The following is a 72089-nucleotide window of genomic DNA, read 5'->3' on the forward strand; positions in this document are numbered from 1 at the left end:
TAATATTATTGTAAGGAGATATGATATTCGTAAGCCTAGAGTTTGTGTCGGAATTATATAAAATTATCTAAATTTTAAAAACTCACAATAATTGTTTAAATATGTAAGCTATGAAATTAATGTTTAAGAGCGTAATGAGACTTGCCCTCGGAGCTTTGTTGTGATAATAAGTGGTGGGATGAATTCTCTATGCGATGAGAGTTCGAATCTCATGAAAAGTACCTTACACTTGTGAAGTTCCAATTGTTAGTTGACTAGATTGATAATTATAAACAAAAACTAATTATGTTCAACCGATAATTCCATGACAACTTTCAATTGATTGATATTTTTGTATCAATTCATTGGTATACTAATTCCGATCATTTCTATGATTGACTTCATCTATATTAAGATCTCTCCCTGGCTCAAACATATTTTTTCAACATTCAACTTTCACTAAGTTTTACTTTCACTTTAGAGTCATTTTTCCTTTAGACCTTATGTTCTTTGGATGCATTTGAGCCCACAACTTCTCTTTATATCTTTCTTGATTTCTTTACTTTTGAAGTCTATTTTCCTCGATTCCACTTCAATACTCCTTGTCTTATAATTTGCTCAATATCATCCTTCAATAGAGTCTAAGCCATCTTCAATTCTTCATGTGTATTCCCTGTACTTAAAATACTCCTTGTAGGCAAATCTAATTTAAAATTTTCACTCGCGAAAGGTAAGAGTAATATTTGTGTTAAACTACTTGTTTAAAAACATTATTAAATTTAATCAATGTCAAAACATTTATTTAAAGATTGTATTTTATTATCAAATATATTTTAAAAAAAGCTGACAAATATTGGAAGCATTTTGGAAATCAAACATAATGTAATGATTGTTCGGATGACGTGGTTGGAGATTACGGCCTATGCGAAGCGCCTCCGCACGTGCGTTCTCTCCTTTTTCCCAGAGGCAAAAACCGTCGAGACCTGGTCGCGGGAGCTCCTCCCCTGTCGCCGGTCAACTGCTCGACCGAGTTCCCGGAGGCTGCGATGGTATCGTTCCTTAAGGCGCTAGTGTATGGTGCGGGCGGTGTGGTGGTGGTTGGGATGGCAGCGCTGGTGGCGTTGCAGGAACGGTTGGTCTACGTTCCAGTGCTCCCCGGGCTCGCCCGCGCCTACCCCATCACGCCTGCGCGGCTTCGACTCGACTACGAAGATGTTTTCCTTCACGCTTCGGATGGCGTCCGCCTGCACGCCTGGTTCGTCAAGCAGTCTCCTTGGAAGCCAGGTGAATATGGTATCTTTTTGATCACCATCGTTTATTCTAGGGATTTTCTCTCCATTTCTCGGGACTGATGTCGATCTCCTTCAAAATTTCCTGATCCCTTAAACAATAGAGAACATTTTTCGTTTGAGGAAAGGTTGGGTATTGTGATTCTATTAGGGTAGATCTAGAGTTTAATTTAGGGTTCTTATATATACTGGCCGCCTTGTTTCTTGGATCTCTAAGATTCTTTTGATACTACCTTACTAAAGAAAGTATACTTTTTTTGAGTCGACCAGTGTATGAACTCTGCATTACTAAGCCCTCACATCGTTTTTTTTTCTTCGACTTTTCAATTCTAAAATTTAGGATCGGGCATTATCTACTAATTTCACGGTAAACGTGTGCCATCTTCCATATAAGAATCTAGTGATAAACTGTGCCAAACATCGCTGTTAAAGTGAGCCTCTTGATTTCTTTAGAATTCCCTTGCTTGAATTATCTTGCGGAAATAAGTTGTTTTGAAAAAAAATGTGAGAAAAGTTCAAGCTAGAATAGCACCCAGTGTTTCCACCCTGGGGTATTAAATCCTCCTACTGACCTTTTTTACTTCTTAATTCTACAATTTAGGATCAGATATTAATAATTATTTCCATGATAAACGTGTTATCCTCTATATAAGAATCCAGTGACAAACTGTATCATACTTCATTGATAAAGTGAGCTTCTTGATTTCTTTGGATTTCCCTTGTTTGAATTATCTTGATGAAGTCAGTTGATTTGAAAAAAATGTGTGCAAAAGAATAAACATGCACTGTTGTGTACCTCTTGTCATGTGTTTTATAAAATTGAATGCATTGCAGAGGAAAAATGCTCTCTCAATTACAGTGTTTCTTATCTCTTCAATTTAGAAGAGATGTTTGATTGGAAGTGATCCTGTCTGGAAGCTGAGAAAACGAACCTGCCGGTGTGACGTGTCTGGAAGGTTGACCGCATCCCCATGACCCGGTCGATGATCTGTCCTCTACGTTGACCAGGACGTTTCCGCCCTATTTTGGTATCAGAGCTAGTTCTAATGGCTGAGTAGAACCTTACTCAGGGTATTCTTAGGGGAAAGGATGGGTATGGTATATAAATTTTTGGTATGTTGTTCTTAAAAACAATAAAAGACATCTTTCTTTAAAATTCGTACTAGCGAATTGCAACTGTTGATCAGTTATAGCGAAATACGAGGGCATGTCTAGTGAATTGCAACTGTTGATCAGTTATAGCGACCACATGAACTGATATAGTGTCTGAATATTTAAGCCCTTGATTTTTAGAGACTAGAAATTTATGGTAATAAGGCGACCGGGGAACGACGGGTGGATTGCAAAAGAACAGGTCCTAACTTGGTAAAAAGGCGAGGGCGCCGAGATAAATCCAAGGGCACACCTGTGTGAGCAAGAAAACTCTTAGAACCCTCTAAGCCGTAAACCATAGATGGAAAAGTAAATAAAATAAAAGGGTTTAGATATAATTGTGTCTATGTCCAGACGTTGGGAAGAACATATACGAGAATGGTATACCAAATCCCATACCTCGAACCTAGAATACCTTGACTTAGCAAAAACAGAAAATCAGCCAACTCAAAGAGAATTAGCTCATAATATTTCAGTAGTATACGACAGAGTCTGTCTATCTTGTAGAGTGCATCTCAAAAACTTTAAACAGATCCAAGAGCAATTGGACGAATTAAAAAGTGAGAACAGAAGGCTTAGTGAGGCTTTGAAAAACCTGACTAACGAAGTACTCAGTAACAGACCATTAACTAAGAGGCAGTTGGAAGACCTTCTTAGAAAGATAACTGAACAGCCTAAGCTTATTGAGCAACAAGCTCTTAAGTTATCTGAAGAATTAAAACAAAAGGTAGATAGGGTAGAAGCCCTTCTACACAAAGTCGAAGGTTGGGTATTTTCATGAGTTTTATAAACACAAAAGCTACAAATTCATATAAGGAGGCACTCCAGGCCACTGAAGGCATTGAATCCCCAGCAGTTGGCTTTTGTAAACCTTCTGACTATAAAGGAGGTATTAGCAGTAATAATATCTTGATTAAACAGGCTAATACACAGATTCAGCTTTTAGTTTCAATACTTGAAAAGCTAGAAGCTCTTGAAGAAAGGGTCAAAAGGCTTGAAGCAAAAGAAGTTCAAATCCAGCCAACCCTACCAGACGAAGTTGTTAAAAATCTTTCAGAAAGGATCCAGGCTATTTCTCTCCAAGAAAAGCCAAAAGAATCCAAAGGCAAGTTAAGAGTCTTTACAGATCCATTTCAAATTCTGAAAGAAGAACAAGCTAAGGCAGCAAAGAAGTAATGGCCACATCGAGCAGAAATCCCCCTGTTACAACAATTACAAGGACAGAAGGGGCACCACTGTTTGAAGATCAAGTGCGTGAATACAGGCAGAACCAGAGGAGAAGATATAACGCACAAAGAGCCATACAGAGAGTAGCAAGGAGAGTTGTTGGGGGAAATCACAATAATACCCTAGAACAGCAACTGGACCCTCAGACTCAACTGAGGCTTTCTATGCAAGAGCGTGCAGCTATAGTACCAGCTGAAGTTCTATATCATTCCCGACGAGATGATGTACACCATAGGGTGTATGTGCATAGATCTGAGGAAGCACTATTAGTAACAAGCAACCAGGTTGATAGAGCTTTCATACAACCAGAGAGCTTTAATCAACTCCAGAGAAGTGGTATGCGCTTCCTACATATGGGTGTAATCCAAGTTCGTATTCAAATATTACACCGACAGGAGGAAGGCACTCTGGCGCTGATCGTCTTTAGAGACAACCGTTGGCAAGGGGATCAAGCCATTTTTGCCACAATGGAAGTAGACTTGACAAGGGGAAGTCAATTAGTCTATGTTATCCCTGATACCATGCTTACAATTTCTGATTTTTACAGAAATATACAGGTATCCATACTCGCAAGGGGATATGAAAATTGGAGGAATGGAGAAGCTAACCTACTGATTACAAGAGGACTAGTAGGTAGGTTATCTAATACACCTAATGTGGGCTTTGCTTATGAAGTGCAGAATGTTGTAGATTATTTGGCAAGCCATGGTGTTAGAGCTCTCCCAGGAAGAAGTTATAATACCAGGGATGTCCTAGGACAAAACTGGATTATAAGACAATCCACTGTCAATATTCCTATGCAACCTACTGAGGTCAATACCAGAAACATGCTGGATGGAAGTGTTTCGCTACAATTTGACCAGTACCAAGCAGCGTCTTCATCTGACCCACTTAAATATAATGCAAAGGATGAGGAAATTCAATCTGATGAAGAAGAGGTTGCAAGACATTCTATTGCAGTATTTGTGGAAGAAGAGATTCCTGAAGAACTATTGGTCAAAAGGATACATTCTTTGGCTCAGATTCCTACTAGAAGAACAGCAGGAGCAGCAGGGTACGATATTTCCATTACTCATGCTCAAGATATACCTGCTTTGGGTAGATCTTTGTTATCAACAGGATTATGTATTCAAATTCCACACAACACATATGGAAGAATAGCTCCAAGATCAAGCTCTGCTATGAGAGGGATTATCATCATGGGTGGAGTAATTGATTCGGATTATAGAGGAGAGGTAAAAGTTATGGCGTTTAATACTACTAATGAAGACATATTTCTTAATAAGCAGGAATGTATTGCCCAAATCATCCTGGAACGCATAACTACACCTGAAGTAAAAGAAGTAGAACAACTAGGCTTGACTGAACGAGGAGCCTCGGGTTTTGGTTCTACAACACAACAGCAGGTTTGTACTAGCTCTAAAGCAAACCCTGAATGTTTGGGTTGTTATTATTGCTGCAGTGACGAAGAAGACGCAGCCACCTATGATGCCTGTGTAGCACCCGATTATTCAACCCACAAGGGCAAGCAGAAGGAGGTAATTTCACCTTTAGCAATAAAAACTGTTCCTGAAGAGGAATTATTAGCAGTACAAGCTGCAGCACGACAATATGCCATAGAGCAACATAAGATGCGAGAAGAAGAGGCCTATTTAGATTTATTGGCTGAAGATGATTCATTTGAACGAAGTTTTGCCATTTCTCGAAGACAGTTACGAGATTCACGAGAATACAGGCGACAATTACAAGCTGAACTAAATGCACTAAAGGCTCCAAAGGCTACCTCTTCAACCAGAGCATCTTCTTCATCAACACAATTCTTATGTGTTTTCTCTAATGAAGAAACTACAAATAACAGATGGGAACCCCTAGGGGAGCCAGATACAAATCCCAGATGGGATACCCTTGGCGAACCCAGCGGCAAGTATAATTTTTATGTCAATTATGCTGCACCACCATTTGCTCCCTTTATTCCACCTACAAGATCAACATGGGATGATGAGGATGAAGATATTAGTGGCCATAATGCTGACAGCAATGATGAGTACCTTGAGTATTTACAATACTTAGCATTGCAGACTACACCAACATCTTTTGCACAGGAAAATGAATTTCTTAATCCATTTGCGGAAGGTGGTGGGGAGATAGTAGCAGCTGGCACTGAAGAAGCTGAAAAACTTCCAGGTATCAGTCAATTTGATGATTGGGTTTCTGATTATCCCAAATTGCAGCAACTGCAGGAACAAATTTATTCCCAGGCGGAATCTGCTTATAGACCACCGGCTGACACCACAATGAACCCTGTGGGATATCCCCCTAATAGAGCTCCAAAGGATGAACCTGTAAGTCATTCAGTTCCACTTCCAAGACAGAATTTTAAAAGACAAGACCAATCCGAGTGGTGGAATCTACCCACAGCGCACCAACAAACAGGAGCAATTTTGACGCTACCTCCTCAGCTTAACAGAATAGAAGATGTATTCTTGAGGTGGGAAGCTATAACCAAAAATATAGTTGCTCTACAAAACTTTTCAGATCCCCAAGACAAAGCCGACTACATTGAAAATTTATTAGGGGAAACAGAAAGGCTAACTTGGATACAGTGGCGTATGGCGTATCCAAATGAATATCAGGAGTTGATCAACTCCAGTGATGGAAGAAACGGCACTCAAAATATAATCTCTCAGATCAGACGAGTATTTATGCTAGAAGATCCGTTTCAAGGATCGACGGATATGCAAGATAGAGCATATCGAGATCTTGAAAGACTAAACTGCCAGCAGGTAAAGGATCTTATCCCGTTTCTTACTGACTATATGAATCTTGCTTCCAAGACAGGAAGGCTTTTTACTGGACCAGAACTATCGGAGAAATTCTGGCTTAAGCTTCCGGGAGAATTAGGTAGGCGAATCAAATCTGCCTTTGATGAAAAATATCAAGGGAATACTGTGGGAGTGCATCCCAGAGTAATCTTTACCTACAAGTACTTGGAGGAAGAATGTAAGAAGGCGGCATTCAGCAGATCCCTTAAAGATTTGTCCTTCTGCAGCCAAATGCCAATTCCAGGGTATTACCAGGATTCTAAAAAGAAATATGGACTTAGGCGGTCAACCACCTATAAGGGCAAACCCCATCAAACACATGCCAGAGTAGAGAAAAAGAAGCATCTACTCAGAAACAAGAAATGCAAATGTTTTCTGTGTGGAGAAGAGGGGCACTTTGCAAGAGACTGTCCTAGAGAATTCAAAAACACCAGAAGAGTAGCTCTTTTCGAGGGCATTGAAATTCCTGAGGATTATGAAATCATGTCAGTGCAAGAGGGTGATGCACCTTCGGACGCCATATTCAGTATATCTGAAGGAGAAGACTACCAGGTGAACACCATCCTTAATCAAGAAATGTTATTTGTCTTTATAGAGCAAACAAATTCATACATGATAGGAAAAACGGAAGGATGGCAACCCATGGTGAAGGTGTCTAAGTTACAGCATGACTGTAACCACATTTGGGAGATTAATGGGGAAATAGCATCTCCATATCAGAAGTGTTCTTGCTGTAAAAGAATCACTATGCAAAAACACCGAATGCATTGCGGTGTTTGCCAGATTACTTCATGCGGGATGTGTACCCGAAATTATTTTGATATGAGCATACCAGTAGAAAGGTCAGTCCCTGTTCCTTTTACTCCTACTAATTTAATTCAGGAACAGCAAAACTATATTACTTGGGCAGCAGCCGAAATTGAGAGACTTAAGCAAGAAGTTGCAAGTACAAAATTACTGGCTGAAATCCAGATTGACCAGCTAAAGAAAGAGTATGCTACTGAGAAAGAAGATTTGCTCAGAATTCAAAATGCTAATATACTAGAAGTTGATACTGAGAATGAGGAGCTTAAACTGAAGATAGATCTTCTTGAGCTTGAAAATAAAGATCTCAGAGGGAGACTAGAAAAAGGGGAGGAAGTTTTTCAAGAAGAAGAAATATTTGAGGAAGAAGCTCATGTTCTTATTGATTCAGGGAAAGAAAAGGTATTCTCCATAGAGGAAGCCAAGCAGCCAAAGCTAAAAACAAATGGGCTCTTTAATCTGGTAGTAGAACTCTCGATTCCGGGAATTGAAAATTTCAAAGTCAATGCAATCCTTGACACCGGAGCTACTACTTGTTGTATTGACCAGGTATCAATACCTCCTTTAGCTATTGAGGATAATACATTTGTTGTCAATTTCAGTGGCATTAATTCAAGAACTTCTGCAAACAAGAAGCTGAAATATGGAAGTATGAAGATAGGGGAGCATCAATTCAGAATACCCTATACCTATGCCTTTCCATTGACATTAGGAGGAAATATTACTATGATTTTGGGCTGCAATTTTATCCGAGCTATGCATGGGGGAATCCGCATAGAAGGCAATGAGGTAACCTTCTACAAAAACATTACAACAATTCATACTCAACAGGTTGTACCTACAGCCCTTGCAATAGAAGAATTAGAGCTCGAGGAAGAAGAATACAATCAAATCCAGGAGCAGGTATGTCTATGGCAACCCGGACAGCATCTCCAAGATTTGATTTCTGAATTAACCAATACTGGTTATATTGGAAATAATCCTATGAAGTATTGGGCTTCTAATCAAGTTACTTGCAGACTAGCGATTAAGAATCCAGATCTAACAATTGAGGATAGACCTCTTAAACATGTGACTCCCCAGATGATGGATTCTTTCCGCAATCACATAAAAGCTCTCCTTGATCTGAAAGTTATAAGACCAAGTACTAGCTGCCACAGGACTACAGCTATCATAGTACATTCCGGTACAACAGTTGATCCTAAGACAGGAAAGGAAACAAAAGGCAAGGAGAGAATGGTTTTCAATTACAAAAGGCTGAATGATAATACCCATAAAGATCAGTACAGCCTGCCTGGTATTAATACCATTATTCATAAGGTTGGAAGAAGTAAAATCTTCTCCAAATTTGATCTTAAAAGTGGCTTCCACCAAGTAGCCATGGATCCCGACTCAGTACCATGGACAGCATTCTGGGTACCAGAGGGACTCTTTGAATGGCTGGTAATGCCATTTGGTTTGAAGAATGCCCCTGCAATCTTCCAAAGAAAAATGGATAACTGCTTCCGAGGTACGGAAAAATTTATAGCAGTTTATATTGATGACATCTTGATTTTTTCAGAAACAGAGGAAGAACATAGGGAGCATCTCAAGGTCCTTCTTAATATATGCCGAAGAAATGGGCTTATATTAAGCCCTACAAAAATGAAAATCGGCAGTCCCACAATAGAGTTCTTGGGAGCAACCATTGGAAATTCAAAAATCAAACTTCAACCTCACATTATTTCCAAGGTAGCTGATTTTAAGAAAGAAGAACTGCAAACTACGAAGGGGTTAAGATCTTGGCTGGGAATTCTCAATTATGCCCGTTCATATATCCCTAATCTGGGAAAGATTCTTGGGCCACTATATTCCAAGACATCCCCCAATGGTGAAAAACGAATGAATGGCCAAGATTGGGCTGTGGTTGATAAGGTAAAATCCATCATCAAGGATTTACCTGAATTAGCTATACCACCTGCACAGTGCTATGTGATAATTGAAGCCGACGGCTGTATGGAAGGTTGGGGAGGTGTTTTAAAGTGGAAACCTCAAAAATACGATCCAAAGACTTCAGAATTAATCAGTGCTTATGCAAGTGGGAAGTTTTCCCCTCTCAAATCAACCATAGATGCGGAGATTCATGCTATCATGAACAGCATGAATAGTTTTAAAATTTATTATCTTGATAAGGAGGAGCTTCTCATTCGGACAGATTGCCAAGCAATCATAAGCTTCTTCAACAAGACTGCACAAAACAAACCTTCACGAGTCCGATGGATTTCATTTACGGACTTTATTACTGGGCTGGGCATACCTGTGCATTTTCAGCATATTGAAGGTAAGGATAATACCTTAGCTGACACTTTGTCTCGTTTGGTCTCTGTAATTACAGGCCCATGGATTCTTACAAACGAAGACGAATTGGTTCTTCAACAATGGGAGGATACTATTACTCAACTCCAGGCCAAGCCCAACAATCAGGCAACTCAACATCTGAAGAGCCTTATCACTTTCTGGCTCAATACAAAGAAGTTACCAACAGTCGAGGCCCAGGAGTCTGCACTGTTCTCGAAGAAGACGCCAGAAAGCATCTTGCTGACATCGAGAAGACTGTGGCCAACCAACTCATCCACAACCTCCTTGAACTCAAGCTTATCCAAGATATCAAGGAGGCAGATTTCAGTATCAGATCTGAGCATCCTAAAGGACTCTACTTTAAAGATTCCCTGCCAAGGGTTACAGCTGTAAAGAGTTCTTTATTCGGCGCGTTCCTTCAGCTACAAGGAGTAATCCAAGAGATGGTGGACACTCCACCATGAGAAAAAGGATAAAGGAGCGTGGTGAGCCGTCCCATCAAATCCAAAGGAAGATATGCCTTTAATAAAGAAGATTCGACTTCACAAGGACTGAGCCTCGGGGAGCCGTCCAAATGAAAAGAATCAATTAGCCTTAGCTGTAAAGAGTCTAGGTTGTGTTGTAAAGGGATAGACAAAGGAAAAGTAAGGGATACTCGTGAGTGATGATGAGGCCCACATGTGCACTCAGCTCATCCTTATCCCCCTTCTTCCCTTCTCTATAAAACCCTCTAGTATGCTCATTGCAGAACACACACCGAGTTCCGGTACAAGTTCTACTTTGAGAAGTGTCTTGTAAGTTTCAAGTTCTTAAGCAAGTTTTTCTGAATTCCTTTCGAAGTAATTTAGTCCTGTACTTTCTCTTTGGTGCATTATCTAAGTTATTTTGAAAGAAGACGTTTCCTTACATTTTTGGTGGGAGCGTGTGCTGAATAAAGCGGGTAATGCGCGAAAATAACGGTTAATGCAGGGCCGAAAAACTGTGAAACAGAAACTCTGAGACACTGCCAATGAGAACCTTTGCATTTTTGTCTATTGGATGACCAGGTATTGGAGATTTCTGGAGTTCACGGATCCGGAATCTATCCGGTAGTGGTAAGCACATGGCCATTTCGAGAGGCGGTGCGAGCAGCCTGGAGATCCGTCAATGACTATGGTTCGTCCTTTTCTCGGTGGTGGAGTATATCTGGTTACTCGCCTGGCGAAGGAAGCCGCGCCCGGGCTCGCTGCGACTGTAACCTGGCGGTCAAGTCACTGAGACTCTTTCGGTCAATCTTGATCTGCCTCATGACGGATAAACAGTTGAAGGAGGTTGGATGATTGACGTGATCTTCGTTGTCGACAGATGCTGCGGCGTCTTCGGGTTTCGAGAACTCTTTATGGGCGTTGATTGCGTGGTGAGCAGGTGTGATATTTGTCCTCCGTTGTGCGGTGTGGTGGTTTCACGAGATCGTGAACTGTGATGCAGGGCAAGCGGACAAGTGTGGGCAGGGGTATCACCCGCCATTGTGGAGTGCGGGGCTCTTGCGTCGTGGTGATCCGTCGGTTTCGGGTACCTTGTTGTTTGACGGAACTGTGATTGCGACGGTCGTTGGCTCGAATAATGGTGCAAGGCTAGCGTCTTGTTCGTGATGGCAATTTCGCGTCGGACGTTTGAGGCTGCGCGGTGGTCTGGGGTGCGTTTGGGTTGCACAGGCGCCTCGTTTCTCCGCTTCGATCGCTACGCGGTGCGGTGTGCTGGGCAATTCAGTGGTGATGATTTTGTATCGACCGCGACCCGATCTTAACGTTCGTCGTTTTTCGATGAGATGCTGCTGAATATGGTGTTGGTCTTTCGTTGAGCTATCGACCGGTGAGTCCCCGCCGTGGGTGCCTTTCAAATCGCTGCCTGAGACTAATTTCCAATGGTGCTCGGCTTATTGATGGTTCATTGGCTGTGGAGGCAATATAAACCCGTTCTTCGATGGACGCGAGCAACCGCGTTTGCTGAAATCGAGATAATAGTCGACGATGGCTGGGACCATTTTTCGAACGGAATTCTTGACGAGATGGCGACCGACCGTTGAGTCCTGTGCCGGTGCGTCAGGATCGTGTTGCGGTGGGCTGGATCGATTGGAAGATTTGCTTCAGACCTTGTGACAGGCGGGGCTGTCCGTCTTTATGGTGGGCTGTTGGCCGTTCTCGCGCGGCACTGTTCCGCTTGGAATCGGGCTGTTGATGGCAGGAATCATGGCGCGATCGTGGTGTGCGGTCTTATGACTTTCGGGATCGGGGGCTTTGTGTGGTGGGAAGATCCATCGTCTGGTCGCATGTTCAGAGATATCTCGTTGATCACAGTTCTTGATAAACTGTCTGATAACGATTGAAGCGATACTTCGTGGATTTTCAATGTAACGGTGACCGGTCAAGTCGTCGCGGGATGCTGTCGGGGACCGTGGGCGTACATGGGTGATTCTTTCTCGACCATGCTCAGGGGTGGTCGGCATTGATATGGTGTTGTGTGTTTATGAAGGTTACAACCATCTTGATTCCCCGTCTTGCATAGCTGGGACAGAAATGACCCAGATGAATCGCTGTTCTGTCGATGGAAGGCGTGGTGGGGTGCAATTGATCCTGTGCTTCGTGTTTCGACTGTTCGTTGCGGAATCTTGATTAATGCCAGCGGTGATGACGGTGTCTCGATCAAGGGAGGGTGATGCGCGGCGCGGTGTCGGTGACGTTGGGGCGGGCCTGATTCAGGATCGAGGATTCTGCGTTGAGGCCATTGTTACGGCACGGTGTAACTTCACCGGAGAATCCTGGGGCACGTCGATCGGGCTTCTTTCGCCAGTTCGCTGTGGCTACTCCCACTGGTCTCCCTACGGACTGACTCGAAGATCTGTCTTCGGTTAGCTCCTGGTTCTCGTGTCGACTTCAGCTATGTGGCGTTTGGATGCGGCGATGGCGTGCTCTTTCTTGTTGAAATCATTGGATTCGACCGATGTTCTGCGCAACTCTGAATCTCGAACCCATTTCTTCTAATATGTGGTTTAGCGTTCTGGTGAAATGATGAGATGAGGAGGGAACGACCTTCCTGGCGGTATCAATGTCGGTGTTCGGTGCATCCCGCGTGGTGGACCGCCGCGTTCGTGTTCTTCGGCGGGGCTGCGATGTGGAATCGTTTCCAGATGATTGCGGTCGTCGGTAACGGGCACCTGGGTTGCCGTCGCCGTTTTCTGTCGTGTGGTTGTTTCTGAACAAATGACGTTGAGATGGTGTTCACTGTGATCTTCTCGCCGGATATCGCGGTATTGATAGAAAGTGGCACTGCTGCGCGACGTGTTCGTAATCTCGAACCGTGCCTGAAAACTGCTGCGGTGTTTGGTCTGAACGGGTCGCTGTGCCCTCTTCTCACTGCGGACGTTGCGTTCGTTGCAGTGGATCTCTTTTTGCTGCGGCGTATGTTTGATGGAGTTGCTGGGTTGGTCGTGTTCTTTGAGATCTGGTAACTGGAATGGCATTAACGGTTGCCAAATCTGAGGATCTGGCGAATCTGCCATTCGGTGTAGTGAATGCTGCGGATGCGCTCACCGCGATATTTTCATCGGCGATTCGCCTGTCTCCGGGAAGCAGCTTGATTTCCGACAGTCTGATCAAAATCTTCTGAAGCAGATCGTATAGTCGATGAAGCGGGATAGATCGCTCGCGTGATGTTTCGGATCCGTCAGCTGCGTGTCGTGGCGGATCAGGCTCAGGTGATCTGGTTATGTTTGGTCCGTCGCTGGGATCGGCTGAGATGTGGCATTGCATGGCTTCAATCAGGTTAGCTGCTGTTCCCCTAATGGAGACTGGGCGTGGGCTCGAAGTTTTGTGGAACAGACTACGTTACGGTTACTCGGAGTATCTGCAGTTGAGGCGGGGGTGGCGTCAGTAACTGCATTTGGGCAGACTCCGCTTCCGGTTGATCGCGTGTGTGGAAGATGGGCTGACTGGGGCCGTCGCTGAACTGACCGGGGATCCCGCGAGTTCGTTGGCAATGATGGGCGACGGTGGCGTTCGCTGAGGTCCTGCGGGTGCTGCAGTTGGGATGATCGAGGCAGTCAGGTTGTCACTGGACCTGGCTTCGGTGCCGGCCTCACCGCAGTGGATCAGAGGTCATTTTCACGTGGAAAGTGTTGGTGATCTCTGATGCTGTATTATGAATACTCGGTGCTCGTTGCTGTCGGCGTGTGACGCTGACCGTCATCGTCATCCCGTGTTGGCAGCAGATTGATGAGGGAGACAGATGATTGCGTTGAGGTGCTGTAAGGTGTCGCGCTTTGGACATCCCGGTGTTGTCTGGCTTGAAATGCGGCTCGGGCGTCTGGTGTTGTGGTTCTGGAGGCACATGGTGTTGATGAAGATGTGGGTGACGATGGAGCACTGCGTGGACCATTGTGTGCGTGGATCTCGTGTGTTGGGAAGATGTGAACCGTTCAAGTGATCTCGGCTGTCGTGGTGTTCTTCTGCGTCTTTGCGTGCTGAACATGCTGCTTCGGCTGCTGCTGGTGGTGCGGGGCAGTTTGACCTGAGGTGGTCTCTGCAACGATGTGGTCGGGGCTGCGGGCGTCATGGTGTGGGTCTTCGTCACTGCGGCCAATAACGGCCGGGCATTCGGGGTTTGCTGGAAGGTACAACCTGCTGGTGTGAGAACCGAATCGGTCAATCGATTGTTCTGCTTCGCCTCGATGTATGGTTCCGGATGATTTGGTTGATTCAGCATTGAGGAGTTGGTGGTGGCGGCCATGTTTGCCTCAGTCGGTCCTCCGCCGTGGCGATGGTGACGTTGGGGACTGTGCTGCAGTGGCAGATCTGCCCAGAGGTGTCAAGCTGGGGCGTGGTGTTCTGCTGGTGAGTCGGGCAGAAATCAGCGTCGCTGACCAGGATCTTCTTCACCAGATACTGCTGAGATGTCTTGCTGACCTCTTCATCCGTCGGTTCGTCGCGCCCTGTTGGGGTGGGTCGGATGAATCGCGCTGATGGTGGTCGCCCAGTGTTGACGCTTCCGTTGACGTTGCAGTGTTGGGTGGGCAGTGGCGGTGGACGTCCTCAATCGGTTTGTCTGGGACGTCCTGGTGTTATGACACCGTGACTAAATGATCTGCGGCGTTCTGCGCCGTGGCAGCCCGTTGGGTGAACTACGGTCCTGTCGATGAGTTAACTTCTCCGTTCCTCGATTTCGTATCTGGCGTGTGATACTGCTGTTCTGGCAGAAATCGAAGTGGCGTGTCGGGGATAACTGTGAACTGTTCCTGTCAGTCTGCTGGTTATTGAAAACGATCCCTGCAATGATCTCAAGGCTCTGGCCGATGTCATGGTGGTGCTGAGGCAGATTACGCCCGGCAACAGGCGGCGTACCACTGCAGGTGGAGACCAGCAACTCTGTGTCTAATCTTTGATTGCTCAATGGTGCTCCTCAGATCATCACGCGCACCATGGGTCATGCTCTGGGTGGGAATGGAACTGCGGGCGTCTATGGTGCAGTCTTATCAGTTACTGGGTTGATGCAGTCAGGGTCTTTATCTGGGTGGGTTTTCTGCAGCTCGCCTTGCTCCGGCAATGCTGTGATGTCGCTGGGTTGCTGTTGATGATCTCAGAATCGCCTGTTGTGGCAGGACTACGATGTGGGCGTTACTGCTGCTTGTCTTCGGTAATGGATGTAAATCTTAACTGCCTTTTAGTGCTTTTAACGCCTGAGGAGAATGGCTGGATCCTGCAGACCTGCTGCTGACCGGGTGGTTGGTTGAACTCTTTGTGACACTGTGACCACTCTTCGAGCTCGCACGGTGTTGAGCAAAGCTGAATGCTGTTCGTTTATCGGAAGATCTTTGCTGATACCTTTATAGTCGGGAAGGTTCTTGAGGTCGACCCCAGGTAGCAGCTTTGTTATAAAACTCTCGTGGCTTTATGTGGAAGATTTCTATCTGCCTGTTTAATCTTGGAACAGAACGGTTAATAAACAGGCTATTGGGTATTTCTGAAGATGTCGGCCTGGTGTGGGTGCGTTCGCGGTTGGTGGGGTTTTCGACCTCATGGTACGTTCTCGCACCAGTGGATCGTTAACTCTTGGATACGTTTAAGTTGCGGATATACTGACAGCTGGGACTTTGAGTTGATGTGGGGCTGGTCTCTTTGATTGACTGGCTGTTTTCGTGGTCGGTGATTCTGGTTCGAAGGTGAGGACTTGGTGTGCCGTTCGTAATATTTCTGACTGGTCAGACGTACTGATTATATCTGAGCCCATTTTTGTTGCCTCGTCTGTCAGTTTCGCGACGGGCAGAAGTTTTCTTCTTTCAGATCGTCCTGCATTGTGCCAGGCCTGCTACGGTTGGAGACTGTTCTTTGCGATCACCGTGGATCGGTGCCTTGCCTTGGGGTCTTTCAAAATCGGGGCTAATGGAACCCATGCGATTCGTGTGTTCATTATAGCGATCGGCGATTCTGTTCGCCAGACGCTCCGTGTGACCCATGTGATTCGATCATGAACGATGCCCTCGTGTTGCTTGGCGGTCAGCGGTTGCGTTATTTGGTGCAATTTTAAAGAAAGATGTCTTTTATTGTTTCAAATTCTTCATGCCTACATGCAATCCTTTCCCTAAGAATGCACTGAGTAGGTTCTCTCAACCAGTTCAGAACCTCACGATCTAGGGGCTGAGCAGTCACCAGCGGGCCGAATGTGGCATGGATCGAAGGTGACACCTGATCGGAATACAGCGACGACACGGCGGCGTCACGACATCGGCTCGCGGTAGGAATGTGACAGCGCGTGGGCGGGAATGTGACAGCGTAGGCGGAATGTGACAGCGGCGTGGCGGAACACTAGGCAAAGTGGCGCGGGACTGCGGTAAGTGCGGAGGGCTGCTCTGCGTGTGAGGCTGCCTACGGCGCTGTCTTGTGAGCTGCGGCGAGGCTGCTGTCTTGCTGAGGCTGCGGGGAGGCGCTGTCTTGGAGGCTGCAGCGGGCGCGCTGTCTTGTGAGGCTACAGGAGGCTTGTCTTGTGAGGCTACCAGCGAAGGTGTCTTGTGGAGCTAGCAGGGAGGCGCTGTCTGTGAGGCTGCAGCGAAGGAGCTGCTATGCCGCTGAGGGCTGCGAAGGAGGAGAGGAGAAGAAGAAGCGTGGCGGTGAGCTGGAGAAGGAGGCGTCTCCTTGATGGTGGCGGCAAAATCACGAACCCCTCCCCTTGCACACCTCCCTCTTTTTCACGAACCGGCTCCTCAATGCCCCTCTAACCCTCCACCTCCTAAATGACGCATATGCCCTCTCTTTTCTCCCTAATCCCCTCTACGCCCTCTCCTATGATCCGGATCAGGAAGAAACTGACACACAAAGAAGTCTTATATGGTAGTGCTAGACTGGGGCATGACTTGGGGTGCTGTCTGATTGAATTGGGTTGCTACCCATATGATGTGGCATGGGGATAACCATGTTGGCCATCTGAAGAGGCAACACTGAGGTCATATCATGTAAGCATACACAATATGTCTATATATCCATTCGAGCTTAGAGAATGCACGTTTGAGCATGGGCAAGATGTCGAAATGTCCAACCCTTTGAGCCTAGGGTAGTCTCAAAGAAGCTTGTCTTAGCATTAATGATATGTTGAAAGATCCACTTGTTTAAGAACGAGGCTGAACACAGGGAATCAGACGGGTGAAACGATTTAATGAAAGATCTACTTATCCTAGAGCGATGCCAAATTCAAAAGATCAACGTGCGGGTAAGATGTCCATCTACTTATTGTGTGGATCACATTCTGTATGTTGATACGCCAAATATTCACCCACCTAAATACAAAGTAAAAATCTGAGAACCATTGTTTTAGTATGAATGTACATCAAGACTTGAAGAATTCCCAATTTAGTGTAGGCATTATTTCGAAAGGTCTACTCATTAAGTGTGAGGTCATCTGAGCAAGGGTGGTATGTCAAAATGTTTACCTATCTAATCATAAGGATGACTCTGCGAATCCTCATCCAAGCATAGGCAATACGTCTGAACATCAACTCGTTTGAGTGTAAGAGTATATTTAAAAGACCCCCAGCCTAACAACCATTGATACATTAAAACATTTACTTGCTCAATGCGGGATTAGATTTAAAAGACTCTATTGAAGTGCGATGAGCCGTCCACATGCTTAGCACACGATTTAAGTGCGAATGTGACTATTGAAGTGTAATGAGTTCTCCACATGCTTAGCACAGGATTGTTCGTTGCACCAAAGAGATGGAAAAACACAAGCATGGAAGAAAGAAAAGCTATTTTATTGATTCAATAACTTTGCATCTCCAAGCTTGGTTAGACAATAGTAAGTTGGCTCTAACCATGAGGAAACTAACAATTACAAAAGCAACAAAGTGGAATATTTAATAATCGAGGATTATTCCTCAAACATCTAAACACATATTTATATAGATTCCAAATGCTTAGATCCAAATAAAGGAAAGAAATCCTAATATATGGATTACAATTCCTAAATTGTAAAGAAAGGAAAGAAATTCTAAAATAAAGAAAATATTATTAATAGACTCACAATCCTGAAATTTGAAGGGGAGCCTTGGCGTAACGGTAAAGTTGTTGCCATGTGAAAGTCATGGGTTTGAATCCTGGAAACAGCCTCTTGCAAAAAGTAGGGTAAAGCTGCGTACAATGGATCCTTCCCCGGGATCCCGCATGACGAGAGCTTTGTGCACCGGGCTAAATCCTGAAATTTCTAAACAGACTTAAAATACAAAAAGATAGAAAATCTTCCACAAACAGCTAAACACATATTTATATAAACTCTAGATCCTCAGATTCAAATAAAGGAAAGAAATCTTAATATATGGACTACAATTCCTAGCTTGTAAAGAAAGGAAATAAATTCTAAAAGAAAGAAAAAATTATTAACAATCCTAAAATTCCTAAACGAACTCAAAATATAAAAAGATAGAAATTATCAAAAAAACCTAAAATACCAAAAAATCAAAAATCACCAAAAAATAAAAATTACCAATAGTAATAATAAAAATTTTCGGATCTTCCTACCTCAAAATCAGAGAAGGATGGTATGAGACATCCGAGATGCAAGATGAGTAGCATCGAGGTGGCTACTTTGACGATACTCACAAAAGGTGGACTATGTACTCCCTTTGAGTCTCTGCTAGTTCACTAGCTAGGTAGACAAAGTTTGGGACTCGAAAGAGAGAATCTTTTATGGGAGGATTCCTTAGAGGAACTTGACCATGGGATTAAGAATTTTCATGAATTTTTGTTCACTCCTATTCCCTACGTCATGGTCTTTGCTTGGGTGGGGTTTGAGGCTTTGTTAAGTTGGTAATAACGAGTGAGGTTGATGATGAGACAAGACTCAACAAGGGCGAAGGTTGAAGAAGGGAGTCTAAGTAGTTGGAGGTCCGAACATGGTGGAAAGCGTCCAAACTCCCAGCCCAGGTTAAGCGTTCATAGTGTGGTCCTTTGCATTTATATGGATGAGTTGATCATTCATCTACCATGACCCATGTCAGTTATAATACAATATCTACGAGCCAATTGTGTGGCACGGCATGGTTGGCCTAAGTCTCAAACTTGAAGCAATGGACATTAACTACATGCAATTAATGCCATATACACAATGATAGCGATCAGACTTGGAGAGAATCGATGACACCCAAAGATCAAGCATCTCGAGTGTTGACAACTAGTGTCTAGTTGATGACATTTTCAGAATTTTCTAGATAAATCCAACTCCTCAAGGCAACTTCTGGGAAGAGTAGTAGTAGATTTAGCAAAGTGCAAACCATCCTTTTGTCTAATCCAAAGCTTGACTTGTGTGGCTTCAGTTCTGTGGAGCCCACTCCTGGTGGGGCTGAGAATACCCTTTCCTTCTCCTCTCTCCCATAAAAATGAGCCATTATAACAAACTCATAAAAAAGTATTAAGACCTATATAAAGTATCTCTATGTAAAATTATTTAGTGCTGTAGGTTCATGTTGATATATTTCATAGAAATAAAGTTATTCATTCAATTGTTAGAAGTGGTGCTTTATATATCTTTCATCGGTTAATCTTTTGCCAGTTTACCTCTTTTGTTTTTCTTAATTACTTAATTTTCAATTAAATAAGTATGATTAGGTTTTTACCTACAAATTATTTATGTTGCTTCAATTGTTCAACAGGCCCAACAGTTCTTTTCTTCCAAGAAAATGCTGGCAGTATCCTAAACATCTCAAACTGTCTATATCTTGCAATTACATATATACTAGATATATATATTTCTTAGATGCCTTGACTTAGCTGCTTAGATATTGCTCACCGTCTTGAATTTGTACGGATAATGATGCAGAGGCTTCACTGCAATGTGTTCATGCTTTCTTATAGAGGGTATTCTTTACAGATACCATCTTTTATTTTATTTTGGTTTATTAAATTTGTTCTGATATGGAACTAAAATCAATCATTACCCAATCTTGCCTAATATAGTCAATGTGTATATGTATGCATGATTGAACAGGTATGGGGAAAGTGATGGCTACCCATCACAACATGGCATTATAAAGGATGCCCAGGTTCGTTCTTTTTATTTTCCCCCTCTTTTGTGATTTCTGTTATGAGACTATTAATTATGACTAGCAAGACTTTGCTTTCATAATTAGGCAGCTTTAGATCATCTTAGTCAGAGAACTGATATTGACCCATCAAGAATAGTGGTCTTTGGAAGATCTTTAGGTGGTGCAGTTGGAGCTATGCTCGCGAGGAATAATCCTGACAAGGTTATTGCCCTTTGCAGATATTATGTTGATCCAATACTGATTATTTATTCTCCTTTCTTTTTATGTGAAGGAAATCTCTTTTTTTTCATTTAGTGTTTGACAATTACCTCTTAATTTGTTGTCACTTTTCTTAGTAGGTATAATCAAAATGTTCTCTCTCATGGTTTAAAATCTCATATTGTACCTAGAGAAATGGTCGAAATGCATCGTTCCGGTAAATCACCGAAACTCGATACCACTCGACAGTTCAAAATCTCGAGTTGTGCCAAGTTTTGGACTAGAAAGATACGCATTGTGCCGGTGACAAATTAGAGGTTGAAGAAGAAAGGAGATGAAACAAGGGAAGGAGACATTGTTTGTGTTGATTTTTGGTCTTTGATTGGAAAGATATGCATGAACTAGAATGCTATGTTTCAGTAATTTAAAATCACTCCACACAGACAATATCTCCTTCCTATATTTCTTCTCCTCTTCAATTCCAATCCGTTATCAGCATCATGCATCAAAAAGTCAGTACGATACCGAAACAATATGATTCTATTAAATGATTGAAACTTTGACACTCTTCAAGATTTTGAACCTTACTTTCTCTATTCCATTATCTAGCTACTTTCTACTTGTAATGTGGAAGATTGAAGGCACTATTTGGAATTTATCCTAGTTTTTGTTTCAGTACATCGGACTTAAGACTTGTAATTCGACATCCATGTCACTCTGATTCAACGTTCAGTGCGCTTTTTTATGTTTCATAGTTCCTAAGTCAATACTGGATTAACATGTTTTTTTAAGCTCAAGTTCTGGATTAGATCTGGAATTTGTATTAATCTTTTGCACATTTTCAACTCCTGAAGATTATCTGAAGGTCTTGAATCATAATTATAATTTCTATTTCCAGGTTTCTGCTATCATATTGGAGAACACATTCACTTCCATCCTTGATATGGCAGCTATGATGTTTCCTTTCCTAAAGTGGTTCATTGGTAGCAATGGGCCTAAAGGCCCAAAGATTCTTAATTATTTTGTTCGCTCACCATGGAGCACCATAGATATCATTGATAAGGTTAGTATACATAGCCCTGAAATTTGCTGCATAGATAGTTCATTGACTTATTTTTCATATTTAAGCTTCATTTTGAAAGTTAGTAGCATGCAACAAATTCAGAAATTTCATGTCCCAGAATAGTTGGTATCTTATATTGGCTCAAATTCTTATATTGGCTCAAATTGTTGCACTACACCAAAAAAGATGATTGCAGATGGTATTGACAATAGAAATCCAATGCTTTTCAAAGTGTTAAACTCAAAATAGGTATTGACAATCAAGGTGCCACAAATTTCTTACTGTGCTAAGTCATACCGTAGAGAGAGCGCGCAGTGAGGAGAAACGTCATTTTTATTGAAAGAAACACACACTCCAAACTTTTACAGAAGAGAGAAACCCTCAAGTAAGGCTCAAGTTGATGCTTGAATGCCCTGCAAGAGGAAACTACCTCCTTTCTTATAGCCGACGTCGGGTGCTCATTGGGCCTCATCGACACATCTGGTGATAAGAAGATAAGAGGGAATCCTATAAAGGACGGTCCAGTATTTCTTTAGGACGTCCAACACACTACTTACTTTTATAAAGCAGATGTTTACAGCTCACGAGAATCTACTTTAACTAAAGTAAAGCTTGAGTAGTCGATTCGTTGGGTCCATCATGTCCGCTGCTTTAGACTTTGAAATTCCTCATCCTAGATACGTAATCTTGTAGAAGATATGCTGTTTGTGAAAGTTGCTCATCGCATTGCTTTACAACTGGGTACCAGTCATTCCACCAATTATCCTTTCCCCTGCACTTATTGCATTCTTGTCGTTTTAGAGAGTGGATGAGTCTGAGTTGTTGTAGCGCATTAATGGCTTGTATTGCTGCACGTTGTTCCAGTTGGTGCAGTTCTTCTGTGATTTCATTGAATTTATTATTTGGAACTGGGCGACCATGACGTTCCAAGCTGAAGTAACCAACCGAGAAATCCTCAGAATTCTTCGGGCTCGACTTAACCACATAGGAGGAATCTGGGTGGACGAGCTACCGGGCGTCCTATGGGCTATCCGCACGACCCCAAAGGAGGGAACGGGCGTCACGCCATTCCATTTAGTGTACGGCGGCGAAGCAGTTATCCCAATTAAAGTCGGCGTAGAGTCCGTCCGGATCCAGAACTATGATGACGACAATGCCGAGCGGAGGAAGATGGAGTTAGACTTGATCGACGAAAAGCGAGCCAAGGCGTCCGTCCGGCTGATGGCGTACCGGCAGAGAATGAAGCAGAACTACAACCGGCGCGTGATCCCTAGAGCATTCCAGGTCGGCGACCTAGTGTGGAAGAAAGTAAAGCCGGTCGGGGACGTTGGCAGGGCTCCTTGGGCGGGCCTTGAAGTCATGGCTCAGCTCGGGTGCTATATTTGGAGGATGAAGGCGGATGGCAGCTGGATCGACCATGGTGTGAACCACCTCCGGCCTTAAAGGAGGGTGAAAGGTGCTGATGTAATGTATCTTGTATACTTTCCGTTGTATACTTGAAATGCGGGGAGTAAAAATCGGAAAATTAGCGCAAGTATAGGGCATCGTCGGCCGGATCGGAAGACCGTCGAGCTCAGGACGTTAAATATCGAGAGTCCGGCTATAAACCTCCGTCGGAAGACCGTCGAGTTTCGACGTTAAATATCGAGTCGGGCGCGATATAAACCCTCAATGGGAAGGCCGTCGACTCAGGCGTTAAATATCTAGAGTCGAATCGGCGACTATAAACCCGGTCGGAAGACCGTCGAGCTCCGACGTTAAATATCGAGTCGGAGGCATTATAAACCCTCAGTCGGAAGACCGTCGAGCTCAGGCGTTAAATATCGAGTCGAGCCGGCGACTATAAACCCTCGGGAGGCCAGTCGATCTCCGACGTTAAATATCGAGAGACAACGAGAGTCGAGCCGCGACTATAAACCCTCATTGGAAATGTCTTGTTTCTGATAATTCCGTTAAAGCTATGCATGTATTCACTAAGCGGGTCCGTGACCAGTGTCTGCGGGCGGATTACCAAGAGTACCCCGTAAACATCTAGCGAAAATTCCATTTGCGAAACGAGATATATTCAGCCGAGCGGCCTAGCTATACAAAATACTTCGTGAAAAATCCCGTTCAAACACAAGAGAGGCGGGATGAGAGGCGAATAACGAGAAGTGAAGGAACGTGAACGATGGTAGTTGGTGAGCCGAGCGGACATCACGCGTATTGATTAGCAAAAGAAAAAGCAAGCAAGAGGATAACATATCATTAGAGGCCGTTAAGGCCGATAGGAGTGGTTACAAAATGCCTTCATTCCAGGAAATCATAAAGGTCCTTTGGGATGGTGCTGAGGATCGTCGCTTGGTCTTGGGCCGGGATGAGGACGGAGTCGGGAAGCTGACCCTTGGACTTCAGGTAGGTTGTTGTGGCAGTCATAGCAAGCTCAAAGGCAGTGTACATCCGTTCGCAGACTTTATCCGAGAATTCGTCCGAACGGATATAATTTAGCCTTAAGGCGGCGATCCGGCCTGGCTCAGCCTCCTGATATTCCTTGAGGGCCGCTCGGGAAGCATCGGCGGCTGCCTGGTGTTCTTGCAAGGCAGCCTCAAGCTTCGTCACCTCATCCGATCGGGCCGCCTTCTCGCCGGCCAACTGCTCCGTCAGCTCCTTAACCTGTTGCTCCAGGCCTCGAGCCTCGACGTTTTTCTTCTCCAGATCGGCGATGGCCGTCTTCTTCTGATCGGTGGCAAGACTTATTTTTCGATCGAGTGTCTTCGCCCGTCTTTCAAGTTCTGCTAGAGCATAGGCCTGATCGGCCGTCTTCTTCCGTTCCGCCTCCAACAAATCCTGGGCCTTCTTGAGCTCTTTCTGCAGCTCGGCGTATGAAGGACCCTAGGAGGGCGCAACGCCCGAACTCCTTAGTGTCTTTAACTCTTCGTCCACCATCGCCAGACGATTGGAGATAGCGATCTCCTCTACCCATCTCTGACATAAATAAAATCATTAATAGCCGATCGGAGAAAGCGCGTAGAAGACTCCAAAGAAAACACACTTACCCCAGTGGCCTGCTGCATATGGCTGTTGGCCAGATTGCCGAGTGGAATCATCGCGACACGTGCCCGAGCGTCGACCCACATTTTGGCTAGGGGCCCCTTCATGGTGATCATGTGCTCAGGTGCGGTTGGCCGATCGGACTCGGGCATCAACTCTTCGGTGGGAAGATGCAGGGAGACCCTGATGGTAAGGCGCCGACCGGGAGTCGTCTGAGCGGAAGCTGGGGAAGGATCGGAGGCCGGTGCAGAAAACTGAGACAAAATGGCCGAGCGTTGGACTTGGCGGGGAGAGGGCGGAAGGGCGCTGACAGGTATGGCCTCGAGGGGGTCTGCGGACGCGTCCAGTTGGGATGGGGTCCGATCGGACGAGATCGCCTCCACCGCTGGGGCTTTGCCGCGAGAATCGGTGGTGGTCCGTTCGGACGGCTGGACCGCTGAAGTGGCTGATCGAAGTGGTGTCTCCGTTCAGTGCCTCTTTTGTCGGAGAGGGCGCTCTTCCTCCTGAGCGGAGCCTTCCTCCTGAACTGTTGGTCCCCTGCTGGGGGTGGCCCCTCTTGCCACATCCCGGGGAGAGGCTTGAGCGGCCGACTCCTCGTGGATCTCGCTCTCCCCTTCGTGTGAGCCGACCGGCTCAATGACACGCAACTCCATCTCCTTGGCAGCTGCGGCCTCGAGCGCCGCCGCTTTCCTCTTAAAATCTCTCCAGATGTTCCTATATAAAGGAAAGGAATCGAAGCTATCAAGGCGAATGACATCTAAAATTCTTCAGAAATGCTCCACGGACTCAGTCGGATCTGACGTATGTACCCCCTTCGGGTAAGAATTTGTTGATGTCGAGCCTCGGACCGGCTAGCGTGTTGGCGTGAAGATAGTCCGGTGGTCTTGAACCTCTTTAGCTCGGGGAGTTGGTGGTCCGACTTGCCATGGTTCGGAAGGAGGCCCGTTCGGGAAGGCGAAGATAAGTAGTACTCTTTCGATGTTTATTGGAAGAGGCGGTTATTAAAAAGACTAAGCAGGGCGAGGCACGAAACATGTAAGTACCCGCTCGGTTGTTTAGGGATAATAAAAATAGTAGAAGACCTCGGTTAGGAGGAATGTTGTGGATTACGAACAAGACAACAACGTCGCATAAAAGCGGAAGGTGTTAGGGACTAAGCTTAGGCGGAATGTCGAAAAATTACGGACCTACGATAAAGGGATGGAGTGGAAAGCGGACCGACTATTAGCTGATCGCGGAAAACACGGATAGCTCGTGACGGTTTGTGTGGCAGGCGGAGGGAGGTAAGATAAGTTGAAGTCGGAGGGATGTCAATTGTCCATTAGAATATCGTTGCTTGATCGAGCGACTCCGTGGTGGTATACCACGGGCGAGGGCTGGGTCTTGAGGTTGAGAAGAGTGGCCCTAAGCGGCGGGAAAGGAGGCGAGATGGGCGAAAGAAAAGCTTAGAGAGGACGAATCGTAACGGGAGGCGAGCGAAGAGAAGAAAGCGAGGAAAACAAAAATGAAAGAAGATGGCGAAAAGGACCTTCGAGGCAGGCGAGATCGAAGGAAGAATCGAGAAGTCGCGGAAGAAAGCAGCGGGATCACGGCAGCAGCGGAAAGCTTGGCGCAGCAAGAATGCGGCGGAGGAAGAAGGCGAAAGCTTTATAGGGTTGGGCTCGAGCGACCTCGGTAGTCGGATGTAGGTCGCAAAAACCAAGGGCGTTATCGGGCGTCCATTTGAAACCGCCTCGGTCTCGTCGCCCGCGACGCCGCCGTCGTACGATGGCCACTAGAGTGCATTTAATGAGCGCCTTCATGAGGCACAGGGCACATGCTCGACCTTAATGACGGAGATTGGCGCAAATTTCGAAGAGATCCGAGGAATGTTGCCGTTGACTAAGGTCATAGCTACCCCCGTGGAGGCCGAGCGGAGGATAGTTTATAGCTAGGCTCGCATTCTAGTCAGTCGGGCTAATCGCCTCGTTCGACTAGACTTGAAGGGAGACATGTGATGTGAAGGGACCCCGTGGGAGCGATGACCGTGGAGGTCGGAAGTCGAAAGGACGTGAGGTCCGTCCGATCGGAGAAGGTTGGGTCGGCCGTAGAGCAGGTCGGGGAATCGAAACGACGGGGAGTCGGGTTAAACGCTCGTGGTGAATAGGGTGGCGGGCGGCGGGTAGCCGCTCGGTCGGCGTAGCGGCAATCTGTGAAGAGCGATCTCGGTAGAAGCGCGATGGAGTGAAATCTTCGGTCGGACCGATACTCGCCGGTCGGACGATACTGCCAGTGGATGGGCGCTCGGCTCGAGAAAAGAGACGAGGGGCGTTGGAAAACATCTTCGACAGCGAGACATGTTTGATGACCAAGCCATACGCAGAATCCTACGACGGAAGGTTCTGCTGTCCCATCAGAGAGGTGCTCGGACTGTAGCAGTATGGTGTCAGGCATGCTCCTCTGGTAAGCCCATACTAGGGTATGGTAAAGGACACGTGTACGCCTCGGTAGGTGTGCATAAGCCTCCCCACAACTCTATATAAGAACCCTCAGACTTCGCCGGAGGCACGCAATCTATCATCTTGGGAGCCACTTCATCATTTTCCTCTTGTTTGACTTGAGCGTCGGAGGGTCGTCGCTGGGAACCCCTTCCTGGCTCGACTTCCTTGCAGGTTCGCCGGAGATTTGTGCAACTGGTAGGAGATAGAGGAGAGCGCCACGTCCCTAGCGTCCGTCGACTCAGCGTTCGGACAGGATCAATTATGATCATCATTTTCTCTCAATTCTTTCTGCTCATTCGTTGCATGATTATGATCATCATTTTCTCTCAATTCTTCTCTCTCATTGATTGCATGATTATTTAATTCTTCTTGATTACTCGATTATTACTCACTTGTTACATGATTATTTAATTTTTCTTGATTACTCGATTATTACTCATTTGTTATGACTTTCTTCTTGCAATTCATCAACTGAATTTTTAATTGAAGAATAAGCTTTAAAAAATTTACAAAGAACACCTTTGTGAGTTTTAATAATCTGTTCCACTCTTTTTCTTTTGTTTCTTTTCTAATTCCAAGATTGATATTTTTTTAGAAACATGTTTGTATTACAAATTTCATGTGTAAAAATAAAACACACAAAATTAGCAACAAAGCCAACATTGAACAAACACAAACAGTGAAAATAATAGTCAAAGGATAATAAAGCTTGATTTGTGCTTGAAGCAATCGATATAAATTATTCTATGATGATTAAAATTGGGATGATTTATTTAAACTCTTTCAAATATATAAAAAAGTCATAAAATATTGACTCCAATACAATATTAAAAATCAATATTGAATATTGATAATAAGAAAAAAATATAGATAAGTAGGTAACTTACGTTGTAAGTTTATATATTGATGAATGATGATGTTGATGAAACTAAAGTTAATAAACTTTTCTAATTTAATTAGAAGAGATTCAAAGGAGAAGAAAGGAGGAAATTAGCGTTCGAGATTCATACTTTACTCTTTAGAGTCTTGACTTCTGTAAATAAACTAATGAAGAAAGAATTGTACAAGAAATAAAATCTTGGAAAGGGAAAAAAGGATCGTTTACTTTCCTTCTGTTTTTTCCTTTCTTTTTTTTTTAGATTTTTTTTTTAAATTTTAATAGAAAATATATATATATATATATATATATATTTTTTTTTTTTTTTTTTTGACCTTTATTAAAAAATTCAACAATATATATATATTTGGACCTTTATTAAAATAATCCAATCAAATATTTTTTAGATTTTTATTAAAACAATCTAAGTATATATAATATATATTATATATGCATGTCAAATTTGGGGGTCCCTTGGCCATTGCCCCCGGTGACATGTCTCAGGGCCGGTCCTGCATTATTGTTATTTATGCTTTAATTCCTTTTTGCCATCCAGTTCGTCTTTCATTACACGACGAATTTTTTGAGAAATTTTTGCACATTTAGAGACATCTGAATATCCACTAGCAAGATATTTTAGGCGTGATTCCACCGCCACGTCCAATCATATCGCAATGCAAACATTGCCAATTAAATCAATTTTCTAATCGACATGCATATCTCTAAGCTGGATCATAAGATTATTGTTTTGGTGCCATTACTTATGCGTTATAAAAATGTAAATATTAATAACTATAATAATTAATAAAATTAAAATTTTAATTAATAAATATGATAATTATATTATTAATTATCAATTTAATTAATTATCTATTAATTTATATAATATATGTTTATATATTTTGTACCATATATAATAAAAATTACTATTTATATATTTATATATAATTTTAAAGCTACATTTATTCAAAACATCTAAAATTATATATTTTTTAAAAAATGGTTAATAAATAAATAATTTAAATAATTTGTTATATGTTTAACAATTTTTCTTATAAAATTTTCTAATATATCACAAATTAAATTATTTAAGTTAACATGAAATAATTAATTTAGATATATATAGAGAATAATTAATAGATAAAATTTACTATAATTTAGTTAATAAATAAAAAATTTAAATTATTTATTCAATTCATAAATAATTTATTTTTCTCATAAAATTTTCTAAGATATCACTAATTAAATTCTTTAAGTATACATGTAATAAAATATTTAGATATTAAATAATTAATAGATAAATTTTAATAGATTTTTTTGATGGATTTTATTTGTATTTAATATAAAAATAATTTTAAAATATTAATTTATATATAATTATATAAATTAATTATTAGTTCACTTAATTAATTATTTATTTATAAAAATATACTAATTCGTTATTTAAGAAAAATACATTATAGTTTAATAAAAAAAAATGAAAAATTAGCAAAAAATGACTAAAATTATGTATAAAATAAGTGAAAAGAAAATGCGAGTTATAACATGCCTAAATAAATTTTAGGTCATAAATGATCAAATTACTAATATTTGACTAATTTAATTTAATTTACTTAAGATAATATTAAGGGATTAATTAGAAAATTAAAGATTAATAAAGGAATATAAACTTCGATACTAAAAAATAGTCAAAATTAAGTTAATTTTTTAAAACTCCAACTCATAAAGGAAATTGGTCATCTATTTAAATTATAATTTACTCTATATAATTTTGTTTATAAATATTCTATATAATTTTTATATTAAATAATTAAATACTATAATTTATATTACAGAAAAATTAAATTTATTTAAATGATTCAAATTTATTTTAATTTTTGAATCATTTATAAGATTTTTAAATTATTTATAGATTTTTAAATTATTTTAAAATTAGGCTATTTTTATTTATAAAATTAATTTAATATTTAATTTTAATAAATTATAAATTCCAAGTTTTTAATTAAAATATTTTTATTTTTTATATTTTTAATAATAAATAATAATAATATGAATTTATATGTCATAATTATATTAGTTAATTATAAGTTATATAATAATTAATTAGAAATTATGCATATTTAAAATAATTTATTACATATTTATGTATGTAATTTTAATTTGATTTTTAATCAATTACAAATATGAATTTAAAATCTAAATACTTTTATTATTTATAAAAATAAATTTATATATTATAATTATATTAGTTAATTGACAATTTATTTAATTAATATTAATTTAGATATATAATTATCGTTTATATCATAATTAATTAGAAATTATATATATATATATATATATATATATATATATATATATATATATATAATAATAATACATTATATAATTATATATGTAAATATTTATAAAAATTTAATATAACACTGTTATAATAATTATAACCGTTATAAATTATAACATATAAATAAATCTTTTATTTCAATATAACGGTTTTAATGAAAATCGTTATATTAGAATTTTTATTAAAAAAAACCCTATTCTCGCGATCGTCGCGATTCTGTTGCCATCCCCCTCTGCTCTGCTCGCGATTTTGATCGCAGCTTCTCTACTTTTAAAATGAAAATTTACTTCGTTACCTGCCGAGGAAATGTGATCGCCGCGTCGTTGCCTCGTTGCCTCGCCGCCTCGCCACACTGACCCAATCTCCATCGCTAATGCTTCTAGGTAAGTTTTCGTCGTTTATATAATGTTTTTGCCCGGATTAAAGTGATCTCGTGATTGATAGAAGGAATCCAATCGATTCCTTCTGTCGCGCACTGTGCCGCAACTGGACGCACGCGAAGACACATGCGATGACGATCCGAACTTCACGACCTCGTGCTGTGTTGGTCGCGTGCTGTCTCGATCACTTGCCAGTGCCGGTGCCGGTGCCGGTCCCTCGTCGGAACGGTAAAATTCGTGAGTTTCGGGCGGAATGATTCGGTACTTTAAACCATGATGCGCACACAAATTGTACCAACAAATCTAACTTACACCTTTTACTAAACAAATCAAAAGAATATAGTTGAACACAACTACTTAGGGCATGATTGCATTAATAGTACATGTTGATAGAATTGTTTTTCTTTTTTTTAATGGGCATTTTATAGTTATTGGAAGAGGGCTTATTTGGAGGCATTATGGGTGAGGGGTTGAAGGGATGGTGAACATGTTAGTTTGTTGGTGGATTCTCCCACCGTGAGAAGTATCATGTCTATAGGTTCTTAGGAAAGCCAATAGGAGCATGCATACCTTGTAAACATTTAAAGTTTACATAATTTAAAATATAGTTTAAAATTTCGAGCCGTATTGGAATTTTGGTTCGAAACGTTACGGTTTTAGTACCTTACCTATTGTGATGTGGCAATATGATTTTGGTATATTTTTAAATATAAAATATATTAATTAAAAATAAAACATATTAATTAAAACTAAAACATTTAAAATATAAAAAATGATTTTTTTTTAAAAAAGGAAAAAATAAGGGATCATGAGACTCTCATACTGTAAGTAAATAAATAAATTTTTTTATTATATATTTCATAATTAAAATATATAATTAATGAGAATTTTATTAGGGTGTAAGTAAGACTTTAAAGGTTATCCCCACTATAGGTAGGAGTTGATTTGAAATTATTAATAACTTTAATAAACTTATTGAAATGACCTTAAGTTTTTTTTTTTAATTTTTTTTTCATCCTATGCACCATATATCATTCCATTGAAATAAAATCAAATCGACTGCAAATAATAAACCACACCTCACCTCTGCATTCAACCCTTCACCGGTACCAAAAAGAAAGGAAAGTTTTAAATTAGTCAAACATCCCAAAAGTCTGAATTTAATACTATTTTATTCTCTCTAAATCATAAATACTATTTATTTGCGGAATTGTAAGGTCCTCAGGAGTGTACTGTCCAGTCCAGTTTGGTTAAGGATCCGAGCCTCCAACGTCATCAGTTTCTTCACCTGCCATAAACCCAACCTAATGAGTCTAACTCAGCATCTCCAAACCACCATAGCAAGAATTACATAAATAGTCGCATGTATCATTAAATCTACCTCTACTTGAAATTTATCATCAAAGAACAAGTAAACAAGAGTGTAAGCATCTACCATAAAACATTAAACCTTGAGCATCACATATCATTTCATGTATTATTTAAATCCATCATATTATATAACATTATCCTTTCGCATTTATCATATATCATTCATGGGTGGAGGTACATCATATATCCTTTATCCTTTATTTGTTTGATCAATGTGTATAACTATGGTACCAGGTGGCGGAGCGTCAGCAACTCTTGTTATTGAACCGTGGCCAAATATGGGAATTTGGTATTGGTGTCCCTCTGGGACCTTGTCTCGTAAACGAGGGCTCTCTAGGGCCTTGATCCTCACAGAATTTTCATTAATCCTTATCATTATTGTCATTTTTCATAATTTTCGTTAAGACAACCATGCATCATGACCTTAACATATTCTGTTAGACCACATAAAGCCCAATTAAACATTCATATCATTAACCTCCATGAGGCGCAAATAACATGCATATCATCAACTACATGAGCCTCGATAAGCATGGATATCATCAGCTACATAAACCCAAAATAAGCATTCGAACCATTAGTCTACATTAGGCTCAAATAAATAGGCATATCATTAACTACGTGCAGCTCTTTAAGCATGGATATCATTAACTACATAAACCTAAATAAGCATTCATACCGTTAATTCACACTAAGTTCAAACAAACATGCATGTCATTAACTACGTGTAGCTCTTGAAGCATAGATACCATTAACTACATAAACCTAAATAAGCATTCATGCCATTAATATACATTAAACTCAAACAAACTTACATATTAACTACATGAAGCTAAATAAACATGAATATTATTAACCACATAAACATCCCTACTCCTAAAGCTCCTTGATCATTGGGTGACTAAACCTTCATCAAAATCTGCTACACACCTACATCCCCTTCCACATTTCTCAAATCCTGCTGCAATTAGCCCAAGCAATCCTCCAAACCTCCGTTGCTTGTAGCCCTCAATTCCCCCTCGAAAACTTGTTGCGCATACCTCAAATATCCCTCAAAACCTGTTGCCTTGAGCCCTCAAATCCCCCTCGAAAACTGCTGCATATGCCCCAGACATCTCTAAAAAAATCTGCTGCTTATAGTCCTCAATTCCCCCTGGAAAACTTGCTGCATATACTCCAGATATCCCTCAAAACCTGCTGCTTTTAGCCCTCAATTCTCTCTCGAAGACTTGCTACTATACTCAAGATATCCCTCAAAACCTACTGCTTTCAGCCCTCAATTCTCCCTCGAAAACTTGCTGCATACACAGATTTAAAAGCATAGAAAGAAAAAGGGTTTAAGAGGTGCCTTTGTGCTCGAAAGCTCGGTGTTGGTGTGGGCAATGACGAAGGGCAACGATGGGAAGATCTATTGGCCTCATTCTTCCTTCCAAGGTCGGAGTCTCCTCTCCTCTTCTTGCTTACTACCGAGACCTCTCCCTCTCTCCCTCCCTCTCCCTCTTTTCTTTTCCCCTTCCAAGTAGCCATTATCAATCGGGCCGAGCCCATAAGTCCATTAATTGGCTAATAGCGATTTAGCCCCTTAAATTCCTACTTATTCCTAAAGAAAATTTATTATTATACTCCCCCTTTGAATTTTCTCTCGTTTTGTTTTTTGTTTTTTGTTTTTTTTTAAGAAAGAACCGGACCTTACACTTATTAAATTAAAACAACCCCCTTTCATCCTCTCTCTCTCTCTCTCTCTCTCTCTCTCTCTCTCTCTCTCTCTCTCTGTGGTGACCCCCCACACTAACCGCGATGGGGCTTGCGTGACGTGGATCGCGGCCTCCCTCGCTTCATACAAGTGGATTGCGACTCCCCCATCTTGGGCTCATGCGACTTGAATCGTGACCTCCCCCGCTTCACACAGATGGATGACGACTTCCCCCGCGTCGTGCAGGCGAATCGTGACCTCCCCCGCCCCCCTCGCGTGACGCCTCTGCAGCGGTCACGGATCTTGTGTCGGTCTGCTAGCGGAACGAAAAGTTTTGCTCGATACAACACAAGATTTTAATCCGTGGTTTAAACCTCAAGTTCACCCTAAAATCTCATTATCAGAGAACTCCCTTTTCTAGAGGGACAAATCTTGCGTCTTTAATTCAAATGCCTATAGTAAATTAAGTGTAGAGAGAAGTTATCAACTACTCGTGGAAGATGCCTTCCGAAAGCCATTTAGCAATTTTCTTGACTACATTGATATTGGAATATAGGATCAAATTCGTGCACCGTTTCAGTGATAAAATGCGTTTGTTACTTATATAGATAGGCCTCTAACAACTAACCAATGGATAGTTTTTGAATAGGTTTAGTTGACTAAAATCCTTTGTAAGTCGATTGTAATTCCAAAGCTATCTATTACATGCCAACAATCACCGTTTAATAGTTAGTTTAAATTTTTTGCAGTTGATTTAACACTCTAGTCAACTAGATTAACCATCACTTGACTCTTGACTGTGCTTGCTTACACCCTGTAAGTCCATGTTGTAAGCTCGAGGCGAGCTTAATCATAAACTATAACTATGAACCTATTATTCCTTAGTTAATGATTCTCTATAAGGCAAATTAGGTAACCTACTTGGTTTATGCACGTCATCCTTTATGTCATCCCTTGATGATGTTGCCTAAAAATGTGAATCCATATTATAACTCACTCATAATATCTCATCATCTTCTAAGTCTTCACTAGCTTGCCCCAAACTCCATATTTTTAGATCCCCCTACTTAAAAGTCTCACTTCTAGTAAGAGTGTCAATTCGAGTGGGTCGGGTCATGTTCGGGCTGGGTTGGAATTTTTCTTTTTAAATCCAACTCGACACGAACCCGAATTCAACTTAAAACCCATAAACCCAAACCCGAACATGACTTGAATAACTCAAAAATCTGATTCAAAACGATTTTTTTTAGCTATTTTTTCTATAATTCTTCATTTTTATTTCAATACTCTATCATTATCATACTAACATTGATATCAATATACATAAAAACATCTTAATTTTCAAAATAAAATTCGATTTATTCCAAAAAAAAATACACAATCCTAAATTCAGGTCAATTTGGGTCAACCCAAACCCGACCCAAAAATTTTCAATCCGAAAACCCTCCAACCAGAAGTCGACCTGAACCCGAAAATGCCCAACTCGAACCTGATTTTTTTCGGGTCGACTCGGGTTGGGTCATCGGGTCGGGTCTATTTTTGACACCCCTAACTTCTAGGACTTCCATTGACTAAATAAAGGTCGTGCCTCCACGTCTTCATTAGTTTGTCCCACTCCCAAGACATCACATGCCCATAAGCCATGCTAGTCTTTGCCTATTTGTCTCAAAGCATTGCTTCCAACACTTAATATGCCTAAAAGTCGTGCCTAAAAGTCGCACCTTTAAATCTTCTCTCATTTAACCAAAAGCCCTACTTACATGCCCACATGCCTCTAGGTTTTTATGAATTCACTCAAGAGACTCGCTTCCAAGACTTCAAGTGTCAGATGCCCAATACCATCATCTAGTAATGCCCCATGGGCAATCTACTAAGTCCCTGTAAATTCAATGCACATAACTTGGTAACGCAGACAAGCCTAACTTAAACAACTTACCAAACACATCAAAAGAAATCTTGGTCAAACTTTTAACTACTTTGGGCACAATTACACCATCAATGGCTTGCCTCCACCGTTTGGCTTGATACTCATCATATGATGATCATCTAAATGGGTCAATTAGAGCTATAATTCTTGTTTAGATACTACATAAAATAAGGAATTAGGTTTAATTAATACTTCAAATGAATGCATGATTACTTACAAAATGGACCAATATCATAGGGTTAGTCATCACATTTCAATGCCTCTTGACAAAATTTGATGTTGTCCTCGAGTGATCCTAATGATTGAATGTTTTAAGAAGTGTCTATTTGTTTGCCATGTGACGATGAGGAATCGACCTAAGGTCCTAAGGGGTTGTTGGTGAAATCAAGGTTTACAATCTCTATCCGTACCGAGGTTTCGATTTGGAACGATACAGTTTCAGTATCATGCCGTGCTTATACAACTTCAATATTTTTTATTTATATATAATAATTATTAGATAAATATGTTTATTATTTATAATTTAAAAATAAGTTGTATATTGATTTTATGTAAGTTCTAAATTATTAAATAACTTAATATTATTAGAAAAATAATTAAATATAATTTTCTTTAAAGAGAATTGATCTATCAATAACTTGAATTAAAATTGATACATTATAGGATGTTTACCTTACTAATACCAAAAGGAGTGACGTGAATTAGATAAAAGTATTGGTTTTTTTGTAACATTTTACTTAGATCAACTTCATAGTTCTCCAACGCCCATATTAATCATCTCATGACATACAATATTGATTCTGATGTCTCCACATGTCCATCAGTGTGTCCCTATTTAGCATTGGTAGATCAGAACGGATACAAACACAGGATAAGGATGAACATACGTCTCCGAGCTCTAGTATGATGGATCACCATATGATACATCAGAGTGATAATAAGAAGACTGAGAGTATGATAAAGTTCGATCAAAATCAATCTCAGCTAAACTCTCTCGCATATCTTGATAATTATGAACTTTCTTTTATTTGTCACTTTTATATCGACGTTGATATTAAATAGTTCTAGCTCTATGATCATAATCTTGAGTTGTATGTGTATAATCTTTCTCACATGTCCATGGCTTCAGTGTTGGAGTACGAGGAACATAATTTTTACACCCACCCGATGCATCACTACTGTCATCATTGCCATGAGTACTTGCACTGCCATCACATCACTATTTTTATTTCAACTTCTCATTAGACTACAGTGTTAGTAGGTGATGATGTTTCATCATTGTCATCATGTTCTTGCTCATCAATTGCATCGAGTGGATTTTCAATAATTCTCAATTGACCTTTTTTCATAAAAGTGGGGTTTGCCTTTTTCTTTCTTGTTAGTAAAAATTGTAGGAGTTTTGCTTTTGCTTTTGTCTTTGTCTATGGACTTTGGTTGAGTTTGGGTTGGGATGTTTGAGAACGTCTCAGCCTTAACAGCGCTCCATCAATCCACCATTGGATCATTCTCAGTTTAGACAACCATATTCTTGTTTTTTCTTCTCTTCTGTTATTGCTCTTAGTTGAAGACGCATACTATAATGAACGTACACCATCTTCTCCAAACGATGATAAAAAAGATGATTTCATACTTTTGTATGAATGAGGGAGAAAGCTGACCAATTTCTTTCACAACACTTAAAGACGTTATCTGTGAGAGAAGTTGTAGTGCAATCTTTTTCAAATTTGGAGTTGATCTTTCATATTCTAACTACCACTCGGCTGTAAGATAAATAAGAATAAAATTAAAATAGTATTCTATTTATTGACACTAATTAGTAATAATTTTTACTATATTTACTTGCATCCATTTTATATACGTTGCAATAGGATCGCTAAAAGAACCATATACCTCTCGAAATAATTGACTTTCATTAATAGTCTCAGCAATTGATTCTCTATTTGTTTGTAATCTTGATATTACATTTCTGAAGGCCACTAATAAATTATTATTTGTGTCAAGATGATAACTGTATTGATATGCCGAATTGAGATAATTAAACATATATAATTATTAATAACAATATTAAAAAGTCTTTATTATTAAAAAATATGTATCTACCAAATGAATATATTTTCCCATTTGGTTAGTAATTATATCAATGTTATATTGATACTTGGTGATTATAGACATCACTTAATTTCCTCTTTTGTTTCATGAATTAGGCTATAAACGTTGGCCATTTGTGGCTTCTTGTCCATATCGACTTTACATCAAACAACGTACAAGGGTTCTACTGCTATAAGAATATCTATGATATAGTCTCCAAATCTAACGGATATAATAATTTTTTTGCACCTCCTTACCTTCGGTCGTGTTAAAATATTGAGAGACTTCCCAATCCTCAGAAGAGAACATAGCATTCAGTTCACCTTTTTTCTGATTCAATGATTTTAACAGGAGAAAGTGAGTGACAAACCTAGTCATTTCTGGTCGTAGAATGATAAGATTATAAAGGAACTTTGTTAAAAATTGACTTTTTTTCACTACATTCTTTAAACTCGATATCTACTATCATCAAATCGATAGTGTGCTACGCATGATGTCCAAAATAATGTTGGATACTTTTACTCCAATAACTCTCCAATCCTCTTAAAGTTTGTACCATTACGTGTAATCACTTGCACTATATATTTTGTATCTATCTCTTGAACTACACTTTCCATCAAACGATATATGTAAGGTGCATTAGTTGCATCAATAGATTTATGAAATATCACCTTTTTATTGAGCCATAGTAGAAAGTTGATAATGCTCATCCGTGTAGGTCTTGTCTGTTGGAGCAATATCCCTTAGGTCAAGGTTGACCTGGTTGACCAAGCTTGAGTCTTGGTCATGGTTTCGATGTTTGCCAATACATGCAGACAACACATGAACAATGCAGGTGCAGTTGTTCATGTGGGGAGATTGTTGGTGCAATTCCTCTCTGATCAGGGTCTGATCAGGTTGGTTGAAGAAGAGTCAAGTAGGTCAAGGTTGACTAGATACTTTACTGGGAAGTCCTAACTGGGATGTTAGGTAGAAGGAAAATCCTGGTAAGTGAAGCCAGGTCAAAGACCTAGTGAGTGAAGCTAGGCAGAAGAAAATTCTAGTAAGTGAAGCTAGGTGAAAGTCCTGGTGAGTGAAGCCAGTCAAAATAGAAATCCTAGTGAGTGAAACTAGACAAAATAGAAATCCTGGTGAATGAAGCCAGACACGGGGAAATCCATATGTGTCAAGGTTGACCAGACATCTGGTGAAAGTCCAAGTAGGTCAAAGGGATTGACCGGATACTTAGCACGATGAGGAAAAGCCAGGTCAAAGACCTAGTGAGTGAAGCTAGGCAGAATAAAATCCTAGTGAGTGAAGCTAGGTGAAAGTCCTGGTGAGTGAAGCCAGTCAAAATAGAAATCCTAGTGAGTGAAACTAGGCAAAGGGAAGTCCTGGTGAATGAAGCCAGACACGGGGAAATCCATATGCGTCAAGGTTGACCAGACATATGGTGAAAGTCCAAGTAGGTCAAAGGGATTGACCGGATACTTAGCACGATGAGGAAAAGTCCAAGTGGGTCAAAGGGCTTGACCGGACACTTGGTGAGGGAGTCCTAGCAGGTCAAGGATGACCGGATGATAGGCATGATGAACCAACAGGTCATGGATTGGCCGGATGTTGGTTTGGGGGCTTGGGACTTGGTTTTGGACAAAAACCAAGTCTGGATCGATCAGCCGATCGATTGGCAAGGTCCCCGCGACAAGCCTCGAGTGGGCAAGTCGCAGAGCGCATAGAACGCCTCTGGATCGATCAGTGGATCGATCCAGAGACCCCAATCGATCAGTGGATCGATTGGGGTAGCGAGTTTTGTCGCGATAAGCCTTGGATCGATCCGTTGATCGATCCAGGCAAATTCCCAGAGCACAGAAGCACTCTGGATCGATCAGTGGATCGATCCAAAGCCTCCCCGATCGATTGGGAGCAATCCAATCGATCGGGATCCGACCGTTGGCGTCGTATTTAGCTGCAGGCGAGCGTTTCCTTCAGTAGAACTTCACCGATTCATCTCAGATCACTTCAGCGCTTCCACAGCTTCTCCACAAAGATCAGATCGCCAGTTCTCGAAGGTTCTTGGAGGTTTTCCAAGTCAAGAGGCGGATCTACAGCTGAAGAAGAAAGCTAGGGTTAGGGTTTCTATACTCATTGTAAGCTTTTGCTTGTATTTGTGCATCCTTTCCCTTTCTTCTTGTAGTGTGAACTTGTAGGGCTTCTCCGCCTTCGGTAGTTACCGAAAAGGAGTGTTTATTAGTGGAGGTGTGTGTGTGTGCGTAGATCCTTGGACTAGTCACCTCTTATGAGGTGGATACCAAGTAAAATTCCAAGTGTTAGCATTATATGTTTTTGTTTCTTGTATTTCCGCTGCACATCTTCGAAGAAACAAGCAACGTCAAGCACCGAGCTATTCAGCCCCCCCTCTTGCTATATTTTGGTCTCAACAAGTGGTATCAGAGCGAGGTCGCTCTTCACCGGAATCATCGCCGGAAGGGGCAAACAAAACAAACAAAGCTAGAGGGTGAAGAAGTTGGAGCAAATTTATCAAAATCAAAGAATTCAAGAAGCTTAACTTCAAGATGCAATTCCAAGATGGACTTGGATTTGACACACGAGTGCCTCCACCATTCACAATGACAAGCTTCGATCTTTGGAGATCAAGGATCGAAAATTTCTTGATGGTGGAGATAGAGCAATGGTTTGCTCTTATGGAAGGTTTCGAAGCTCCAAGAAATTCAAAGGGCAAAGTCCTCAAGAAAAGCAATTGGAGCCAAGAGCAAATCCAAAGATGTGAGGCCAATGATAAAGTGACCAAGTTTTTGGTCAATCTGTTGCCTAGCCACATTCTTGGAAAAATTGGAGAGTTCAAGGATGCCAAGGAGCTTTGGAGCAAATTGGAATCAATCCATGAGATCCCCTCCACTGTACCGAATCAAGAGGAATCCAAAGAGGGCGACTCATTGGATCAAGACTAAGAGGAGGACTACGAAGTTGAGAGATGCTCAACTTCCGAAGAAGAGGAAGTCCAAGAAACTTCATCTTCAGAGGAATGCAATGAAGAGGGCCAGGAGGGAGCATACTCCTTGTTCCATATACAAGATGAAGATGAAGAAGCCTCCACCTCTAGGATTGAGGGGGAGCAATCTTTGGTGACACCGGATCAAGAAGAAGGAGAAGCTTCTATATCCGGGCCAAGAGAAGAAGTGGAGGAAGAAGCTTCCACCTCCACAAGTAAAGCAAAACAAAATGGAGGAGTATCATCTTCGGATCATGAGGAAGCCTCTACTTCCAAGTAAAATGAAGGAGCAAGTGCCACCCCTACACAAGAAGGTATAAATAGTTCATTTAAAAATAAAAATCATATTATGTGTTTTGAGTGTAGGGAACACGGGCACTACAAGAGCAAGTGTCCTAAATTGGCCAAGAAGAAGGGCCAAGTGGCACCAAAGGGCAAGGAGAAGCCCAAGGAGACCATTCCCGGAACAAAGAAGAGCAAGGAGCACATTGTGTGCTTCTCTTGCAATCAAAAGGGACATTATCGGAGTCAATGTCCGACGGGGAAGAAAGCGGTCAAGGCTCAAGGAGGAAGCTCAACTCAAGGGGGAGCCTCCAAGGTAAAAAGGAAGGTAGCATTTATTGAGCCTACTCCTTTAGGTAATAGCAAAAAGCATGATAGTTCTAATTTATATCTTTTCAATGCTATTTACCATGAAAATAGGAGGCATGATAAGGTTAAGGAAAATCATGTAGCTTATCATGCTAAAACCTCTCAACCTAGGCCTAGAAAAGTAGAAAGGAATTTAGGCAAGAACCCTAAGGATTCTAGGTATTTGCCTAAGAAGAAGAAAAATCAAGGTCTTAGTGAAAAATCTAAGGTTGAAGAATTATGGAAGGAAAATCAAGTCTTGAGGTCAAGACTTGACAAATTAGAGAGGACTCTTAGAAAAATCACAAATATGACACAAGGGTCCAAGAGTCAAAACCTAGGTCTAGAAATATCAAAGTCATCCAATGGTCACAAGGGTTTGGGATACAAACCAAAAACCAAGAAGGATGTAATTTCTTACCATAGGGTTCCATATAGCTATGGAACCAACCTTAGGCCTAGTGGGCAAGCTAAAAATACTAGGGAGGTCATCCCTAAGAGTATTTTTGCAACAAATGTGACTAAGACTTCTAAGAAGTCCAAGAAAGTCACAAAGAAGGTCACAAGGGAAGCAATCCCTAGGGTTGACCTAGAAAAAGTGACCAAGGCTTCTAAGAAGCCAAACAAGGTCACTAGGAAGGTATCTAGGGAAGATATCCCTAGTGAATACCTAGAGCATCCAAGGAGCACCAATAGGTTTTGGGTTCCTAGGAGCATCTTCTCTACCCCATAGATGGGTTAGAGAGTGTCAACTCTAAGTGGAAGGGTAGTTAACCCAATCATGAAGAAGTTGGCACTCAAGGAGCATTTTCAAGGTTGTTATTAACCTTTGAAAATGAAATGGATTTATGATTTACTCTTTGAAAGAGTAAAATATGCCAAATTTGAGAAGTTTTGGTTTTATTTTAATGGCACATATTGGAAAATCATAAGAACTACAAAAGTTGAGATTTTGGTATATTCTTAGGAAATTAACGATAATTTGAGCCTTAATTTAAAGTGCTACTCTTGTGGAAAAATGAAATATGCCAACATTTGAGGAATAAGCTTAATTTCAATTGGCATAAATTAATCAAGAGAATTAGAAATGGCCATTTAGGTTTTGACACTTTCTTGAAGCACTTTGGGCAATCTGGAGTTTAAGTTTTAGGATTAGCTAAGATTAAGGATACTTAGATATGTAATCTAGGTATTCTATTTATGCTAGACCTTGCCATGATTGTTTGCCCATTATATGCCATGACATCATGTTTTATTTTTGCACTCATCCCTTATTATGAAAATACAAAAATACCATGTCATGACATACATACATCATGTAGTTATAAGAATTTTTTTTTAAATATTTCATTTTGATGTATGCCATATCATTTCATGCATTAACTTGTAATTCCTTGCAATTAAGGACAAATGACATTAATTAACAAGTAACATCCTCGGTGGATGTCTATTATTCAAAAATGCCTAGATAGATATGCATGATCTCTAGATTAGAGCAAAACCAAACTTTACATCTCACAAAGACTCATAAGGTCACTTGTATGTGGTTTAGTGCACATTAGATACAAGTGAGATGTTAGGATGATGAACAAAACTCAAGATGTTGATTTAGTGCATTCTTTTGAGTTCTAAGTTCATCAAAACACATAGGTATGTATATTCCCATCATTGGGAAAGCTAATGTACAAGTCATGTGCATTAAGCCCAAGGAACATGGTGGGATATTGGTTTTGAAAATGTTTTTAAAATGCTTTTTGAAAACCTTGGTGAAGGCTATCTTTTGATAGTAATCACCATTGAAAAGTTAAGCACAAACTTGGAAGAAAACACTAAGGTTTTGCAAGTTTTCAAGTTTGGGCCAATCTTGGAAAATATGAAGTATTTTCTTATAAAATTATTTTTCCATAATAATATATGACCTAAATAATGTCTACACAAATTTTCACGATTTTTGGAATTTTGTAGAATTTTCTAGGAGTTTCTGAAATTGGCTGAAATTGGATTTCAGCAATTTTAGGTCTCCAATCGATCAGTGGATCGATTGGAGTACCTCAATCGATCAACCGATCGATTGAGAAGGCCTTCCTCGCGAGCAGAAGCTCGTTGGATCGATCAGTCGATCGATCCAGACTGACTGAATCGATCAGTGGATCGATTCAAAGCAGTTCAATCGATTGGGACCCAACTCCAATCGATTGAGGAAGCTGATTTTGGCTGGGAAAGCCTGATTTCAGCATTCCAAACCAGGTTTAGTCGAGGTAACCATTCCAAACCCCTAAAAATATATTTGTATACATAAAAAGGGTGTTTTCATGTTGAAAACAAGGATGGATTGGTTAAGGGAGACTAAGTAGAAGTTTACATTGAGGTTGATTCAAATTTTGAACTTTTGAACCTCAAAACTTCTAAATTTGGATTTCCTAAAGGTTTAGGGATTCCAAGTCATTGTTGGTGTAATGACAGAAAGTACGACCATGTCTTTAGGGGGAGTTACTCTTTAAGGACATGAAAATTATTTTTCATACACCTTGGAAGGTGGTTAACCTTCTGTCGTAGAAATGCTCAAGGTTGAACATTTGTTTACAATGGAGAGTGGATATCTTCATTGTTTAAGATTAAGAATGCTCAAGGTTGGGCATTTGCCCACATTGGGGGAAGAATGTAGGGTTAAAGGAAAATGAGAGGTATGGGACTTTCATTATCGGATTGATCTCAACGAGTGAAGTTGTGAACAACGGTGAGTAACTCTTCAGGGGGAGAGTTTGCCTTGATGTGTGCCCAAAGGTGGGAAATGGTTGTGATATGTGCCAATAGGGGGAGAATGTAGGGTTTAAGTTAGGCCTTCATTATCTAAGAGGGAGTCTGCCTTCTTAGAGGGAGAATGTAGGTTGTAACTTACGCTCTCATTACCTAGTGGCATGAGAAAGAAGTTTTAGGCTATGGAACTAGCCTAACATAAAGGTATTGTCAAACATCAAAAATGGGGAGATTGTTGGAGCAATATCCCTTAGGTCAAGGTTGACCTGGTTGACCAAGCTTGAGTCTTGGTCATGGTTTCGATGTTTGCCAATACATGCAGACGACATATGAACAATGTAGGTGCAGTTGTTCATGTGGGGAGATTGTTGGTGCAATTCCTCTCTGATCAGGGTTTGATCAGGTTGATTGAAGAAGAGTCAAGTAGGTCAAGGTTAACTATATACTTGATTGGGAAGTCCTAACTGGGATGTTAGGCAGAAGGAAAATCCTGGTGAGTGAAGCCAGGTCAAAGACCTAGTGAGTGAAGCTAGGCAGAAGAAAATCCTAGTGAGTGAAGTAGGTGAAAGTCCTGGTGAGTGAAGCCAGGCAAAATAGAAATCCTAGTGAGTGAAACTAGGCAAAGGGAAGTCCTGGTGAGTGAAGCCAGGCACGGGGAAATCCATATGGGTCAAGGTTGACCAGACATATGGTGAAAGTCCAAGTAGGTCAAAGGGATTGACCGGATACTTAGCACAATGAGGAAAAGTCCAAGTGGGTCAAAGGGCTTGACCGGACACTTGGTGAGGAAGTCCTAGCAGGTCAAGGGTGACCGGATGCTAGGCATGATGAACCAACAGGTCATGGATTGACTGGATGTTGGTTTGGGGGCTTGGGACTTGGTTTTGGACAAAAACCAAGTCTGGATCGATCAGCCGATCGATTGGCTGATGCCCAATCGATCAGCCGATCGATTGGCAAGGTCCCCGTGACAAGCCTCGAGTGGGCAAGTCGCAGAGCGCACAGAACGCCTCTGGATCGATCAGTGGATCGATCCAGAGACCCCAATCGATCAGTGGATCGATTGGGGTAGCGAGTTTTGTCGCGATAAGCCTTGGATCGATCCGTTGATCGATCCAGGCAAATTCCCAGAGCACAGAGGTACTCTGGATCGATCCAAAGCCTCCCCGATCGATTGAGAGCAATCCAATCGATCGGGATCCGACCGTTGGCGTTGTATTTAGCTGCAGGCGAGCGTTCCCTTCAGTAGAACTTCACCGATTCATCTCAGATCACTTCAGCGCTTCCACAGCTTCTCCACAAAGATCAGATCGCCAGTTCTTGAAGGTTCTTGGAGGTTTTCCAAGTCAAGAGGCGGATCTACAGCTGAAGAAGAAAGCTAGGGTTAGGGTTTCTATACTCATTGTAAGCTTTTGCTTGTATTTGTGCATCCTTTCCCTTTCTTCTTGTAGTGTGAACTTGTAGGGCTTCTCCGCCTTCGGTAGTTACCGAAAAGGAGTGTTTATTAGTGGAGGTGTGTGTGTGTGCGTAGATCCTTGGACTAGTCACCTCTTATGAGGTGGATACCAAGTAAAATTCCAAGTGTTAGCATTGTATGTTTTTGTTTCTTGTATTTCCGCCGCACATCTTCGAAGAAACAAGCAACGTCAAGCACCGAGCTATTCACCCCCCCTCTAGCTATATTTTGGTCCCAACATTGTCCAGCCATCACATATTAATGTAACCCCATATAAGCTTCATTGCATCTTGCATGATAGGATCCAAGTCTTAATCTTCTTCACTTGTTTATCTAAATATGAATCGACAATTTCATATGGAGTTGAAGGTTGAATACCAGGATAAGATTTTTGGATGCATGCTACGGTAGTATGTGTTGGCTGCATTAGGGGGAATATGATTAAAATGAAAAAATTTAGTAATATTTTAACCGATTTTTTCTTATCTTTTGCACATGTATCATCAATTCTGGTTTGTTTGTTAGCTTGGTTTAGGAATGCTAGTGGATCAATATTAGTAATATCAACTGCACATCTTCGTCCCATAGAAGGAAAAACACGGCCAATACCACCTCGTGTTGAAGTCATACGAACACTTGCATTCCTTCCTAATATTACTACAGTAGTTGAGCCACTTTCACTATCACTTGCCACTTCTATGTCATATATTTTGCTCATATTCATATTGAATTTGAGAGGGAGAGTTGCTAAAAATCTTCGTTATTTGGAACTTCACAACGACCTTTAAATTCATCATAAATTGGTTCTTTGGAACTTCGGCTATCAACAAGTTTACGTTGTCGTTGTTGTTTATACTGTAATACTTTTTTTGCCATCAAGTTCCTCTTTAAATGCACGACGAACTTCTTGAGAAAGTTTTAGACAATTAGAAACATCTGGATATCCACCAGCAAGATGTTTTAGGCATATGACCCCACTTCTGCGTCTAATCATATCACAATGCAAATATTGCCAATGGAATTGATTCTCAACTTGACGTGCGCGTCTTCAAGTTGGATCATAAAATTGTTGTTTTGGTGTCATTACTTAGGCATTGTAAAAAATTAAGAATAATACATATTTTGGGCAATGATCATCATTTTATAACATCATGAATGTCTTTATCATCGTAACTTACAAATTAAGTATATAAAGAGTCCTAAAAGCAATATTCTATAACATATTTTTATAAAGTAAACTTGAAACAATCTCCTAAGAATATAAATTCAACTTTCTCAATTTAGAATGATTGCACAAGATTATAAATGTTTTTTTAGGAATTATAAACTTGACAGCATATCTTTATCAAAAATTTATGAAATAAAGGATAGGTAATATTTCCTAGACAGATTAGAGACATTCTAAGACAAAAATATATGTTTCATATGCTTAGGAAGCAAGAATCCTAAAAGTAAAATGTTAAATATGTTAATATTCATGGATCTAAATCTCAAATTGATTCTAAAAAAAAAAATTATCTGGAATAGTATATAAATTATTACAAAAATGCTACTTTATATATAATAATTATATAAATTAAATATTTATTTAATTATTAATTTAAATAATATATATTTAAAAAGTAAAAAAAATATGAATATGAATTAAATAGTAAAAAAATTATAAAATAATAAAAAAATTATTAGAATATAAATTTGATTTATTAGAATTTTTAGATAAAATTTAAAATAGTAAAAAAAGAATTTTTAGAATATCAATTAATAAAATTTATTATTATTATTTTTTAAAATTTAAATATATTTTTTATATATTTTATTAGGATAATTTAATTAACATTTATAAAAGTCTATTCGAAATATCCCATTTAAGTTGGGAATTAATTGAATTAATTAAATCCTTAAGTTTTTGATTGTCCTCACTAAATTAGGAATTGCAGGCATTGCATGCGTCTGACGGTGTCCTGTGATGCTTTCAGCGATGCCAGACGCGTCCCACGATGCTTTCAGCATGTGAAGCGCGCCCCACAATGCTTCCAGTGACGTCAGAGGCGTCCTACAATGCTTCTGGGACACTGTGCTTTTGTAAAGAGTGGTCGGAGGCATTTGGGATGCCTCCGGGACACCTTGGGCTTTTGCGAAAAGTTGTCGGAGGCACATCTGGGATGCCTTCGGTATGCCTCCGCTCGCTTTTAACAACTATGCTCAAATTGAAATCATACCTATCCGGAGAGTGGTCGCCGTTGTTGCTGCCGCCTATTTGTCGCCTTGCCACCACCTAGCCGCCGTTGCTGTTGCCTCGCTATTGCCTCGCTGTCGTTGCTATCGCCTGGCCGCTGCCTCCCCGCTGATCTCTCGTTTGTTGCCTTCGCCACTGCCTTCCCTACTTTATATAGTATTTTTTTGATTAATCGATCGACAGAAGTAATTGATTTGATTCCTTTTGTCACGCGTTTGTCTTGATTCCTTCCACGTTTGTGGAGTCGCGGATCCTTCTCTTGCGCGCGACCGTCGCACTCTCGACTCCTTCTATCGCGCATGACACGGTAATGACGCATGTGAAATTGTTGCATGTGCTGTGCTGGTACCGCTCTCGTGTTGGAATGGTAAAAATCGTATGTTTCGGATGACACATAATAGTATTTCAATCACTAGGTGAACTCATGCCTTAAGTAGTGGTTACTTTGATGTGTTTGACAAAGACTTTAAGTTAGGTTAATATTGTGACTATGAGTTTGTCAATTGTGTAGGTGTAAAAATCTTGGCGAATAAGTGCAGGTGAGTAGTTGGAAAAGTCTAAGTAGGTTAGGGTTGACTAAATACTTGGCAAATAAGAAGTATAACAAGTTTTGACAAATAAGGAAGGCAAATAAAAAAATTCAATTAGGCCAAGGTTGACTACATATTTGGAGGATGAAGAAGCCCAAGACAAGTTGGTAGATGTACAAGTCTAAGAAGTCCTTTGTAGATGGAGAAGATCAACAGGAGCTAACAAGATGCTCAAGTGGCGTAGGTGTCAATGGAGAAGGCTTTGAGTGGAGGTGAAGTCAAAGAAGACCTAGAGACCTAGCCTTTTGGAAAGCAGAGGAATACTCATAGCCAAGGTCTCTTGCGAAAGGAATACCCGGAGGTGAAGCCTCTTGGCAAGTGAAAGAGGTCCAGAGGTAAGGTCTCTTAGTAGATGGAGGAAGCACTAAGGTGAGAACTCTTGGCATGTGAGATCTGAGAGATTATAAGCCACTTGTAATCTTGTTTTTAGCAGACTTTTACCTAGGCATATACTTGACCAAAAAATATGGTGTTTTTGGTTGTAATCGATGATTGAAGCCTTGACAAGCAGACTCAGACAACTGATTTAGTTGACTGGAAGTTAAGCTCAACTACTCATTGAGGAGTCAAGTCAACTTCATAGTTGATTGTAGACTTTCCACGTATGAACAGAAAAGATCTATTTCAATTTGAATTGCTTGATTGACATGATTAAGGAACTTGAGTTAACTGTACAGTTGATTGCCAGAAACAACCTACTCTTTATTTGAATTGAGTCAATCAAAGAGGTCTTAACTATTGGAGGATAAGGTTGCACCAAGTCATCTGTGTCGATTGGCAGGTGTGAGATGACTATATTCGATTTGAATTGACTTAATATTATTTGAGTTGATTGGAAGCATAATCAACCAAAAGATAAATTTGTGATCTTATCCAGTTGAGTCGATTGATAGGTGTTTAGTCGATTGAAGACAATAGTTGGTACATAAGGCTTTCATGATCAATGTTTCGGTCGGTTGTTAAGGATCTGAATCTATTATAATTGAATAGAGCGTGTGAATGATATTTAGCTCAATCTGAAGGCTATAAATAGAGGGGAAAGAGGAGCTAGGCCAACAATCATCAAGCAACAATCAAGCTATCATTCTACAACATTCACATTGCTTTATTTTGTCTTTTATTGTTCTTTAATAGTCTTTTATTTTTAAGGCTTAAGGTTTATTTATTTTATTTTTATTTATTTATTTTTTCATGAGATAAGTTTCTTTGCCTTTAGAAGGAGAATATAGACTTGTGGGATTTTCAAGGACTTACTTACTAGTCAGTAGGCCGTAGACTTGGAGGTTCAGACCGTGTTAAATAATTTTAATTAGTATTGGTTTACTTTGCTTTTGTTTTTCCACTACATATTAACTTTTTTATTTAAGCTTTGTACTTGACTAATTTTTGTCTAAAAATTCATTGCTATTCACCCCCCTCTAACTACTACCTTGAATCTATAAGGGTGTCCATTTAGTTTGAAATAATTGGATGCTATATTTCAATAATTGTTTTCTGGCACCAATTTCAATAAACTTATCTTACAAATCAAACTGAAAGTAAACTTAAATCATCAGTTTTACTTGATTTAGTTTGGGTTGTTGAATCAAAACTTTTCCTTGACAGAAGTTTTGTTTAAGAAAATATATTGGCAATATGTTCAATTAAAATGTCAAATTGTAGATCACAACATGAATTTTATAATATATAAATTTAAAAAACTAAATTCATTTAGTTTGGTTTGGTTGATATACGATTATCCAACCAAACATGTTATATTTTGATTGATTTGAATAGAACTGGATCAATTTAGCTAAAAAAAATTCAAAGTGAACTTTTGTTTGTTCACTTTAGTTTTTTTGGTTTGAACCCAATAATTGAGATCCATGGTGTCCCATCTCAATATTTGAATGCTATGAATCTCCTTTGTGTTAATTAATTAATAATGCTTTTTGGGGCATCACCATGATGTTGGTAGGGTGCTTGGAGCTAGAGGGTTTTCTTGATAGGTTGTGAGGTAGCGTGGGGGAATCTTTGCGAGTCCATTTGGATTTTAGTTTGGGGGATCATGATACCAACTCCTTAGATTGATGCTGTTGGGGCTCAACCGCTACACTAAGCCTTCGTACCGTGTTGAGCGAAATGGTCAAAGCGTATCATTCAAAATAAATTACCAAAATTTGATAAAACTCGGCACTGAGATAATATTTCTTACGTTGTTGTGTTGATGAGTACCATTTCATTTAACATTTAACAATCCTTGGCATGCTAAAATTGTGAAAACATTATTATTATTTTTTGGTAGTTTGTCTCCATACAAGATAATGCTAAAATCATAACATTCTAGATGGAAAACAAACATTTGTTTATCTTTTTCATCTCTTTCTTCTTTCCTTCTCCAATTCACCATCGACACCATATATCGAATCATCAATATGATACCAAAACAACATTGTTCCCGTCAAACACTGAAACCCTAGCACAATTGGAGATTTCGAATCATCTAACCTATAGCGTGAGAATTCTTGTATTTTTAACCCTACACTCGAGTTCTTATGGAAATGTAGCGACCCTTGTTGAGATATTGCAGTCGAACTCTATAACGCATTCCATTCGGGGAACAACTTAGCATTAACATAATAGTTTGATGGATCTATTCATAGAACATTCACTTATGTTTAATGTTGACTTTTTCATCTAGACGTGGGATCGGTATTGGCGGGTTTAAAGAGATTTTGAATCATATACAAGCAAAAATTGTTGTTGTTTTCCTGTTACATATCCAAATTATATCCAAAATGGATGACTTCTCTCAATATTATTTGCAACCCAAAACTGGAAAGAAAATTCACTGGCAGAAGAATTTGAACTTAGAAAAACGTACTTGATTAGTGTAAATTTTGCACTGTACAACTTGCAAAGCCCATCTATACGTCAATTCAACTTGGTATTTTGACTGGAAGTGGGTCAATGTAATTAAATTAATTAAGTTGTTCAAATAATACCCAAGCCATGTGTTATTTAAGCACACTTTAAATTAACCTATGCTTATCATGTGGAATCATTTTCTACTGACTTATTTTCTAATAAAAGAAATTGGCATGAAAATTATCTATTGTCAGGATGACCAAAATCAATCTTCAGTTATTTTAATGGTTTTTAGCCATTCTCAACTTCAAGTTCTAAGGTGTTGAGAACATATGGATAACTTAGTTTGATGTCTATTGCAAAATTTTGTCCTGCACCTTTAATTTAGTCTTGAACTTTCTTAGAGATGATTATTTATAGAACCATCAATGCATATTATCTTAAATGTCTAGGTTTAGTTGGCCTCAATCTAATAGTTAGGACGTTAAGATGTTAATAATAAGCAGTCTATAATTCCAACAAATATTTGCTTACCTATTTGATTTTCATGTCCAATAAATATTAGTAAGATAACTCTGGCATGGTTGTAATTTAAACATAATCAAAACATCTTGAGAAACAAATCAGTGACATTGCCAAGTCTAATAAGTGCAAGATCCTGGATGATGAAAATAGCCAAGTTGTAGAAGCAATCAAATCTGACTTGTTGATGATCCATTTAATCCAATATTTGGGCTCATTTCCTACTTGAATAGAATGAGTTCTATGCCTGGTGCATGAGGCTTCCAATGAAGGTTCCAGGAAGGAGAAAATTTATGATTCTATTTTTGTGAGACAAAATATGTTCCTATGCTTTACACCTTCATTGAGTGTCTCAAAAAACCAAGCTTATATATGCAGTAAGATTGGCACTTTTTTAAAATTATGTGATTGAAGTGTTTTATGGTATTGAAGGTGTTGGCAACCAAGTTGCTAAAGACCTGGAAGTTGTTCCCATATATTCTAATAAATTGTTGTTGGATGATTATTTGGTGATTCTAGGCTAGATACTAGTCTTTTTTGGGTGTTACTATGGTTTAACTTAAGTGCAATGTGCATTATGCACTAGTACTAATTTGAGAGTTTTTGTCAGTGGGATTTGTGTTTCTGTTAATTGCAAAAATTAATAAGGCTGGTATGGTCTTGGTTATTGATTGTTTCATGGGCATTCCAATTGTTAGTCGATACTGATATTGTATCGAAACTAGTAAATGTTAGTGTGTTTCTTGTGTTGATATGGTTTTGTTGATACCAAGCCAGATAAGGCTTGTCTTGGCCGTTACCATTCAAAACTAATCGAGTTCGAAAATTCACTTCCCTTAACTGTCTCTGCCTATTACAAGAAGATGAAACACTATAAAAAGAAGGAGGTGAAGAGGATATGCACTAATGGTTAGCACTGGTCAAGATGGGAAGGTTCTCTTCCTATTAATCTTTGTTTGATTTCATCTACTGGTGTTATGGGAAGGAGCTAGAACAGTTGGGAGGTGGAGGGGAAGAGGAGACACACCAATGGTTGGTACTGGTTGAGATACGAAGGTTCTCTTCCTATTAATCTTTGTTTGATTTCATCTACTGGTGTTATGGGAAGGAGCTAGAACAGTTGGGAGGTGGAGGGGAAGAGGAGACACACCAATGGTTGGTACTGGTTGAGATACGAAGGTTCTCTTCCTATTAATCATTGTTTGATTTCATCTACTGGTTATGGGGAGGAGCTAGAACACTTAGGAGGTGGAGGGGAAGAGGAAATACATTGGAGCACCAACATTAACAATGAAGAATGATAAAAAAGCTGGGGAAATTGAAATGTAACCATATTTTGTACCTATACCTTATCTAACTTCATTGTGTCAGGCTAACTCCTGACACAATGAAGTTATGTTGTTTTAATTATAAGACTTTTTAAATTATTGGTCTTGGATATTTTGACATGTAATGAATTATTATGATTAATTTTAGGTTATGTTATTTTTATTTTACTTATATAAGTATATTTTGTTTTTTCAAATTTAAAAATTGATGTACACGAAAAACTTGCGCTATGCGCTTCGCTATGTACGCTCCGTGATGACAAGATAGCAATGCTATGAACCAACGCTACACGTTTTAAAAAACACTGATCTAACTTCATTGTGTCAAGCTAACTCCTGCTAGTGATTAGCTGAGATACATATCTTATACATGTTTCTAGTATCAGATATTACGAGAGGATTACTTAATATAGAACTTGGAATATTATGATATTAATTTCTATAGGATTCTACATGATTCAATTCTCCTATTAAATGTACAGCACTCATTTTAGTAATAAGGTGTAATCTAGTCAAATTATTCTTGTATTTTGTAACTTTTTGCTGTTCAATTGACTTTATGATTGGTAGAGACTTATAGAGTTAAACAAACTGAGTCAAATGAGGATTATTGGATTAAAATTCTATTAAATTCATTTCAAAATGTTTTGAAGCATGTTTAAGTGCGTTGAATGTGAGAACAATATGGTACCGGCTTGTACTATTTTGACTGACCAAAACTCATGATATTTTAAACCTTGACTAGGACAGTTAGCAAGCTAGTTTTTAGTGTTTAAAAACAGTCAGGTAGAGAACAAATAAAAATACTCCACGAACTTTTAGGTTCCCTCATAACCCATCTCCAAAATATAAATGAATTTCACTCTGCTCCTTTTCATATTTCATACAAATGAGCTGGCCCATCTTAATATTATCTGAATTATAGTCCATTTACCTCTTCAGTTGAAGTAGTGTCTCGCTTGGTCGACCTTCATGTGTACAAGTTCCCATAATTGCTCTAAAGATATTTTCATGTGGTTGCATATGCACCAGCAAACACGTGCAGGGTTCCCATAAGCATACATGATCACATATCCTAGTTATGCTTGATTTAAAATAGCTACATAATAATAAAAATAAGAAGAAAAAACAAGGAGATAAATTATGTGACCTAATAAGATTTGATGTTGTCAAGGAAAAATTTCTTTTTGGCTAAGAAAAGAGATGACACTTCAGTTATGCTTGATGTTAGAGTTAATAACTAGGTTTAATGAGCCCAACCAAGATGGAGTTTCAAATTCATTTATATCAAGTGATATAAATAAATGAATGACTACATGACACAATTGAAGAGAGCGGAGTGTGATGATTAGGAGAAAGTCAACTGTGATTGAACTTCCTTAGCAAGATTAACAGATTAAATTCTGGAGTTGTTTGCATAAACGAGTACTAGTTGTCTATTACAACTGTTGGAATATTTATTCTGCTTGCATTTTCCTTTTGTTATTTGTGATAGAGTTACATTGTTTTTATTTATTATGATGTCTTCTGCATATGTTTTTCAAAGTTTTTGTTCCCAGAGATTCGTGTTTTAGGAATAGTAATGTACTCTTATTAAAATCAGCAGAGTGATCTGTAGTTCTTGGCCATCAACAAAAAATTAATAGTCAAGATAATGATATCCATTCCAAAGGCCTAAACTCCAGACTAAATACCAGAGTGCAATACTATGCATGTACAAATCATATTTAGAAACCTCTCCCATGAACCATCTAATCTAAGAGGGAATCTGATACTGATCTAAAATGTCTCCACATTGACAAACCATCATTGTCTATAAATGTTTACTTTTGATGTTAAAACTTCATCATCATCAAACTATGGGATTATTTAGGATAGTTCAACAAGGATCACATCCCTACATTGGAATGCCATTCTCGATATTTACTTTTGAAAATTTTGCTCCCATATTTTTAATCTATATGCTTGTTAAACAAATAGTTGTGGATGGAGATGTTTTACAGGTTTTTTTTTGTCATGCAGATTGAACAGCCTATTTTGTTTCTATCTGGGTTGCAAGATGAGTTAGTTCCCCCTTTGCAGATGCAGATGCTGCACTCTAAAGCTATAGAAAATAACTCGGATTGCAGATTTGTGGATTTTCCAAATGGCATGCACATGGATACATGGTACTCTGGTGGTGATCGGTATTGGCGAACAATCCAGTTGTTCTTGGACCAGTATGTTGCAGAGTTCAAAGAATTTAATGCTAATGCAAAGTAGGTGACCACAAGGGGGTAAGTCAGATCTTCCCTATCTGTGAAATGAAATGTGCTCGTAAATCTGCCTGCACCAAAAGTTGATAGATTGAATTTACTACTTTTTGGATAGTTGCACTATTCATCTAATGTATGTCTCTATGTGGTGATTGTTGAATTATAGAAGCAGTGGAAATTTTAGACAATTGTATGTATTTGCTACTTCTTGACATGTGCATGTCCTTGTAGATGTGGCAACAAGGTGATCTGCAATACTTTAGACCAGCTCTGTGTAGTATGCAAACCAAACGCCAAAGATGCTGCAGCAATTCTATATTTAAACGTGACCAACCAGCCATCTGGTTGTGCTGTTCATCAAGGCAGTTCAGCAAGTTTTTTTAAGCACACAGAAAATGTGGAAGGTGTGGCTATCATCTGCTTCGGCTTCCCACAACTAAATACCTAACAGATTTGTTTGCATGGAATAAATTTGAGAGTTTAACCGACACAATCATCATACCTGTAATTTTGTCATTAGAATATTTTGGGGATCAAAGAACCTAATGTGGACACAAAGTAGATAACAGTGGTAAGTGATTAGATCTTCCCTAGCTATCAAGTGCAATGTGCTCATGGGTCTGACTGCACCAGAAGTTGTAAATTTAATATTTACTGCTATATGGATAGTTGCACTATTTGTCTAATGTGCAATTCGATAAGGTGTTTGTGAGCCAACAGCCTAAGTTAGTTATAGATCCTCAAGTTGTAAGATTAAGAACAAGGGATTAAAGAAAGAGATTTTAGCTCGAAGACCAAACTTAGTTTACTTACACATTTCAATGAAGTTCATGAAAGTAGGATCAAGGAACTCAGGGTAGAGAAATATACTTTGAGGAATCAAGTAGATTTATTAAAGTTAGCTATAGAAAAATTACCTCAAATATAGTGAACATGATTATTGGGAGCCAAAAATTAAATTTTAGCAATAATGGCTAAACTATGAAGCAACCAAGAAAGAAAAAAAAGCTTATCATTGTCTTATTGCAAGGGGACAATTCCAAAACTAAGACCATTAATAGAAGATGGATTTCTAAGGGATGGTTGGTGAATTTGGTTGGGCCAAACATATATTGGTGGTCCAAGTCTGGCACCACTCATTAGTGAATTTTGTAGAAGTAAAATTTATGTTGAATTTAATTCAATAACCATTTAGTATGTTTGACTTGATACTTTGCTTTGATTGCTCACTTAAAGTTGAGGAATTCCTCATTTCGAAAATCAATACTATAGTGTGCTATTTTTGAAATGCAACAGTAGTGCTATTTTTTAAAATCTAGTACTACAATAGTATTATTCTTTAATGTAGTATCATAATAGTTGGTAGGAGACATAAAATGATAAACAAAGGTATCCTTTGGAAAATCTAAAAGTTAGATGTGCTTTTTAAAAATTTCATAATTTTAAATGCGGCCCTTCATCATAATTCATAAATGTTTGAAATAGAATGATCACATAGTAAAGATAGGAGTGCTGAGGTGATAAATGTGGTAAAGGCTGGTGAATTAAAAAAAAAAAAAAACAGAGAATCCAAAATTAAAAAGCAAACTAGGGGCATATTAATATACTATGGTTCACAATTCTCCAGAATTATTACATCCACGATATAATTTTATATATATATATATATATATATATATATATATATATATTTTAAATCTTAAATCGAAACCTCCTAAATACATATATTATATCCTATAAATATCTTTTTTTTTTTTAATTTTAAACATTATAATCCAAAAGAAAAACCTGTACCTTACAAGAAAAATCTTATTAGCTTACACCCATTTTACTCAACACCTAAATCCTAAAATCTTAAATTCTAAATATATATAATATACTCCGTGAGAATCTAAAATTTTTAAACACTATAACCTAAGAGGGAAGCTTGAATCCTAGATAAAAAATTTTATTGGCTCAAACTCATTATAACCTAACTTCTAAATTCTAAAATCTTGAACCCTAAATACATATAATATACTCTAAAGTCAAAAAAAAAATATTGAATGAATCTAGGCTCCTGGATTCATTCCAAGCACTTGGATTCATTTTAGGTGCTTGGATCATGTCGCGTATGGGCCTTGGATCAATTCTGAGTGCCTTGAGTCAAGTCCGAACGAATCCGCTGCAGAAGGTCCACAGTATATCAAAATATAATATTTTGATATGTTGCAGAACTTTTGCTGGAGATTCGTCCGGACTTCACTCAGGGCGCTTGGAACTAAACCAGGCGCCTGCCTGTACGCAACATGGTCCAAGCGCCTAGAATGAATGCAGGCCAGGCGCCTAGATTCATTCAGTATTTTTTTTTATTTTTTTAAAATTTTTTTGAAGTATATTATATGTATTTAAGGTTCAACAATTTAAGATTTAAGAGTTGAGTTATAATGAGTTTGAGCCAATAAGATTCTTTTTTTTTTAGATTTCAGACTTCCCTTTTGGGATATAGTATTTAAGATTAAAACTTTGAGATGCTCACGTAGTATATTATATGTATTTATGGTTTAACATTTTATAATTTAGGGGTTGAGTTATAATGAGTTAAAGTTAATAAGATTTTCCCTCTAAGATTTAGGCTTCCCTTTTGAGTTATAGTGTTCAAAATAAAAAACTTTAAATACTGACGAAGTATAATATATGTATTTAGGATGCTTCGGATTTAAGATTTAAAGAATTTTTTATTTTTAAAAATAAAAAAAATAAAAAAAAAGAATCGAGGTGCCTGAATTAAATCCAGGCGCCTCGACCAAATTTTTTTTAAAAATAAAAAATGAATCAAGGCGCCTAGATTAATTCTAGGTGCCTCAAACAACTTGTCACGGACCGCGAACGGTCCGTCACATATCATATATATATATATATATATAAAAGTTCTTCAAACTAACTAATTTTAAAAGTGATTGGTTCAACTCTATGGAAGTTTTTATTGGTTATCAAGATAAATTGAGACGTACTCATGGAAGCCCATCCAAATGGCCAACATTTTTAAATTTTTTTCTCACTGAAAGAAAAATCTCTTATAGTGCACTACAGTTAAGATTCGAATATTAGATCCATTAATTATTCATTAGCGGACTTAACCATTATATCATTACCTCAGGACAATTGCTAGCATCTTTGATGGATCACTTCTTAATGTCAATATTTTTTTTCCTCTTCAATTAAGTAGGAGATAGAGAAATCTCTTACATATCAACAAATATACGAGATAAAATAAAAGAGGAAACTATCTATAATAAAAAATATAGATCCGTTACATTAACAACCTCCTAATATACCCCATAGATGTGGAGGAAACTATCTATAATAAAGCTTTTATGGAGGCAGTTTCAACATAGTTTGTACTTGATTGATACCCCTTCGTGCAACCCTTTAAGTTTCTTTTAATTTATAGTATTCTTCTTGAATCCTGTAGTTATGCTAACGTCGAGACCACCAATTGTTTATCAATAATATCTTATCCGAAATTTATTGTTGAATCTTTTATCTTGGACTATGTTTGAATTGGTCGCTGTAGCATCAATTGAGTGATCTACCATCAATCGACTATTCAGTGTTCAGTAGATTTTGCCATTCGACCAAAAAATATTTTGTTCTCGGCCAAATGAACCTTAGCCAATTGGTTGTTGATTGGCAAGCCTTCTATTATTTGCCATCAGTCGATTAATCCTTACTAATTAGTTGATTGCTCCAAATTATAATACTCCAAAAAATATTTTCTAATTGACTAGTCAAATCATAAACCCCCAAACGCTTAGGGGTATTGACTCTCTTGGTCACTAGTTGACTGATACATACAGTCATAGTCATTTGGTAAAACTCCTAAACCTTGAAACTTGGATCTAACACGACTGGTTCCCTTGACTTTGAACACATCTATGATCGGATTTACATAAGTTGTCATTTACCCTCTTCCCTTGCATACATGTTACTCCACTCATATTTCTTGTGGAGTTTCTCCAAAGCCTGAAGTTTTTTCTCATCAAATTACATCCCTCGGATGCTTTGAGCCCTCAACTCCTCATGCAATTCTTCACACCTTTGCTTATGGAGTTCACCTCCTCAACTTTAGTATGATGCTCATCATCTTATAGTTCTTCATATGCTTGTTCCATCCTTCTTATTTCTATAAACCTCAAGTCATCTAACCAACAACCACCTTGGCCATGACAAGTTAACCTGTACACCTGGTAGATCTTGCACAACTTAACACACATTAGATATAACTACAAACCTAACTTGAATCTTTTGCCCAACTCATTAAACCACTTAATTGCCTAGCTATAGAGGGGATGAGAGTTCCAACTTATAGGAAGGTTAATGTATTGATGGTGTACGTTTGGTTTAAAGATTATAGTTGAAAATTATATTTTAAAAATACATTTTCATGTTTTTAAAATTTAGGGTTACTATTTTAGAGTTTAGATTTTAAAACAAAGGCATGAAAGCTAATATATATTGAAACAGTTGGCTAGTTTTCATGTTTGTATCAAATTTAAAATTTAAATGCATTTTCATGAAAGTTTATTTTTATGGTAAAAATATATAAGACAAATCTCTTTATAAAATTTTATGATTTTTAGAGGTTTGTCTATCTTCTAATTCATTTTCAAATTTAGTACAATAGTACAATTTGCAACTCAATTGACTATGTCAGTTAACCCGACTTTGAGTTTAGACTAGTCTCTCTTGGGAGTAGACTAGAGTAGTCATAAAGTTAAGACATAAAACTTTTAGCCTGTTTTAATCATGGTATCTTATGTATTCAATATAGATCCATATGAGGATTAAGAATATGATTTAATGATCAATTTTATGAGTTTTAATTGCCTTTAGTGTAATTTTTTTTTATGTATCCTAAAGAGGGAGAAAAAGAAGTTTTAAGCTAGAAATTTTATTCTACTCTAGTAGACATTTTAAAATTTTCTAATTCTAGGGGGAGTTTAAATGTAGAGGGAGCTTATTTAAGCATCAATTTATTTTATAGTTTTATTAATTTAATTATATTATTAAATATAAAAAGGAGAAGATTATTAGTACAATTATGCCATAAGTGATCAAACTCGATCAAAGTTTAGATATTTAGAAAAAGAGTTCAAGTCAGCAGGTCCGGCTCAAGGCATAGGCCATTAAGACCTATGCCTAGGGCCCAAAAAAAATTAAGGCCCATTATTAGTTAAAAATAAATAAATAAATTTAATATCTAATATTTGCATTTAAAGATATATTATGCAGTCCCAAGCTGCATTATGCACGCATGCATACATATTTTGCTTTAATTTGACTTGCTTCGATTTCCGTTTTAGTGACATATTTTGCTTTAATTCGACTTGCTTCGATTTCCATTCTAGTGTTCTTTAGATTTTGCTTCAGATTTTGCATTGATTCCAATGCAACGATTTTACTTGATTTTATTTTATTTCAATTTCCACTGTGCTCTTCAATTAATTCCAATGACAACTATATTTAATTACATATTAATTATAATTATTATATTCTCTAATCCTAAAGTTATAATATAACTATATAAGACCTTACATTTAATTTTTTTTCTTTCGTCTCATTTTATAATTATTTGAACATCTACTCATTCTCTTATTAATGTTCTATGTATTTTTTCCTCTTTCATGTTCTCTAAGAAGACATCCTTCTCCTATTTTACTTGGTAATATTCTTTTTACTCTTTTTTTTAAAATTATGGAAGGAATAGACTATGAACCCAAATCTAAATTATTAGCAATTGCATCAGAATTTTTTTATATATTTGTGTCGATAATAGTCAAACTTTGAAATATCATCAAATTAAAATTACACGACATGAATTTTTAAATCTAGTTTATTTTTAAAAATAAACCCGCCGTTATCGGTTCCAAGTCTGAATAAAAAAGAATAAAAAAAAATTAATTTTTTTAAAAACATTATTAAAGATTAATTTTTTTTTTTGCCTAGGGCCTCGTAGAACCTTGAGACGGCCTTGCAAGTCAGGAACATATTTGTATTTGATATATGTATGAATTCATGTAGGGATTTAGTTAAAATACACATGAAAACTGGGTATCACCAAGGTTGATGATGACTCGATGGCTTGAGATATGTTAGAGATCAGAGGAGGATATCATGGAACATTCAAGGGATTGTAGAATGAAGAGCATCTAAGTTTAGTTGAGATGAAGGAGGTGAACTATGTAGGGGAAGCATGAAGGATAACACATGAAATTAGCCTAGGACTCGGTGCATTTGAGTGAGTAACCTCACAAGAGATGGCCTCACAGGCAAAGATGAACTGCAAGGAAACTCTTATGTGAGTTGAGAGACAAGACTGAGAAGAGGGTAAGTTCTAAACATAAGCAAAGACTTGATCATTTGGATGGTCATAGTCAATAGTCTAGTTGAGTAAAGGTAATGTTCAATTGATTGGTGGTTGAGTTAATTAGGCAATCAACTCAAGTTGAAGAGACAACAAATAAAATATTTTTGTTCATGGATGAGACAAATAAGCAACCCACTAGATTGAATTTAGTTGAGTGATAGAAGGATCTAGTTGACTAATGTCTCAATGGGAAGATAGCAAATAATTAATTTTCCGACAAAGCTTGATTATAATTGTCAAATCACCTAAGGGCCACAATAATGCAATCAATTGATGGGATATAGTCATTGGTAGATTCAAATTTGAAGGAATTAGATAATAGTTGACTGATGGTGAATCTTATCAATTGATCGACAATATAACAACAAAACAGAAAGTGAAGCAAAAGATGATTAAAGACTATAAGAGGAGGACCAATTGGAGCATTCAAAGAATGGAATTATCGATTACCATTTCAATCCCATGAGCTCTCTTGTGTACTCATAGTTTTAATCTTCTAACTTCCACTTGTACTCGTTTTGCAAAGAAAATTGAGTTTCTCCACCTCTAAAAGAAGTTTGGGAAGGATAAAAGCTATTGAATTTTAGGGAATGACTCATTGAAGATCCCTAGATCATCGAGCAAGAACAAAACTTTTGAACCACATTAATTACATCAAAATTGTTAGCACTTATTTTCATGTCTTACTTGTTTATACTCATTAATTGTTTAATTGACCTTACTAATCTATTAACAAGTGCATACAGTTTTATCTTAGAATAAATGCTATTCATCCCTCTCTAGCCATCTAACCACTTAACCTACCAGTGTTTTTGTATTACTAACCTTGGTTGTGAATTAAATCTTATGATATCAACTCGAATCTATTCATCCCTCTCCTCTAGCCTCTCAGTTCGCTACAACAAAAAAGTTAGTTTAGGTAGAAGCATAAAACAAGGGGGAGAGTTAATCCAACTATATTTGGTATCAAGAAAAATTCAAGTTTTGAATTTTGTATCATTTACAATTGCTATATACCATTTGGTATCAAATTTGGTGAAAACATTTGGTATCATGATTCTTGGTACTTACATTTGGTAGGTAGAACTCTCAATTTACCCTAAATGACCTAGAAAAGGGAAGAGTTAAAATGATCAAAAGGGGGAGAAAATGGAATTTCATGACTTGGAAAGGGGGAGAAAAATTCAAGGTTAAATTTTGATATCTATATGTAGATCCCACCTAGATTTAATTGGTTTCATGATTGGTACCTTTTTGTTCTTTCTAATGTAGGAGGGGGATGAAGTGTTTAAGTTAGGAACCTTTATTTTACCCAAATTGACTTAATTGAGTGCAATCGTGTCATAAGTGGTTGAGGTTGACCAAATGATGTTATGGAGATTATTGGTGCAATCATATCAAGCAGTCGAGGCCAACTAATTACTTGTAATATTCCAACAAAATGTTTAAGTTAAGTTGATATAGTTTGTCAAGTAGGTTAAGATTGATTAAATACTTATTAATCATAGAATTTTAATAGATGTCAGTAAAAGAATAAATCTAATAAATGTTGGCAGATGAAAAGTACGATAGGTAAATCAAAGATGACCAAATACTTGGTGGTTAGAGAAGTCTAGGCAAGTCAAGGGTGGTTGGATATTTGATAATTGAAGAAGTCCAAATAGATTAAGAGTAATAACATATTTTGTGGATATAAGTCCAATCAAGTAAGTCTAGGATGATCAAATATTTGAAGAATGAATGTCTAAACAAACTAAGGATAACTAAATGCCTAGTGGATGAAAATCCTACTAGATTAAGACTGACTAATACCATACAAATGAGGAAGACTCAAATGTGAAATCTCTTGTTAGATGACGAAGACCCGAAAGCATGGTCTCTTGGAAGTTGAAAAAGTCTTGGAAGTGAGGCCTGCTAAAGAAGTCCTAGAAGCAAGACGTCTTGGGAAATGAGGAGGTTCTGAAGTCACAACCTCTAGACAAGTCTAATTAATTGAGAGTCCACGAGGACTTGTAATTTGGGTTTTGGGTAAACTTTGACTTAGACAATGACTTGACCTTAGATTGGTTTTGGTCGATGATATAGTCGACTTGAGATTGATTTGTGTTGACTAGTGTTTTAAGTCAACTTGTGAGTCAACTTATGACAATCTGCTTGGAACAAAATATTTTTGTTTAGTGAGAACTCGACTGCGCAATCAACTAGAGCAAGAGCAATTGACTTGATTTCTAATAGGAGTTGGAAGAAGTTAATTCGATAGAGGAAGATAATAACCGTTAGATGACTTACATGATAAGGTAGGTTAGCCAATTAGAATTAAATTTAGCCGATTGAAGTATCTATCTATTGTCAGGTAGAATAGTTGATTAAAAGCAAATGGAATTGATTGAAAGATCCATTGCCAAATCAGAAGTTTACATAATCACAAAAGTAGTCAAATAGACAAAAGAGAAGTCGACTAGGTCTGTGTAAAACAATAATTTGCACGTTGTTTGAGAAGAACTTGAAGGTTACAAATAAAGGGGAAAAGGGAACTTGTCAAAGCTAGTGAAGCCTTGTGAAAAGTCTTAAGAAAAGGTTAAGAAAGTGCTCCATATTTGAGTTTGACCTTGTTGTTTTTAATCTTGTTGTTAGTTTTGTTGGACCATTGGCGGCCGGTTAGAGAGGAGTGAATAGTCTTAAAAAATGAGTTAGACAAATCTCTTGTTTTCGAACTTATTAAGGCTACAATATTAACTAAAGCAAGTAATTAACATAAAAATAATAACTTAAAAAAGATAAGAAAGCTAAGGGTTTTACTTAGTTACAATTCGGAAGGTTGTTAATCTAAGGTAATGAAAAGCTCCACTAAAAAACAACTCATTCATGAAGGTGGTGTAGCTTCTTATAGGCTTTAAAAGCTCAAAAACAGTTAAGAAGATTGATACAATGATTGATGTTTTGAACCTTAGCTCCAGGGTGCTATTTATAGCGTTCTGGAAAAAGTTATCGTTTGTTGACATGGCATTGGAGGCGCCTCGGAATAGTTGGAGGCACCTCTAGCTGGATAAAATTTTGTCCGCTACTCAACGATCAACTAATGACTTTGCTTGAATGAAGGTACCTCGGCTACTGTTCATTCGAGACACCTCCAGACAACTAAGGCACCTCAAGTACTGTTCATCTGAGGCGTCTTAGGTCCCAAAATTGGCAGAATCATTGTTGGTTCTCGAGACTCCTCTAATCCAATTTGAGGCGTTTCGAATATTGTTCATTCGAATGGTCAATCATAGTATTGACCATTCTTTTCCTCGTGCTTGCTTGAGTGATGTTCTAGTCATCTGTAGTTGAGTTCATCTGAATCCAACTCTGACCTTCTCTTTGAGCAGACTTCCTTCTCAGCTTCTCGTCCCTTGAACGCTCAGTGTGCTTCCTTTTGGCTCCATCGATGAACTCTTCTGTAACTACTTGTCCCTAGAATGCATTGAGCCCGTTGACTTTCTTCCCATGCTGTCTTTCTCGCTAACTGCGTTTTCTGATCGACTTCTTGTGTTCCTAAGTTTTTGCATACTTAGATGCAAGACATAAAAAATACACAAGACCTATTTTAATTCAGTTGATCACATCAAAATTATTTTGGAGTACTTACATGTTTTACTTATAAGCTTAATTGTCTTAATTTGTATTAGTAAGAAGAATTGTAAAAGGATTCTCCACCTAATGAAAGAGAACAAATAGTGGAATTCAAACAAGAGTATCTCTTCTTCCAATGCCCTATTAGCATATTGTTGTGAAGGGAAAATTAGAGATTGATTTGGTATGAAGAAAGAGATGAGCACTTATAGGAGGTTATTTTCGGCCTTCAAACAATACTACTGAGGCATTCAAATCTTAGCCAAGACTAAATAGCTAGTTGTGTCCTGCATGGTATACCATATATGTATGACTAGGAATAAGAGTCTTTTTGAGGAAGAGGATAAATATAGAGGATATCTATATTAAGATACACATACATGTGTATAAGGTCTTGAACAACTACTCAGATCTAACAGATAGTCAAAATTAAAGACTATTTAGGATTTGCGATGTACATCATTTTTGACTTTATACATACTGCATTTATCTACAACAACAATAATCAAACCTTATCCCATTAGGTGGAGTTAATTATATTAATTCTTTTACGTTATTGGACTTTATTTCCTACTATATTATCATCTATATTTAAATAAATTTTATTTTTTTTATTATTACTAATCAAGTCTTTTTAGTCTTTCTCCTCCTTGTTTGATGTACGTGTTTGTCATAGTTTCATATCGCCTAACTGGAGCATTTATTGGTCATCTAAGTATATGCTCATATCATTTTAAACGTGTCTCTCGAAATTTTTTCTCAATAGATATAACTCCGACTTCCTCTTTAATGCTCTCATTTCTTATTCTATCTATCCTTGTATGTCCACACATCCACCTTAACATCCTAATCTCTATAACTCTCATTTTTTGCTCACGTGCTTGAGTCATAGCCCACCATTTAGCACCATATAACAAAACAAATCTAATTATAATTTTATAGAACTTTCCTTTAAATTTTAGAGGTACTTTATGATTACATAAAGTACTCGATACTCTCCTCCATTTCAACTATATTGCATGTATTCTATGTAAGACATTTCTCTCAATTCCTCTATCATTTTGCAAAAATGATCCTAAATATTTAAAACTCTCAGTTCTATGCAACTCTCCTATCTTAACAATTGTCTCAGTACGTCTAATATTACTAAACTTAAATTTTATATATTTTGTTTTTATTCTACTAAGCCTGAAACTTTCTTATCCTAATATTTCCCACCAAAATTTTAGTACAACATTTACTCTTTCACGTGTTTTATCTATCAAAATAATATCATCTACAAATAACATACACAATAGTACTGTGTCTTGAATGTGTGCAATGAGTTCGTCTATAATTAGTGTAAAAAAATAGGGACTTAGAGCTGATCCTTGATGTAACCCTATCTTTATTAGAAATTCTTCAGTTACTATACCTAAAGTTTTTTATTCTGGTCATTACTAGCAGGCACTCTGGAGCTAGAGAGGGGGGGGGGGGGGGGTTAATAGCTCACTAGCTTCATCGATGATGATCTTTTGTAGTGGAAATACTCAAAGAAAAACTCCCCAATGTTAACACAAGGATTTACTTAGTATCTATCTTAAGATGAGATGACTAATCCAAGGATCCACGCATGAGCACACTCTCCACTATCAAAAACACTTATTCTTGAAACAATCCAGAGGTGGAGAAACCTTGTACAACACAAGAACAAGAATACAACTCTAAATAAGAAGTAAATATAAGAACATAACTCAAAACCTCTTCTAACTTGATCTTTTATTGCTTATGAATGCCTCTTGTAAGCTTGGAAGTGCAGCAACACTTCATCCCTATGCTTCTAAGAACTAGCGGTGAAGATTTATGAGCTCGGTGAGTAGTTGCTGAGAAGTGATGCTGCATTTGAACTCGCCAACGACTTTATCTCTGTTCTTTTAGGGTTCCCAATCGATTGGGCCTACTCCCAATCAATTTCTATGTCAGATCCACGCAATCCCAACCATCCAAAGCTCGCAATCTGTGCAACGGTAATCTCCCAATCGATTGGTTGATCGATTGGGAGTAGCTGGATCGATCGAATGATTGATCTAGAAGCCTTCTATATTTTCACAGAAGACCCTAGAATCGATTGACCAATTGATTTTGGTTGCCTTGCATTATCGCGAGAGAAACTTCACCAATTGATCAACTAATCGATTGAGAATGCATGAATTGATTGACCAATCGATTCAGGGCCTTTATGTTTCATGATAAACGACTGTGGATAGATCAACTGGTCAATTGGCGTAGCCCTAATCGATCAACTGATCGATTGGACTATCTTTACTCGCAACACTCTCCTAATCAATCAATTGATCATTTGGGACTTGGTTTAATCGATCACCTGATTGATTGACCAACCCTAACTTACTAAAATCAAGTCTAGGGTTTTCTTGGCCAATATCCAGTCAACCATGACATGTTAGGACTTCCTTGTTCCTAGCATCTGATCAACCTTGACCTACTGGGACTTCGTCACCAAATGTCCGGTCAATTCTTTGACCCACTTAGATTTTTCTCCTCGTGTCAAGTGTCTAGTTAACCTTTGACCCACTTGGACTTTTCTCCTTATGCCAAGTATCCGTCAACCTTAACCCACTTGGACTTTTCTCCCCGTGCTAAGTGTCTGGTTAACATTGACCCACTTGGACTTACTATTTCATGCCAAGTGTCTGATTCTCCATGACTTACTTGGACTTCTAAATACTAGATGTCTAGTCAACTTTGACCCATCTAGATTTTTACTGCTTGACTTCACTCACCAAGACTTCCTCACTGTCTAGCTTCACTCACTAGGACTTTTTCACTTGGCTTCACTTATTAGGATTTTCATCTGCCTAGTTTCACTCACTAGGACTTACCAATTGCTTAGCTTCACTCGCCTAGACTTTTACACTACTTAGCTTCACTCACTAAGATTTTTCACCTGACTTCACTCACCAGGATTTCCATCTGCCTAGCTTCACTCACTAGGACTTTCCAATTGTCTGGCTTCACTCACCAAGACTTTTTCACTGCCTAGTTTCACTCATTAGGGCTTTCTAATTTGCCTAGCTTTATTCAATAGGACTTTCCACACCAAGTGTCCAATCAATACTGACCCACTTGAATTTTCTTTTTCTGCCAACCTTCCCATTGGATTTTCCCTTACTTAACCTCTAGTTAGGACTTTTCAATCAAGTATCCGATTAACCTTTACCTACTTGACTCTTCTGGTCAACCTTTGACCGTCAATTTCTTATATGGATAATTACACCTATATCAAACTTGAACCAACTCAACCTGGTCAAACTTAACCTAGGGGAGATTGCACTAACAAACTCCCCTTTTTTGATGTTTGACAATACGTTTAAGTTAGGCTAATCTCATAGCCTTAACTTTTCTTTATGCCAAAGCATGAATGAGGATTTCCTTCATTCTCCCCCTTAACAAGAGGGTAGTCTCCCAATGAAGGTTTCCTAACTTAAATCCTACATTCTCCCCTTTTGACACACATCAAAACTCTCCCCTTGAAGAATTATCCACATATTGTTCACAACATCACAATGAAGATCACATACCCTTCATTGTCTCTAAACGCTCAACCTTGAGCATTAACAATAAATAAGGTTTACAACCTTCCATTTGTTTCGAAAAAATAATAGTCCATGTCGTTAAGGAGTAACTCCCCCTCATAACATGCTCTAACCTTCTGTCATTGCACAAAAAATGACTTGGAGTTCCTAAACATTTAGGAAACCCAAAATTTGAAGTTTTTGAGTTTCAAGAATCAATATTGAATGCAAACCTCTACCTAAACTTCAACTTAGTCTTCCTTAAATATTCCATTCTTGTTTTTATTAAGAAAACTACCCTTAAATGAATTTCTTAGGGTTAGAGATGGTCAAAGTGACTAAACGTGGCTTAATGGACTGAAATCAAATCATTTTAGCCAAAATCAACTTTTCCAATCAATTAAAGTTGAGATTCAATAGATCGAAACCTTTCAATCAATCAACTAATTGATTTAGGAAGACTCTGTTCATGGAAAAGCACATGAATCGATCAATCGATCGATCTAAGCAGGGTCCAATCAATCAACTGATCGATTTCATGAGCTTCTGCTAACGAAAAAAATCCAATTCAATCGATCTATTGAACACTTCCAATCAATCAGTTGATCAATTTGATTTCTGATTTCTCTGAATTCAAATTCAGACAAAATTAAAAAAATCCCTAAATAATTCTATATTTTTTCCAAAAATCACAAAATTTTATGTAGTCATTATTTAAGTCATATACCATCAGAAAAAAATAATTTTCTAAAAAAATAACACTTATATTCAAAGATTGATACAAAACTTGAAACTATTGAAAAATTTAATATTTTGTTCTAGTTTGCGTTTAACTATACAATGGGGATTTCTATCAAAGGATAGCTTTCACAAATGTTTTCTAAAAGCATTTTGAAATGATTTTTAAAACAAATTTCTAGCCATGTTCCTTGGGCTAAATGCACATGACTTGTATATTAGCTTTCTCAATGATTGGATGACACATAACTATGTATTTTGATAAACCTAAAACTCAAAAAGATGCACTAAATCAATATCTTGATTTTTGTTCATCCTCCTTACATCTCACTTGTATCTAATTTGCACTAAAATATATACAAGTCACCTTATAGTCTTTGTGAGATGCAGTTATTGGTTTTCCCTAATCTAAGGATTCATGCATAATTATCTAAGCATTTAAATTATGATCATCCACCTAGGATGTCATTTGATAACTAATGCCATTGTCCTTAACTACAAGGAATTAAAATAATGTATGATGGTTTATGACATATATCAAAATGAATAATTTTTTCAAAAGAAAACATACTATAGCTATATGATGTATGTATGTATGACATGATATGATATTTTTTATAATGATATAAATTTAAAATATGATGTCATAACCTATGATCAAACAACATGACAATTTAACATAAAGAATATATCTAGATTTTCTATCTAAGTATTCCTAAGTAATTGCTAAACCAATACTAATCCTAAGTTGCCCCCTTTTTCTCCCAAGAAAATGCCAAAATCTCAACTTGACATTTCTTTTACACTTTCTATTTGTGCCAATTTTAATTAAGTCCAAATCTTTAATTTTTTTGGCACATTTTATGTTGGTACAATCAACTTTCAAGTTTTGATGTTTGACAATATATTTAAGTCTAGTCAGTTTAAGCAAGGGTTAATTCAAACAAGACTTGATATTTGAAAGAGAGAAGTCTAGTTAGGACTAGATGACTATCAAAAGTCCTAACTTAGTTAGGTGAGAATAAGTCTTAGTAAGTGAAGCTGGATAGTGAAAATCTGAGGAGATAACCCTAGGTGGTGGAAGTCCTGATGAGTGAAGTTAGGCAATGAAAATCCTAGTGGGAGGTAACCCTAGGTGGTGGAAGTCCTGATGAGTGAAGCTAGGTAGTCGAAATCCTAGGGGGAGGTAATCCTAGGTGGTGGGAGTCCTGGTGAATAAAGCTAGACAGTGGAAATCCTAGGAGAAGGTAACTCTAGGTAATGGTAATGTCTTGGATATAGTCCAAGCATGAAGCCTACTAGGTTGAGTAGACTTACAAGAGTGCGGCTTGATCCTTAGGGATTGATGCTTAGGTGATAGACTTGGAGGAGGGACCTCTAAGCAAAAGATAAGCCTAGTAGGTCAAGTAGACCTATAGGATCAAGGCTAAGGTTGCTTGTTTGTGTATGTAAGTTTGTCTTGCAGGAACCTGGAGCTGGAAGCAAGACTAGGAGAGTAAACATATACGAATGGAAGGTAATAAGGCCTGGACTAGATGGTCCAGGCACCTGGATGGTCCAGGCACCTGGATGGTCCAGGCACCTGGATGGTCCAGGCACCTGGATGGTCCAGGCACCTGGAACTACAATCTAGGCACTTGGATTGGCTGGTCCACGCACCTGGAATTGGTCCAGGCGCCTGGAATCTAGGCGCTTGGACTGCTCCAAGCACCTGGACTGCTCCAGACACTTGAGACTTCTCTAGGTGCCTGGACAGTCCCAGCGCCTAGGATTGCTCCAGGCACTCAGACCAAAATATTGTCACCAAGATAAGGTTCGATGAATTTAGATCATATGAGGCCAAGTCCAGGCGCCTGGGGCTGGTCCAGGCGCTTGGAAACACATTATATAAGTGACTTCGATCTGATCTTCAAGGTATCGATTCTTCTACTACTCATATTCTGTGTGCTCAAAAGGAAGGCTACGATGCGAAGCTTTGCTACCGGGGAAGCTCTAGGAAGGGTGTGTTGGGCTCAAGACTTCCGGATCGACTCAGCAAAGTTTTTGTTTGTATTTCTTTTACTACAAGCTGTATTTACTTTATCATTCTTTTATGCTTGTACTTGATAAATTGTAAGACGAGTTTTTCCACCTCCGAAAAGTTTCCAGAAAGGAGACCACTAGTGGACTCGAGCTTGAGTGTGTAGGCCTTAGACATACTAACCCTGGAGGGTTGGGAACCAAGTAAATCCCTCGAGTATTCTTTTTCCCGTACTTTATTTTATATTTCGTTGCTATTAACAAACTTGATAGAAAGAACGAACAAAATCGAAAAGAAAGCGACAAGTCAAGATTCACCCCCTCTCGACCGCACTGATTGTACAATTGATATCAGAGCAAGAGGCTCTGATCGGACTAACTGTCGAAGGAGCAAACAAGCCATAGATCAAGGGGAAAAAGGGAAGAAGGGTAAAAAGGTAATTTATTTAATGCCAACATTTAAATTACATATTATATGCTTTAAATGCAGGGAGAGAGGACACT

The 72089-nt window shown here is 38.6% G+C and overlaps 1 protein-coding gene across 2 annotated transcripts; it reads left to right on the top strand.

Annotated features, from left to right (window-relative positions):
• Nucleotides 1-929: 929 nt before the first annotated feature.
• Nucleotides 930-55960, top strand: LOC122055950 (alpha/beta hydrolase domain-containing protein WAV2-like). Of its 2 annotated transcripts, none has more exons than XM_042617652.1 (8): nucleotides 930-1272; nucleotides 19782-19817; nucleotides 19908-19986; nucleotides 20117-20171; nucleotides 20259-20375; nucleotides 21271-21435; nucleotides 55003-55256; nucleotides 55467-55960. In XM_042617652.1, the coding sequence occupies exons 1-7, from the start codon at nucleotides 1026-1028 to the stop codon at nucleotides 55240-55242; spliced, it is 939 nt and encodes a 312-aa protein (XP_042473586.1). In that variant the 5' UTR covers nucleotides 930-1025; the 3' UTR covers nucleotides 55243-55256; nucleotides 55467-55960. The 2 variants fall into 2 exon arrangements, with proteins under 2 accessions (XP_042473586.1, XP_042473587.1); XM_042617653.1 differs by having other exon boundaries at nucleotides 931-1263.
• Nucleotides 55961-72089: the final 16129 nt, after the last annotated feature.

The sequence above is a fragment of the Zingiber officinale genome, chromosome 3B (genome assembly GCF_018446385.1).
Source record: "Zingiber officinale cultivar Zhangliang chromosome 3B, Zo_v1.1, whole genome shotgun sequence".
Classification (NCBI taxonomy): domain Eukaryota; kingdom Viridiplantae; phylum Streptophyta; class Magnoliopsida; order Zingiberales; family Zingiberaceae; genus Zingiber; species Zingiber officinale.

Bases quoted from the DNA above. Each gene is read 5' to 3' on its own strand.
- LOC122055950 (XM_042617652.1), top strand. From the start codon at position 1,026: ATGGTATCGTTCCTTAAGGCGCTAGTGTATGGTGCGGGCGGTGTGGTG. The intron at 1,273-19,781 runs GTATCTTTTTGA...ATTGTTCAACAG, and splicing joins TTGGAAGCCAGGTGAATATG to GCCCAACAGTTCTTTTCTTC. The intron at 20,172-20,258 runs GTTCGTTCTTTT...TTTCATAATTAG, and splicing joins GCATTATAAAGGATGCCCAG to GCAGCTTTAGATCATCTTAG.